A 72,089-nucleotide genomic window follows, 5' to 3' on the forward strand; every position below is an offset into this window, starting at 1 on the left:
GTGTATCTGTAAAAATGACTTTGCTGTGTTTATGAGGCATGTACAAATGAAGTCACACTGACATATCCTGACTGTTCACAAACCCTGAGAGGTGGAGTCAGGGAGCCAAGCAGGTAGGTGAGAGTCACTGGCAGGATTCTCAGAGATGGTGTTTTTTTTTGTATTTTTTGCTTTTTTTTAAGGAGGGGCAGTTCCTGGAATGGTATAGATGTTTGAAGTGTTTTTCTGATGGATTGGAGCTTAAAAGTAGCTAGGGGAGGGAAAATGCAAAGGATAGACTATGAGAGCAATGAAGATGCTTGCTAAACTTGGGATTTATAGAAGGTGACAAGAAGTCCACTTGGGGTCTGAAGATCGAGTTATTTCCTCTGCTTTCTTTTCTTCTGAGGACAGTTGCCTGGGGTTGGAGCTGGCATTTAGACACGTGAAGCAGGTGGCTGGACTGCCACTAACTGGCGGCAGGCGGGGACACAGGGAGGCAGGGTGTACGCGATGTCACAGACTAGAGAGACCTTTCACCAACCCAAAGGACAGCTGCCTCCCTTACAAACATTTCCTCTCTTCTCATTGCTTCCTCTTCTGTATTTGTCTGACGCACGGAGGGCAACTCACAGAGATTTGCAGAGCTCTGATTTTTAACTTCAGTTGCAAGCTGGACCTTAAAAGAGGTCAAGGCAAATACTTCAGCAGCTTTTGCCCTTGTGGACACTGTTTATGTCTGTTCGGGAGGAAGACCAGGGATTGCCTGCGGGGCAATCTTGGGCAGTAAGGACTCTTTTTTATAGAGGTACTTTGAGAATAAGAGCACCAAATCCATGCTGGGTCTTGACTACTCAGGCTTGGTACGTTTTTATGGCAGCAGCTGGTTCTGAGATACTCGCAGTGAAAACCATACGAACTTGTTGCCAATGTGAAATATGTAAGATAAGCAAACACACTGGCCTAAAGTGGTTCTAAAGTGGGGGTAAAGCCCAGCTTTGTCTAAGTCAAAAACCACAGTCACGGGAAGATGTCCTTCCCCCGTCATGGGGATTCGGTAGCACTCCTGATAAATGGCTATTAGCTTTCTTGAACAGTCTCTGTAATAAGAAATTCAGCTGTTCACAGTACCCCAGTGACCTGCTGTAGAAGAAATTCCTTGTTAAATTTTTTTTATTGATTGATTTTAGAGAGAAGAAAGGTGGGGAGGGGGAGAGAGAGAGAAAGGAGATTGATTTGTTGTTCTACTTGTTGACGCATTCATTGTTTGATTGCTTGTATGTGCCCTAACCAGGGACCGAACACACAGCCTTGGCGTACTGGGATGACCTACTAAGCTACACAGCAGAGCTATTCCTTTTTGTATGGAGCTGAAAACTGTCTCCCAGTAGTTTCCAACTCTGGCACTACACACACATACACAAAAATCTATTTCCTCCTTCAAATGACAGCTAATATTGTGTGACCATTTTCTGCCTGTCCCCCCTTTTTTCTCTGTTCTTTCCCGTGAAGTCTGTTTTCTAGGTCTGAATTCTCTCAGCTGTTCCTCGGTCTTCACGGACGTTGGGACCTGTCTCCTGAAGAAGCTCCAGGCCGTCAGTGTCCCGCCTGCAGAGAGCTGCCCTGCAGGAGCGAATGTTACAGATGGGCCTGCCGCCCACAGGGGCAGGGGGCCGTGATCTCCCCTGAGCTGGGTGTTAAATCGCTATTCCGGCTAGTTAATCTCAGAGAAAGGAGTTTCATGAAAGAAGCTAGACACAAAAGATTACAAACAGTGTGATTCCCTTTAGGCAAAGTGTAAGTAGCAAAACAAACCTGGGATGGACATCGGAAAGTGGGTCCACTGGGGAAAAGGAAGGGCGAAATCGCTGGGAAGGGGAGGGAGGGGACTTTCTGGGCCAGCTGGATTGTCCTTGCTTCCTTTGGGGCGGCAGCTAAGGGAGTACAAGCGTCAGAACCCACGGAATTGATCGCCGATCTGTGTATTTCACTGTGCGTAGGTTTACCTCCGTGTAAAAAACTACTCAGATATTTTTAATACAGCAAGCTAGCTTTCTTTCCCCTTCAATGTTCTTTTCACATGGTACTTATAAGACAACAGAAATACCATAAATATATATCAAGAAGAGCAGCTGCCAACTTCTCTATTGTTAGTAAATGAAGCCTTCTCCACCACGTGATCCTACTTTTGTGTATTGAGAGAAAAAAATCTCAGGCACAAGTAATATTTTAATCTCTATTATCTTCACCAAAACTAATTGTGCCTTGGCATTTTGTTAAAATACAAGGATTAAAAAGGGATTAGGAAAACATCTTCATTAAGCTGAAATAAGATTTATGCACCCTTGCAGTAATGAGAAAAGTGGTCCCACTTCGCTCTGACAAATGCTAATTAAATAGAAGCAACTGACAATAACTACCAGGTTTCTTTGTAAGTACTGCAATAGAAAGAGTGGGTCTTTTGCTCCTTTTTTTAAAAAATTGTTTTATTTGCCCTGGCTGGGTAACTCAGTTGGGATGTCATTCCAATGGGCCAAGGTTGGGGGTTTGATCCCCAGTCAGGGCACATACAAGAGTCAACCAAGGAATGCATATAAATAGGTGGGACAGCGAACCAATGTTTCTCCCTCTCAAATCAATAAGTAAAAAAAATCAACCGATGAATGCATAAGGAAGGGGAACAGCAAATCAGTGTTTCTCTCCCCCACCTTCCTTTCTTTCAAGTAAATATATAATTTATCTTTCAGCAGCTTTTCAAGCATATTGGGGCCTTTGCAGATTTTCTTCTGCAAAGCTCTTCCTTATGGGAGCCCATCCTCTCCTCCTGTCATAGTCTGAATCCTACGTGAGGTCCAGTAGCTGGGTAAGGGATCTTGGAATTTTATTGGACAACTGCCCTCGGCTTCTCGATCATCTGTGTTCGGCGCATGTGCAGGGTGCGCTGCAGGGTGCCTTTGCTGACTCCCATGTGTGTTGCTGGTAGGAGCGTCATGTCCTATTAATTCTTTTCACAACTGTCCAGGCCAGGCCCTCCGGTGGCGACTCCAACCTCCCACTCATTCTGGTAATTAGATCCATCTGATTTCTGACAGGCACCATCACCCGGCCTCAGTTTTGGGCGGAGGAGTGGGGCTCCTATCACCGGGACCACCCTCAGTTTAACTTGCTCTGCCATCGCCTTCCTCTCATCGCCAGTGGTCTGCAGAGGAGCGGAACCGCTGAACTCCACGAGGCTGGCGGGCCTCTCGCAGTGCCCTGCCGTGTGGCCCCCCTGTGGGATGCAGTCGTTTGGTGGGTGTTCCGGCCCAGCTTAGGCTGTGAGCCCCCAAACGCCCTCTCCTGTGCGTCTTTGCATCCCTCCTCCGGCGTCTGCTCTGGGAATTCTGGTATTTCACTTTCGATTACCAGGGGCCATTGCTTTTCTTCCTGTGTTTGGAAACAACTTAGTAGCAACTATGTACCATTTCCTGGAGTCCTTGCCAGGATGTTAAAGTCTGTATATGAGAAGCACACTCCCAAATCAAGAAACTTTCTCTTATTCAGTATTATGTTCTAGCCTCCTCGATCAAGTACCCTCAGAATCCAGTCCTGTGTGTGTAACCTGCCAGGTAAGGCTGGCAGTGTCTTTGGAGGAGGAGTCCCTTTTTTTCCTTATCAGGCCCAGAACGTCTGCAGCTGAGTGAGGCTGCCACTTACTCCTGGTCACCAGCCAAGTATCTAGATGGGAGGTAGAGGCCTCCACCTGGTCTTTAAGCAAAGGAGGGGGTCTCAGATCTTAGTGGGAGAGGTGGTTCGTTTCTTTAGGCTCGGGGGGTTTAGAGGAATCTGGAAATTAACTCGAGAACATTGGGGAAATCAACCTAGACATTCCATTCTCTGGTTCAGGAGTCATGTTCCCCAGTTAAATTCCTGAGTTTGGCAAACACACCTGCCCTGATTCAGAATTCTGACCTTCACTGGAATTTGGGCGGCACTTCCCAGGAAGGCCTGGATCTGGCTGGGTCCTTTCCCTGTCTGCACCCCCCCCCCCCACGGGAAGGAAGTCTCTGGCTTTGTCACTTGGCCTTCAATTGTCTGTTAAGTTGCTCTCTGCCTTTGGTGCAGCATGTGTGTTCTTTTTGTAGAATTTCAACAGAATGTGGGAAAGTTACTCTTAACCTGACTTTTCTAACGCCAAACACACAGCATCAGCTCCTGCTTTCCCTCCCCCTATGCACTAGCCTAGTTCACCGCAGGAAAGCTTTTTTTAATCCCTGGATCTGGGGCTGTCTGTGCCCCGCTCTCTCCAGGGACAGTCCTCACTGCCAGCTTGGCTGGTGAGCCCCTCCCACTCCCATCCTGGCTCCTAAATCCCTGCCTGCTGCCTGGGAGGTCAAGTTCAGAGTACAGGGTGCCTATTAGGGAGTGTCTCTGGGACCCGTATCCCAGAGGGGAAGAGGAGAAGGCAGAATTGGGTCGTGGGAGAAGTCACTCGCATTTTTTATATTACAAGAATTACATGATCATGGTGGAAACTTACAAAATAAAGAAATCAGAAGAAGCCAAAGTCCCCCCAAATCCTAATCTTTTGATTGAGGAATATGTTTTATACATCCTTATATAAATGTGCACATAATCCTTTTTATAAAAATGGCTTTGCACTGTATGGAGCGTGCCATAATCTATTTTTCTCATTCACGCGCGGGCACCTCCGGTTTCACTGCGCCCCACTCTGTCAGGCCTCATGGACGCTGTGTCTTCGCCACCTGCAGCAACGCGGCAACTCGCCGTTTTGCGGGAGTCACTTTATCGTGGTGGTCGGGAGGGAACCCACCCTCTCTCCGCGCTCTGCCTGTATTATGAACATTTCCCTATGACAGAGGATACAAATTGGTTTTGTTACTTGAATCACTGCAGGGAGGCAGGAGAGTGTGCGTCTAAGGGGCGGCCCTGGGCGACCCGTCTGGGTAACAGCGGCAGCTACACACTCCCGGGCTCGGTGACCCGGGGGGAGGCTGTGGGCCTCTCCGCACTTCGGTCTCAGTGCCTGGGGAGCAGTGGTGGCCCCTGTCTGCTGGGGCCGCGATGAGGCAGGATACGCAACATGTTACTAAGCAGGCCTAGCATTCAGTTGGTGCTGCATAGAGAGTGTTAGGGCTTTGTATGAATACCATTATCATTATTATTTTTTTTTTAGCCAAAATCCCTACTTTTTAAATATTTTCTCTGAAATAATGTTGTAATGAGTACTCTTCTTTCTCAGGGGAGGGTCAGGGACACATACTTGCCTATTTCCAGAAATAAAGTGCAAGAATTAACATTGCTGTGTTAAAAGGTAAGTGCCTTAAAAAAAACTTACCTTTTAATGGTATTTTCCCCAGATAAGCCAAGCAGAACACTGCACTCATTTCCGGGACCAGCAGTATTGTACGAATGTCCATTTCCTGTATTGTCTCCACCATCAGTGTTATTGTTCATGTAAAAAGCTTTGTCAGTCTGCTAAGTGAACATGAGATTTCACTTTAATCACCCGTGATGTCAAATTGTTTCATAGTTTCATTCGTCAGTTCTTCTTTTGCCAACTGGCTATTTATGGTCTTTGCCTATTTTCCCAAGGGGTGTTAATTTCCCCTTATGAATTTGCAATAGCTCTTTAGATATTAAGGCTGCTCTATATATTTTGCAAGTCTTAAATATAAAACTGGTTTATGAAGCTTGAACTTAATATTGAAGTCTTAGGCATCAAAGCTATTTTTGGTGTGAGAGATCAATTGGTTTTTAGAAACCTTTTTTACATGGATGAGTGGATCTGGGTGAAGGGTAAATAAATGTTCTTTCTACTACTTTTTTTTTTCTACATCAAAATAAGAAATTAAAAAAAAAAACCCTGGAAAGAAAATGGAAAAGAGAGCTGACTGGTGGGATGCCAGTGCCAGGTTAGGCCGACCACTAGTACCCGACCACCCTCTTTAGTGACAGGTTTTGTGGCTGCTACAAGAGAGACACACAGCCATGCTGTGCCAGCCCAAGACAGCAGCCTAGGAGTTAGTTACTCCTGCCGAGACCAGCTGCCTAGAGTCCTGCCCTTCCCTGGCCTGCCCCTGGCCTGGCGGGAACAGCTGCACCGTCCAGGACTGTTACCGAGTGCTCAGTAGTGGTGCGCAATGGCAACCGTGCCCAGCCTGTCCCCTTGGGGACACTCCCTGTCTGCCCTTCCCACTGGGCTCAGGAGGATTGGAGGTGGCACTGCAGCTTGCTTTTCTTGTCTCCGTCCTCACAGGTCTATGCTTCTTGTGCAAAGACACACTCAGAAATAAGACCTGACTCTTACTTCTATGTCTGTATCAAGAGTAGTGCTAGGTTAGGCTGCAGAAATGATTAACCCCCAAATAATGGCTTAATGCAGTAAAGATTTGTGCTATCTGTCCAACATAGCTGTGGAAGTTTGGGGTCAAGGAGCATGGGGACTGGTGATGCTCTGCTCCACATTGTCACTCAGGGGTTCAGGCCATCAGATGTTCTGCCCTCTGCCATGTGTCCAGTCATCACAGCAAAGGGAGAGAGAAACGTGGAGAAACTATACTCACTGCTCTCAGCTTTGCTCTAAAGTGTCGCATGTGATTTCCACTCATATCCGTAGCCCTGAAGTAGTCACAAGGCCCCACCTAGCTGCATGGTGGCTGGAGAATGGGGAGAAGCCGTGGAACATGTGGTGAACTTGGCTGCCTGTCTACTCCAAGCACTTGTCTCTGAATACTTCCTCCTAGCATTGTAACTTAACTACTTATAATATTTTTTTAATGTCTGCCTTGCTAGATTTGGAATTTAGGGTGAACTCTCCTTTTTGTTCACCACCAGTTAATTCCCAGCCAGGTATCTGGCACGAAGTACAGCAATGGAACTGTGACCTTTGTTGCCATCTGGTGGCGATATTCATCTATTACAAGTGCTATTTTTAATTACGTAACGACTAAGGACTAGAGACTTCAATCCTTTTCTGGGGATGCAAGTGCCAGTGGTGGGCAGGGGACAGTGAGCTGTTTCGAGACTTCAGTGGAAAAATTCTCTAGAGTGAGAATATCTGGCTACCATTGGGTAGTTGTTCTATGAGTTCTGACCCCACTCCAGAGGGCTTTTGATGTAAGCCTGGGTTTTCAGAGTTGTTAGGAGACAGAACGAGTTAAAATGTCATGCCAAATAAAATTTAAAAATCTACTCGTAGATGCTAAGTACGTGGCAAAATAAACTCATTTACTGAAAACAGATAAAGCTAGACTCCCCGCCCCTCCCCCACCCCAGGACGGGAGCTCTTCAGGACCCACGTTTAAGCGGCTCTTGTCAAAGCTGAAGACATGCAAGGTACAGAACCCTGCTAAGAAGGTTTCTACAGAACAACCCGGCCTTAAACTGTGCGATTTCTGAAAAGCTCCAGGGCCAGCTCTGGCTGTCACTGACGGCGCTGATGGAAGCCGATGACCCTGGGGGGCAGAGGAAGGCGTTGAAAGAGCAAAGCTTAATTGCAGGGAACCGTGGGAGATGGGAAGATTTGGAGAACGGTAATGGGAAGAGTGCATTAGTGAGGTTTCTGCGCTGCTGCCCTTTACCCAGAGACTGCGGCGGCCCGCTGCGAGTGGCCGCTTGCCCTCCAGAGCCCATTATCTCCCCAGCAGCCCCCATCATGGGCTCAGTGAGGTGGAAGCCGAGGTGCGGGCCGCCAGCTCTGGGGAGGAGGAACCTACGGTAAACAACATTTCCCAGAAAATAAGAAACGGAGCAAAACTTAGTTAAACCGGGAAGAAAGCAGAAGGAGGCGGTGCGCCCTTTTGATTATCGACTGTCTGGCAGGCTGAGTTTGCTGCGTGTGTGAGAAACTGGTGAACCGAATGCAGATAAGGTGGTAGACAGAGAGCCACAAATACACAGGATGGGCAAAAGCAGGTTTATCTTCTATCATTATGTACTAATTACTGCATTATTTTTCATATGAACAACTGGAAACCTGCTTTTGCCCCACTCTGTATATGGCTTGCAAACACCCTCTCTAGAAATAATGAAAAAACTATGAGAGAACCTTAACTGAGGAGACAGACTCTTTGGAATCGAGGACAATCTTGAATTTTTAATTAGTAATAACTCCCATTTGCTGCTATCCCTCAGTGCTCGTGGGTACTTAGTGAGACACGTTGCGCTGTTCCCCATTTTACAGAGAAGTGAGCTCAAGAAGGTTCTGTGACTTGCCCGAGTCACGCAGCCGGGAGGGGTGGGGCGGGCCTGCACTCCGGGTTTGTTGCCTGCGGACTCCTGGCTTTCACAGCAGGTCGACTCCAGGGCCACTCCGTTCATTCCCGACCCCAGTCCCAGCGCCTAGATCCCAGCATCACCAGTGTGCCTCGTGGTTCACTTTGTCTCTCAATGCCGCCTTCCTTGCTTTTCTCCTTGCCTAATTAGTGATTATAGAGCCATAACCAACACCATCAAAATATTTTTATCCTGCTGGGGGCAGGGTGGTGGGGAGGTAGCCATGTGTAAAGGAGGGGCTCACTGTCCCCAGAAATGGTATCTTTGGCTAACCAAGGTTTTGCATGGCTGGTTCTTCTGTCCCTTGGTGGCCACTCCTCCTCCCCGCCCCCCTCCGCCCAGCCACCTTTTCTTGGCCCCGCCCACGCTTCAAACTCAGAGTTTAAAGATGCCTGCGGGAACCTCCGGAGGCTCCTGAGCCCACCCTTTCCGGTGAGAGGATTCTTAGAATTCTTCAAAGGATTTCCCTGGCAGCAGAGGGGCTGGGGTGTTGCAGAGGATCTCAAACACCGAACAAAAATCTTCTTCAGTGAAATGCTTTACACTGGTTGAAACTCAGATTGCTGAAGACGAACTGATTTTTTCTCTGACCACCACAGGGAAAGTGCAGAAGGCAGTTCAGAGTTTCAGAGGCCCGCGAGGCTCTGGATTTTCTTCCTTGCCCCGTGAACCGACAGTTGTATTTACAAACCCGGCAGAGCCTTCTCTGCCCGCAGTCCAGTGTGCTGAGGGGGCGTGGCGCGAGCAGGCCGCCAGTGAGTGGGTGGGGCTCGCGGGCTTTGTGTTTGCTGCTCGGCTAAGTATAGGGTGAGTGTGCCCGGGCTGGCAGTTCTCTTGGAGTCAGACATGGGTTCTTTGTTAGGGTCAGAGTTCAGGACCAGGCGTCGGAAGATGAGGGCATAAGGTTTTGCTTTGTCACTGACAGTCTACAATCCTAAGTGTATCATTTAACTTCTTGGGCTTACTTTTCTTATCCATACGATGGGGGCGAGGATGCTCTTATCCTGTCTCGTGGGTTTTGTTAACTAAATCAATCAAAAGCGATAATTATTTTCAAAGATTCTGGTCCAGGCCTTAGCAATAAGTAGATTTGATCATATTGAAACGTGTTTGAAAGCCTTTGGCTCACAGGATAGCGCCATCCGTGTTTCAGCACGGCACGCACGTTTTTACCGGTCAACTGCAGACCCCGTGCCTTCCGCCCTCATCCGTCTGGACTGCACGAGCCAGCGGGCCTCTCCGCACTTTGTCCCGGCTGGTTCCTCGGCTGCTGTGCCCTAACCTCCCTTGTCTGCTCGGAGCTGGACGCTGCGTTTGCACCTCCCTCCCCAGACCCCTGAACTCTGGATGGACTTGCACAAATTGCTTAGCTTATTTGAGGTTCAGTGTCCTCATCAAATTGGGAGTACAGCAGCAGTCCACCCTTATTTGTGGGGGACGTGTTTCAAGACCCCAAAGGGATGCCTCGACCTGTGGCTAGTACCTAATCATATTTATTCATACACACACATATACACACATGCACAGACACATATGTGTGTTTATTCCGACACACACATATCTGTGATAAAGGCTAACTTATAACTTCAGCACTCTAAGACACGACGACCACAATAAAATAGAACAACTGCAACCACACACACACACCAGCTGTGGTCTCTCTCTGACAAGTGATCTGGTAACTGAGGCGGCTTCTCAGGGACGAGGTGGTGCAGCCTGTGCGGGGACGATTCACGTCCTGGGTGGGCTGCGGTGGGATGGTGTGAGGTTTCATCACTCTGCTCGATTATGGATAGCTTATGTCTGGAATTTCCCGCTTAATAGTTTTGGGCCACAGCTGAGCATGGGTAACTGAAATGGCGAAAAGCAAAACCATGGACAGAGGGGGATTACTGTAATAATGATCCCCAGTGACGTAGCTGGGGGGGGGGGGGAGAGGTGGAGCCTGGTTGTTCTCCCAGATGTGACCCATTATTAGGACTCTGATGGCCAGACATTAGAGGAAGCAGTGAGGAAACCAGGTCTGTTCCAACTGCATTGGAAACATTAGTGGTCAAAACAAGAGGTAAAAGAGCAGATGCCCAGAGATAGAGCCTTTCCACACTGTGGTCACACTCCTCGAAGGCTGGACCTGCCGAGCTTCTGATGTAATTTCCGGACCAGCCGATGTGAGGGTCAAAGCAGAGAAAGTTTCTGCAGCACCTGGTGCAGGGCTTGACACACAGAGCTCAGTCAGCATTAGTTACGACTGCTGTTCTTTAATGCGATTGTTCTGTCCTCCTTGTTCTCATGGCACGACATGCGTGATTGATCGCGTCACTTGTTTGGGGGAAGTCGCTTGTCTTCTTTGCACCTCAGTGTCTTCATCTGTAAGACGGGAACGATAATAGTACCAGCCTCTGGTGGTGGTGGGCAGACTACCTGGAAGTACTATGTAGAAGCACTTCAAACGCTAAGTGCCCAAAAGGTATGACTGTGACAGTCACTTTTCATCAGGGAATCAAGCAACGCAGTAAGAGTGGGTCAGCCTAGTAAATACTGGGTGAGCTCAAGCACATCTGAGAACAAGCACATTAAGACTTTCCCTGGTGAGTGTCTGGCGAACTGCTGCCGTTGATGGCCTGAGTCTGATTCCGGGGCACCCACATGGGTGCTAGTCTGGGGCACAGCTGCTGCAAGGGGCCTGTGAGTTGTGTTTGTGCCTTCTTTGTTTCCTGGGTTTGTGCAGATTTATGAAGAAGCAGGAGGATTTTAAGTGTAGAGGTAATAAAAATATTGCAGTCATATGTCCAGCACAGGTGAGACGCTAGCCTCCCCTCTTGTTGTGAATCTGCTTGTGGGTGGGAGACCTTGGCCAAGAGGCCTTTCTACGGGCACACGGAGTAAGAATGGAGATGTGGGTTACTGTATTGACGGAGCCCCTTCAATGACCTATAGCTGGTCCGGGTAACCAGTGTCAGTCAGGAAGAAGATATTTTGGGGGGAGTGTTAACATCCACCTAACTCAAAACATGCATGAGGATTGAGGAAGTGAGCTGAGGCCTGAAGAGGAACGTGCACTTCTCAACCAAAGCCTTTTGGTTTCTTGAGCCCCGTTTGTGGCTCACCACCTTTCCACAAGTCTGTCTTTTGATTTCCCTCTTTCTGAACTACTTCCCTCTGGAGGCCACCCTGGGAAGATGAACGGCCCTGGCCGAGAGAAACCCAACGGGCCGGAGGCAGAAACTCGGGCCCGGCCATCAGGCTGTGGAGGCGACAAGAAGAGAAAGGCCTTCTTCCTTCCTACAGGATGCTGTAGGCTTAGGAGACATGGGCAGTGTGAGGCCAATGCTTCCTGACAATCCGCTTTCATCAGTGTCTGTCTTGGCCACCTTTCTGCAATCGTGGCCCAGCTCAGTCAACAGTCCCTGGAGGTGTAAGGGATCAAAAAGGGCTTCTCCTCCAATCTGGGATGGGCCGCTCTAAGTGGAAATGTAAACTCTAATTCCTTTTTCAAAAGCTCTTCTCAGTAGGAAGGATTTTTAAAGGAACAAGGCACGAACCAGAGCAACCTTAGCTCGGGGTTTAGGACCTTCTAAAAGCCAGGGACACACGGTGGGAGATCCATCCAGTGCTGTCCTCGGCCCACGTGCTGGCCTGGCCCACCTGGGAGAGCACCGGCCAGGCGCACGCTGCTGAGTACGAACCCAGAGAGAAGGTCGGAGGTCTGCCACTGCCCAGGAACGGAGGAGCTTACTCTCCACCGAGGAAGGGACACACTGCTCCAGGATTTCGGAGGGAAGAACCAGAGAGGGAATACACCTGACAAGGCAGGCTTGGGAAGCAGGCAAACGCATAAAATGCAAACGTGTTGCCTGGATGAGTGCGTTTTGCACTTTGGAGCTTCACAAGCCCAGTATCAGGCAAAGCCGCTGCCAAGTGAGGACCTAAGTCTTTATTCTGTCAGTCAGGAACTTCAACACCCAGCCAAGTGTAAAAAGCATATTTTACTCATGTGAACGTACACGTGAACCCATCAGGGAGAAGTATGCATGAAAAAATAGCAAGCAGCAAGGGGATGTGTTTTAAGAGCAGCAGACTGGTAATTGCAGACCAAAAAGCTTTTTCCTCTCGGAGCCTGAGCCCGAGCACTTAACGCGGCTTTGTTCCTCCCTCAGACACCCTCGCGCCCAGCCTCAGCACCTCGGAACATTTACAGCTATTAGGGTTCCATCAGCACAGCTCTTGACAAAACCTCCAAATTACACCTTTTATAATTTTGTTATTTTTTGTATGCCACGAAGTCTCACACTGTGCCTTAACTTAAAGCAATTAAATTTAGCAGGAAGGAAAGAAAGCCTAGTCTTCCCTTGAGCTTTCTCTTTCCAGGGGCTGAAATTGCAGGAGCAGATACTCTCTCAGCATCACTCTCCAGTGCCACCTGCAGGCCACTCCTGGGCACTGCTGTGGAAATTTCTAGCCACCTCTTGCTCCGTGAGCCGAGCTATACAATACCTATCCTTCATGGACACGGTACAAGAACCTTCCCGCTTGTTTTCTGATGACTCCTTTTTACTGGAGATGTATTTTATAACCACCAAATAGTAAAGGGCCTCTTTAATGTTTAACTTGGCTCCGAGTGGAAAATTACTGGGCTGTAGACTCAATTCAGTTGAAAAACTGGTTAGACTTCTAGTCCCTGAGGAGGGACTACCTTTCTCCACACTACTGCATCTCATGGGGGGGGGGGCAGGGCATGGCTGGCTTCGTTTACGTAATACGTGTATTTATTTTTGTCATTAGCCATTTTTTAATTACACTTTTTCAATTACAGTTTACATTCAATATTATTTTGTATTAGGTATACAGCATAGCGGTTACACAATCCTATACTCCACAAAGTGTTCCCCTTGATGTTCCCAGTGCCCACCTGGCCCCGTACATAGTGATTGCAATGTTGCTATTTCCTGTGCTGTACTTTTCATCCCCATGACTGCTCTGTAACTACCAGTTTGCAGTTCTTAATCCCTTCACCTTTTTCACCCAGTCCCCAACTCCCCCCCCCCCCCCCCCCCCCCCCCCGGCAAACATCAGTTCATTCTCTATATCCCTCAGCCTGTTCCTGTTTTCTTCGTTCATCTATACTGTTATTTCAATTCCCCATAAGTGAAATCATAGGGGCAATACATACACTTTTTAACAAGACGGGGCTCGGCTCTGCTGGAAGCCCCAGGACACTCTCCCTGCAGCTGTGAGAATGGGAAGCACCGTCTGAGGTGGGGTGTCTGATTCCCATGATTCCCAGCCCTGCTGCACCGAACGCCCCTGGGAGCTTGCAACCACGAGGGCTCTGACTCACCCCGGGGAGGCCGACTCAGCCGGACTGAGATGGCTCTGAGAGCAGCCGACACTGAGGCCACGGCCTGACCCGGATTCTCTTACCTGGGCCGGAGGAGGAGCTCAGTCCCCCTGAGCTCCGCCCACCTGATACCTGAAGTGAGGGTTCTAATGCAGGGAGGAGGTCGGGTGGGGATGGCAATTTTTGGGGCGCCCAAGCATCCATTAAACTTTGAGTCTTCAACTTTTCGCCTCGAAATGAGAATTACAGTGTGGGTTCGGCTGGGCACATCTGTGGGGCTGCAGCCCAGAAAACCCTGAGATGGGGCAGAGGGGAGAATTCCATCCTGGCCTGCGTCAGCTCCCCAGACCTCACAGAAAGGCCATTCTGCTTTCCTGCCTTTCCCCAGAGCCTCCCCGACGCAGGACTAGGCCTCAGGGTTGGGTCGAGACAGGGCAGGGCTGCACCTCACTTCTCTCTGCTCTTCTGGAGCCTTTTCTGTCCTTCCTCTTTGGCGGCTTTAAGTGGGGAAGCGAAGGGAGCAGAGAACCAAACAGTTTTTCTGGCTCCCTTAAACCGCATTCCCTAGGAGTTACTTATCGAACCTGAACGCTCCCCTGAGTGTCCTGAGTTGTAGCCGGACCGAGCGTGAAGGTACAGACGTCTGGTATCCAGTGTCTTTGTTCCCGGGAGCTTCGTGGAAGCTGCGCACCCTGGTTACTGTGCACCTCTGGGCAGGGATGTGGAGGGAACTGCACAGCACAGCCTTACACTTGACCTGGGACATCCCAGCCCAGGCTCCTGGCCCCGCCCTCTCCACCAGAGTCCTCAGGGGATTCCCCCCAGGTATCTCCCTCCAGTCCAGCTCTTAGGGGGCGCCCAGCCCATCAAACATATACATCCGAATATGCCTTTCAACATTCCTTCAACAGACGTCTCCTCCTGGCTGCCGGCCACGTGCCGGGCACCTGGGGACACGGCCGTGAATGAGACGGACAAGGGCCCTGCTTCTGCGGAGTTCACACTTGCGGTGGGTGACAGTAAGCAAATCGACCTAAGAAAATGTCAGGTAGTGATAAGAGGGACACAAGGGAGGCTGGTGGGACAGTGAACACTCGGGGTGGTGGGCTGCGTCGGAGAGGGCGTCAGGAAAGGACTCTCTGAGGGGAGATGCTGACTTGAGGCCTGGACGCTAAGAGGGACCTAGCCACTCAGAGGGGAGGGGGAGGAATGTTGCAGACATGGGGAATAGCAGGAAAGGCCTCCGAGGTGGAAACAAACTTGGGGGGTTGGCTGGAGCAGAGTGGGTGGGGTCCAAGTTCATTCCACGCGCACATGTGGAACTCAGGCCAATTCCAGGACATGACTGGACACCGGTGCGAAAGGTCCCTAAAAGGTAACGGGACAGTTGAGAAGTTTCCTGATGTTCTAGGAGAGTCTCCCCCAGGGACAGGGCTGCCTGCCTCCACCCGCCCCCCTGAAGGGCCCCATCTGAAGCCCAGGGCCAGCGGGACTCCTTTCAGAGTCTCCCTGGTTCTGCTTGTCACAAACTGCTGCTTTCTGAAATGCTTTCCCCGTGAGTCTCTGTCCCAGCGACAAGGCATGGAGTGGGCAGCTGGTGCTCCCGGAGTGAGCTGCCCGACACTCAGTCGACGAGTGTGGTGGGGCGGCGGCGTGTTCTGTGGGCTCCTGCGTGGAGCTCAGCATCGCAGGCGCTCTGGGACAACGGGCTCTCCCCGAGTTCCCCAAGCTGTTTGGCCGCATGCGACTTTATTTTTGCTGTTAATTAGTGCACCCCAGACGATCAGCCTGTTCCCTGGTGAAGAGGCTGAGCCTGGGGCCTGGGCTCGCCACAGTGAGAGGGAAGAGGGGATCTGCCCCTGCTCCCCAAAACCCGGGGGCTGAGAAGATTTCGGCCGTTTCGAGGTGGGGTAAAAACTCGGGGCCCCAGGATTCTCCCGTCCGTGCTTGGCAGCCACAATCCCTCCTCTGTAACTGACTGCGTGATGGTTGAACTATTAGTTTGTGTATGAGCCTGCTGAGGCCAAAATTAAGAAGCTGGTAGGAGAATGTACAGATACCAGCGCGTCTGGATATTTTAAGGGGTTGTGAAGTTTTTACTAAAAGCAGATCAGGAACAAGACAGAAACGTTGTGAATTTACTAACAGAAGCCACGCCACCCGGTAGCCAGCACCAGAGACTGCGGGGGGTCGGATAACCTTGTGCCTTCCTGCTAATATTGGCACGTACCAGCAGCATCCTCCGTCACACCCCACTCCTAAAGCTGAAGTGTGCATGGCATCAGAGACACGTATTATTCCGGTCACTGTCCTGGTGCTCTTTGGGGGAAGATTAGAGAGGAAAGCTCTCCCGGTTCCCAGGCTTAGCTGCAGGCCAGTGTCCGTAATCAGAAACCCAGGGGCGCACCCTGTAAGGCCTGCTGGACAGAGGGATCCAGAGCTGGTGGGGGTGGGCATCTTCAGAGTTGGATGTCTTCCAAGCCAGACACTGCCGTCTGCAGTGTGTAACTACTAGCAAGTTTCCCGCTTGCTACCGCTTCCTTTTGTGCCACCCAGGGACACACTCTCTCTGTCAGAGACTTAGCCCTGAAGAGGGATACAAGCTCAAAAGGGGAACGCTAGTTTCTGAGGGCATCACCCCCCGAAGGGCCCCTCTGCCGGCAAGTTTTAAGCGGTAGGAGCAGACGTGGGTTTTGTGGTGAAGAGCAAAGAGCCATTTGAACGAGGGTGTACTGAGCACCCCCTGGGGCAGCTGTTCCTGTGACTGAAGTCTGGTCGGCCAGAATGCGGTGCTGTGAGGGGGGCTGTTCCCCGGGGGGGAGGCTGGTCTTTGGGACCTGGCTTCCACATGTGGACTCCAGAGCAGAGGGAGGCAGAACGCCCCAGCTCCTCCCTGGAGCAAAGAGCCTCGGATAATGTGCTGTGCTTGTCGGGCCAGGCTGATGAGACCTCTTCTCGGTTACCTATCACCTTCACCTTGCGTGGTTTTGGAAGCACTGCACGGAGTTGGATGAACTGCTGCTCGGGTGTGCAGCAGGGTGCTGGCCAATCGGGGAGGCTCTGGACTAGAAGGAAGACGTGGGCAGAGCCAGGGCTGGGCTGATCAAGAGGCTGCTCCACCTGGACCTCTGGAGGTGGGGGGCGGGGCATGGGGGCTGTGGCGTCCTGGCTGAGAGCTAACCACGGTGCTGACTCACCAAGACTGTGGTCGAGAAAGAAACCCAGCAAGCTGGGGGCTCTCATGAGCCTTGGATCTGCAAAATATAGGCCAGGGAGCCTCAGCCGGAAGGGGCTGCAGTTAGTGAGAAACCAACCATTTTCTGCGCTCTCCCCATCTCTCTTTGATGATCTGAAATTACAAGAGGCCCAGCAGGACCCTGGGCATTACCCTCCCCAGTCCCCTGAGAAACCATGAAACCAGGTCAGGAAACAGGGTAAAGGGCAGAGGCAGCATCTCTCTCCAGGCCTCTCTAGGATTCTGCAAGTCCTCCCGTGCTCTTGTTGGTCTTCCTGCTCTGGCTGAACCCAGGTCTAGCAGATGCCTGTCTCAGTCCCTTGGTGAGCTCAGCCCTGTTTCCCAGGGAACTGGAATGACCCTGTCCAGAGTTAAGCAGACTGCATAACTCAGGGATGAAGGTTGGGAGTCAAGGGGGATAGGACAGTGGGGGTGGGGGTCCAGTTCACATTGTATTTCGGTAGATGGCACCCCCTGGAGTACAGCAAAGAAACCCTAAGACAGGTGTCTCAGTGTGCTGCACCCTCGCTCCAGCCTCCCTCCCCTCCCTAATGCCCCTGATGTCTTAAATCAGCACCTACCCTGTGCCTGGCCCATTAAGGCACTAAATAAATACCTGTTAAGTATATAATGGGGTGGTAGACAGAATAATGGTCTGCAAAGATGTTCATACCCTAATCCCCTGTGAATGTGTTACCCTCACGCAGCAAAAGGGATTTTGCAGGCGTGATTAATGTTATGGACCTTGATATAGAGAGGTGATCTCGGATGATGTGGGTGGGCGCATTCTAATCATATGAGTCCTTACGAGTAGCCAACCTTCCCTGGTGCCGTCAGAGAGAAATGTGACCATAAGGAAAAGCCGGAGGGATGGCAGAGTGAGAAAATTTGACTCGCCGTTACTGGATCAGAGATGTCGGGGGCTGTAAGCAAGGATCAGAGGAAGCCTTTCAGGAGCTAAGGGTGACCCCAGCTGACAGCCAGCAAGGAAAAGGGACCTCAGTCCTCCGACAGCCCCATGGAACTGCCGACAACAGAGTGAACCGAGAAATGCTTTCTCTCCTGGAGCCTCCGCAAAGGGAGGGTGCCCTGGGTTGTCATCCGGTGAGACTCCTGGGACTTCTGGCCCACAAAACTAAGACATATCTGTATTTTAAATTACTAAAGTTATGGTAATGTTCATGGAAACAGTAGAAAACTGATACAAGTGGTTACAGAGTGTAATGTATTTCACAACTGGTCATAATTTTCTTGCTTCTGGCATCGCCAGTAGCTGGTGGTGGAGAAGCCCATTTCATGGTTGGTGTGCTCTCGGGATAGGACCCTTCTGGTCCTATGTGCTTCTTGGCACACCAGGTTTACTTCCGTCCTGGCACCTGCTGCTGGCACCCCCGCCTGCCGGGCCCTTGGGATAGATGTCCCTACAGGGTGGTCTTTTCAGGGAGCACACAGGGCTGGCTCCCCTCTGCTTCCTGTCATCTCCGCTGCCCCAGAGAGGCAGCCGCTGGACCCTCACTCACCTCAGGCAGGTGACCCACACCCATGCCCTGCACTGCTCTCCTCCGAGTGCCCTCCTGAGACTGGTCTCAGGCTCCAGCTAATGCCTCTGGACCAGTCTGGGTCCAAGGAATCTGGTGAACCTCCTCCATGACAACGCTTGAGTCCAAGAAGCCCAGAGGCGGCTTCTGGACCCTCCCACCGGCCTGCGCCTGGCCCCCGCCCCACTTCCTGTCTCCACGTGACACAGTGGTGACCCGTCTGTGGGGGCTGCAGCTCGGGGAGCATGTGCTCTCTCCTCTCCTCAGATCTTTGGGGGGGGTCCCGCTCATTTCCTTCCTTCTGCCACCCAACTAGAGACGAGGCCGAGGGTTGAGGTCAGTGGTGGTGATGAGGATGGCAGGGAGAAGCTACGAGCCCTTCCTATTAGCTCTCCCCCTTCCGGGTAGTTTCTTTCATATTCATACTCCAGCGGCAGGAGATAGGGAGGCAGTTCCTGTTCCCTGGGGCTGTATTTCCACGGTGTGTTAAGTCACAGAAGGTTCAGTTCCCCCTGTATCTCACACTTCGGTCTAGACTTGAGTATCTTTGTTGTTAGCGGTCTTTGTGGGATTGGTAGGGGAGAGGGAGGGAGGGGGAGAGGGGGGGAGAGAGAGAGAGAGAGAGAACAGGTCATTTGCTTCCTCAGGTTCTGTTGTGCAAAAATTGAAGCCTTACAACACAGTGGGTGCTGTGTCCCGGCAACCAGGGCCGCAGCAGGACAGCTGTGCCTGGGGCTCTGTCTCCTCAGGCCCATCTCAGTGCCCCTGTTAGTCACCCAGGTTGGGTTTGCTTCGTCCCTTGCTTTCTCTGGGCCCCAGTCTTCTTACTCTAGCCCAGAAGGAAGTTGTAGCATGAAAAGATCCAGTGCTCATAGGAGATGGTTGATGCTTTCAGCCTGCAGTCTCCTCAGGGTCCATTATTCAGTCTGTTTCCTCAGGGCCCACGGGTGGCCGGTTGGGGACGGACCCATGAAACGCCTGGGTTTGCTGTTTTAGGAGCCGCCTCAATATTCCATGGAGATGAGCCCTGGCCCTGATTTATACTTTGAGCCTGGAAAGCCCCTAATCAAACTTAAAATCAGAACTGGGTAGACTACACAGAGCCCCTCGGAGTTCCTCTTGTGGTTCCCCAGAAGAGGAGAACCGACCGGTCGGGGGGGTTACGGACCACTGAGGTCAGTTATTTCAGTTCAGTCACGGCCTCCTGGCTCAGTTCCCCTCCGCCGGGACCTCACAATCTGAGAGGTTCCTCTTTGGGTGGTGATGTCACTTTTAGGTGAGATCAACATTGGGCAAAACAGTGGAGCCCGTCCTGGGGCCATTCACTGTCCTCTGGGCCGCAGCCTTCAACGTGGGGGCCCTTGCAGGGCGAGGACCCCGCGGCTGGGAGCCTCTGCTTGCGGAGGGCTGCGTGTGCCGCGGCTGCTGTGTGGCCTGTGAGCCCCGCCCCCTTCATCCCACAGCACCCTATGTGGGGACACGCTCTCCTTGTTCTCGGGACAGGGAGGTGCGATTTCTTGGGAATCAGCCTGAGCTCATGGCAGCAGCCGGAGTGCTGGTTTCCTATCCCAGCCTCTCACTTGGTGGCTTTGGATGAGATATACACTCACTCTGAGCCTCAGGTTTCTTATCTGTAGAGTGGTTCCCTAATTTACGACGGGGTTGTGAGAATGAAATGAAATGAAACAGGTGATTCATGATGTCCTCCACCTCCGCCCCCCAAACACAGAGCGTGGCTTTGACGTGGTCCCCCAGTAACTTGTGGCTACCAGCAGTGCCAACTAAAAGTCATCGGGCAGAGTCTTTTTCAAAGCCTTTGAAGCCTCTCTGCTCCCGCCAGGAGCAGAGAATTCATCACCACCCCAGGGCGCTGTCCCACCAGAGAGACGTGCCCCCACATCCCCCCTTCAGCCCCAGGGGTGGGCTTCCACGTGGAGGGCCGGCCTTTCACTTCCAGCGCCGTCTGACCTGTCTCTAGTCTTACGCAGTGTTCTTACTGATTTTGTGGATGTGGTTAGCTTAGCTTTTTGCTAGCCTTTCAGTGAAATAATGTCTAGTAGCATTCCTTTTCATTTCCCGTGTGCCTTCATTTTTCCAACAGCCAGACTACGTAAGTTTTGCTCCACGATTGGTTTAACCTCTTGAGTGAAGGCGCCCAGTCCAGCAGGGCCTTGCTGATCCTACTATTGAGAGTAAAACTGCCACCTAGTGGCGGTAGGGGGTGTGACTGCCTTTTCAGGAGCACTGGTTGCTGGTATCTGAGACAAAATTGAGCTGCTGATTTTCTTTTACACTAACTTAGAAGATGTGATTCAGATCAGACCAAACAACATATCTGCCTCAAGAATCAGACCGACACGCACCAGTCTGCCAAACTAGAACACTACATTTTTTTTTTTGATTAAAGTTAAATTGAAATGAAGTTACACAAAAACTAAATAAGCAAACCAAGCCATAAACCACCTAAACCAAATTGCAGAACAAGGAATGGTTTTTTTCATTCACCCAGCACACACCCATCTAGTTCTGGGCTGGCTCTGCTCAGCACTCAGTCTGGTGATTTCGGTCAAGTGGGGGAGACTATGGAGCAGAAGAGCACAAGGGACACCTGCCCCCTCCACAAAGCAGTGGCATCAGAGTTCCCTGGTTAGGGAAGGTCAGATTTTTGCCAGGCTGGGGGAAGCGAGGGCTCAAGGGGCACCCCACCTGACTGAAGGAGGAGCCGTGCCATGCCAGGGTGGGGGGAGCAAAGGGGCGAGCTCAGGTGTCGGTGAGGTGTGTAGTGTGACTGAGAGTGCAATTCAGTCTGAACTTGCAGGGGTGTCCAACCGGTGACCCATGGGCCGCATGGGTCCAGGATGGTTCTGAATGTGGCCCAACGCAAAACCATGCATGTGTTTAAAACATGAGATTTTTCTGGTTTTGTTGGTGTTTGCATAGTTAATGTGTGGCCCACAACAACATTTCTCCCAGTGGGGCCCAGAGACGCCAAAAGGCTGGACAGCCCTGGAAAGCCTTGAACCAGCAATGCACTTGGTGGCCACATACACACTCTATGGGTTTATTTGCTACCTACTTCACTCAAAATAGGTGTGCAAAGGTATGAGACACTGAGAGATGTTTAAGAAGACTTGGAAGCATGTTGTTTGTAAGTCTCCCAGATCAGTCTATAGATTCAAAGCAAACCCAATAAAAATCCTATCAGGTTTTTTCCTCTGTGTGGAAAGTGACAAGCTACTTCTAAAATTCATTTAGAAATGCAAAGGGCCAAGAAGGGCCAAGACAATTAAAACCTTACAGCAACCTGTGAGCAGATGCTGTGTCCCAGTGACCAGGCATCGGCAGGACAGCTGTGCCCAGGGCTCTGTCTCCTCAGGCCCGTCTCAGTGCCCCTTTTAGTCACACAGGTTGGCTTTGCTTTGTCCCTGGCTTTCTCTGGGCCTCAGTTTCCCTGAGCTAGACCAGAAGGCACTCATGGCGCTGAAAACAAATCCAGCCCCGATATGAGGAGACGGCTGGTGCTCTCCGCCTGCAGCCTCCTCGGGGCTCATCACTCGGTCTGTTTCCTCAGGGTCCACGGGTGGCCCGTTGGGGGCATATTAAGGAGATATTAAGACTTACAATAAAGCTAAAGGAGTTAATCATTAAAAAGCTGGCAGTATCTATCAAAAAGGAATATATGCACACCCTCCAACCCAGCATTTCCACTCCTGGGAAAAGATGCACGTATATTGAACAAAACCTTACACTAGATGATCAAAGCGGCACCATTCTTGACAACGCTCAGCTGTGACTATTCGAATGCTCAGCAACTTGGCCCTCTCTTCGCACAATGGAGTTTTATTCAGCAACAGAATGAACTATTTACAACTACACACGCCACCATCGATGCGTTCTACAAACACAATGTTAAGAGAAAGAAGCCAAACTCAAAGGAATGCATAGCGTACAATTCCCATTAATGAAGCATAAAAATGGCCCAAACTAACGTGGTAATTGTGCTGTCAGCTCTGATCCTTCACCGTTCCCAGTGTCCAAGCCCTTCACCATGTGACTGCGGGTCCTCTCACTAAAGATGCGGAGGGCATTTCCCCAGCAGGGCCAGGCAAGGCGTTTACCCTGGGTACACATTTAAGGGGTTGCAAAAACCTCAGTAGTCAAGAACAACAAAATTTCAATGCAATGTTTTTTTACAAAATTTTTTTGAGTCCCCACCTTACGATATGCCCATTGATCCTATAAAGAGAGAAATAGAGAGAGAGAAAAAAGAGAGAAACGTGATAGAGAAACATTGGTTGGCCAGCTCCCACACACGCTCTGACGGGACTGAACCCACAGCATTTTGGTATATGGGATGATGCTCCAACCACCTGAGCCACCTGGCCAGGGCTTTTCTTCTTTTTTTTTAAGATTTTTTTTTTTATTTTTTAAAAATCAAAGTACGTAAAAACAGTCCACGGTGAACGAAATACCGACATTTTTAATAAAGATGGAAACTGACCCTGAGCTGCTCTGTCGGATCCTGTGCTGCACAGACGGGAGGCTTGTGTATTTCAGTTCCCTTACCCTCCCCCGCTGCCGCCACGGCCACGCCCTGCTGGCCTGCAGGAGGGGAGCTGTGCCCCACGCCTGCACATTCTGAAAGATTTAAGACAGCCGAGACAAGCAGAGGTGCCCACACAGCCACCGCAGCGAGTGACCCGTGACGTCCTGCGTGAAGTTTGGTGGCTGTTTGTGGGGCAGCAACAGCCAGCTGACACACGGAACTCTGCAGTGAAACCTCGGGGTAGAGGCTGCCCTCGGGAAGCGGGTAAGGCCCTGAAGGAGGGGGCTGCAGGGGGCTGCAGGGGGCTGCAGGGGGCTGCAGGGGGCTGGTGAGTTCTGTTTCTTGAGCTGGGGGCTAGTTAGGTTCAATTTGTAAAACTTCATTAAGCTATATATTTATGATCTGTGCATTTTCTACATTTTTATTACATTTGAGCACAAAAATTAGAAAATATAGGAGACATGGCCCCTACCAATTTTCGAGGACAGTTTAGCTGAGATAAGACACACAAAAGAAAAGTTACAAGCATCAAGGACTGATATAAAAATCCAAAATAAATTGAATTCAAACCAGTGTTTAGAAAAATCTGTGAAATTATTTATTTTGAACTCTACCCACTATTATTTATAAGAAAGCACTTAGAATTATTTGGGCCATTATTTTTTTAAGCTTCATTAGGCCCAGACAAATATCAAAACATAAAACTATTCTTGGACACAGCATTTCATTTGATGAGTTTTTGCTGAATTCATCTTTGCATTTACCTTTAAATTAACCTCATTCAATGAAAAGAATTATTACGATCGCCATTTTTTTCAACTATACACCTATTGCCAATGTGTGGAAGATCAGAAAGCATAGGTTTTCTATGCACAGGAATTAGATATAATTATCATTCAGCATCAAATGTTTGAGGAGCAATTGATGATCTATTCGTCTGTCCCTGTCTGCTGCCTACTTGTCTGTCTGTCTGTCTACCTTAGCGTCGACTCTGAGGGGGATGGGAAGATCCCCTCATCAATCTGATGCCAGAGAGCAAGCACGTCTGCTTCAAGACTTAGATAAAGGGGGGGGGGAACTCGCATCTAAATCATATACCTTGTGATTTCTTGCTACTTATTTCCCAAAAAACACATCCAACCATTTATGTCGTGATCCCTCTGGAGAAAACAAACTCGTACTTGGTACCAATCTTCTGCCAGTCCAGGTGTGTCCCACGCACCTGGCCGCGACAGTGCCCTGCCTGGACTCTCCCAGCAGAGGAGCGCCGGGCACAGTGCCAAAACTTGACCTACACGGACCCATTGAGTCTGGACACTTCCTGGCGGGATGTCCGATCGTTATCTCCTCCTTACAAATGAAGACACAACCCAGAGACGCCGCCTCACTCAACTGAAGCCCCAGAACGAGGCGCTGGCAGAGCTCACCCGAAGCCCAGCGCGCTGCCCGGCTCTGGGCCCGCGCTCTTCGCCACCAACACCGGCTTTCCAACTGCGCCTCGAGCTGACGATTGCGAAGACGCTGTGCCAACTCCTTTTCAAAGTATTTTAGAAACAGAGCTACCTCCCCCTACCTGAGAGCTGGTACAAACCCAAACTTTTATGTACATCAGCTTTGCTTGGAGTGGAAAGGGACACATCTAAGGCGTGAGTTTATAATAATAAATGAGATCAACCCGAAACTAGTGACTTAAAATAATCTTTTAAAATGTATACCTTCTTGTCTACTATTCTCTTTTGACCATGTCACGCAATAAGCCTGTGTGCTGTTTTTGACTCACCAATAGTTCCGTGAACCTGACTCGTTAGTCACAGGTGACGGCCCTTTACGACTCGGCACCCAGCACGTGCGTGGGACGGTGCGTGCTCCGGGTCCGGGCTCGCCGATGCGTCCACGGGACTGAAGTAGATGTCTGCTGGCTCGCGGTGAGTCTGCAGGGAAACGGGAAGCAAGTGAGTGGAAGTGGTGCTCCGTGACGCCACCTAGCAGTGCATCCGTAAGTTACGTGAGTCTTTGCACCGACAGGAGGAAGACAGTGGTATTTCTGGGTATAAAACCTCTCCATCTGATTTGCTCCTTCTGCGTTTCCTAGTTGCAGTCCTTTCACTCTCCCCTCCTCCTCCCCACCCAGCAGGAATAAAAAGACAAGCGGCCAGCGGAATCACCGAACAGCTCTGGCTGTCAGAACACTGCAGCTTTCAGAGGCCGTGATTCCCACTTTCCAGGTCCACGTGGATTCCTTTCCCTCCCTGGGCCTCGCAGAGCCCCAGGCTGTGCACACAGGCCTGCCTTCCTCCCTCAGAGTCGGAAAGGTGGCTCTCGGACAGAGGGTGGGAAATCTAGCACAGGTGGCAAACACAAGGCCGAATCCGGCCCTCCGCCTTGTTTTATCCCGCCCAGCACCTTGTTTCTACCCGCGGCAGCACTGAGCTCTCTCTTAACTGGTAAGAAGTAGTTACATTTACACAGTCCTAAAATTCCATTCAGCCCTTTGAAGGCAACTGCGAAACCTATGTGGCCCCCGGTGAAAATGAGTTTGACACCCCTGCCCTAGAGGTTTCCTCAAGTCCCCTAGCCCCTCCTCTACTCCCTGCCTGTTGAGAAGGCATTTCTGGGGAGACTGTCCTCAGCTCACAGTCCTCTCTCCGTCACAGCTGAAGACTCACAGCCAAAAGAATTCCTGAGTGCACCAGCGACAACCTCTGCTAAGGCCGCCTGTTACTTTTCTTGCAATTTCTATCATAAGGAATTGCAGTTCCTGCTTGTTTTAAATAAAGTGCTGGTTCTAATCACCTTCAGTAGCAACACATTCTTGCTCCTTAACCAAATCAGTCACCAATTTCTTAAAAAAAAACAAACAAAAAACTCAGCTACCATTTATGAGCTTTCCTTCTGGGCAAAGTCCTGATCTAGATGCCCCAGGGCAGGCAAGCTGAGAGTGCAGGTCTGCCCTGGACATCGGCAGCTGCTGGACAGGAAGTCGGGGTGCACACCGCCCAATCAACCCCAGCACTGCGATGGGTGGGCTCTGATGGGGGGTGACAGTGGGATACTCAGGGTGAGACGGACTCATTTGGACAAGGGGTGCAGAGAGGCCTCCCTGGTCAGGATCCATGGATTACTCTGAAGAAAGCGTGCCTCCTTTCAGTTCTCATCTTACTCCGGACATTTGTTATTTTACTCCAAATTTACCACTAGCGTCTTCAATTCAGCCTCCAGCCTCCAGCTGCGCTCCACTAGGAGCCTTCTAGTTCAGCCCACGGCTAAGGCTCCAGTCACCAGAGCACAGGGGTTCCCCCTTTGGGTGACTGTGCACCCAAATCATCCAAGACAACCTTCTCCCTGGATTCAGACTTTGGTCAACAGTGAACTGATCCTGACTTTTAGAGTTAAGCAGGAAAGATTTTTTTGGGGAGGGGGCAGGGGGAGAAAGCAGCTATATATTACATACAAACTCAATTATTTCTTCATTTGAAAAAAAAAAATCTACCCTAAAGAAGACCTGTTAACTGTCAGCGAACCTTGGCAGTAAATGCTCACCTTTGATGGTCTGGAGCAGAAGACGCGCATCTTGGAAGCAGTGCTGACCAACACCGCCAGGGTTTTGAGTCTTCCTCCCATCTCAATAAGGTGCAGCTGGGATCCGCCAGCAGGCCCACGTGGGAGCTCATGGGCTCGTGGCTGCATTTAGAATCACGTGGGTGCACGTTAAAGCTTCAGTTTCTTGGGTCCCAGCCCTAAAGAGTCCATTGCAGTAGCTCTGAAGCCAGGACCTAAAGATCTGTCTTTAAAAAGCTCTCCAAGGGAGTCAGAGCAAGTGAGATTTGGAAATGGTTGCTGCAGGCCCTGTGTGAATGGCAGATAGAACCTGGGATGAGTGATAGTGGATTAATGCTCTCAGGTGACTTCACTTCCAGGAGTGTTCTTACCCACACGGTCCACAGCTGACTGAGGGGAGAGAGAGCAGTTTGCGGGGCAGGGGTGACGGTGGTCACCATGTCTCAGCTGGGTGCCCTGGGCTGGTCTCTGTTTGGCAGGTCATTTCCTGGGAATGTGACACACCATCAGGATCACACATGCCACAGGTGATAGATATTAAGTGACTAGAAAAAGAAGTCATCCATATCGTTGCCGTCCCCGCACTCCCACTTTTCACGTGTCCTCACTTCTTTCCCTTTGTATTCTTATGACCACACCCGATGCTCCACTTTTATTCTCCTGCTAGTATTCCACTGGACATTTCCTCACAATCTTACAGAAGCTTTTCGATTTTTTTTTTTTAACAGCTGTGTGTTCTTGCCAGGGTTTAGTGTACCTGGGTCTCCACCGCATTGGTGGATTTTAATACTTGGCACCAATCAATGTCCGGGAGATTGCTGGGGCAACGCACTCACACGTCCACACGTTAGGTACAGTCCCTGACAGCGGTGCCGGCCCGTGTACTGGAAGGGCCTGGGAGTCACTGTTGGAAGCCGTTCCGCGGTTCCCTGACGGTGTCACTCTCTGAATGCAACACCCAGATCCGACCAGGAGATGGTGCTGTGGATCAACTTTTCACCCCCAATATTCTGCAATGCAGGTGGTTTTCTGAGAACCCAGGCGAAGTATCTTCAGTTAGCTTTCATTCCTTTCCTATTGGGGATAATAAACCGCTCAAATCTGTGTGTGAAAGAAAATCTTTACAATAAATAACTTTTAGCTAGGGATGATAGATGATGATGGACTGACTGAACTCTGCTCTAAAACCTAGGATCTGAACTTCACACTGAACTTAAACTTGGAAAAGGTAACGAGTATTTACTGGTATATTCCGGTTGCCAAGAATGAGGTTAGAGGACACGTGTGAAAAAGTCTGGAGACCAATCTGGGGCTTCCTGCTGCTCTAAAAGCAGCACAGGAACGTAATTTCAATATAAATGGAGTTCCAAATAATACATATGTTGTCCTCGGTTTAACCGTGAAACTGTCAGGCAAAGTTGCTATCTCCAAAGTTAGCATGAGGAAAACATCTGAGGCCAAAGGCCATGATATTTAGCCTGCTCAAGCCTTTGTAACCACTAATGTAGTTGGCTCACTTTTCTAGCACTCTTGAGAGAATGCTAACAGACTGTTTGGTGTTCTTATTGTGTATTTATAACTTCTTCTGGTATTTGTAGTTAGAATGTGGTCTGCTGGAATGGAATTTCATTTTGGATATGCATGCAAATAACATGACCGTGACACTGTAAATTTCCCACAGATCCTTTTAGCAATAGGGTGTTTTTATCCCAGAGGTGGGGTCCCTGCATCATGTCTGAGACTGTCTCAGCCAATCAGCTCAGTTGGTTTGAGTATGGCTGTAAGACGTCCAAGGTCACAGTAACCGTCCATGGCAAGATCGGTCGAGTTGGAGACAAGAGAGCCAGGCTCCAAGAGGAATGTGCTCTAACCCAGGCGATGTGTGAGTTATTGGTAACACGGAAAAATGTTATAATGAGCATGGCTCCGTGTTCCTTGATGCTTAACAGAACAGCGTGCAGTGAGGTCATCCTTGCTGCCGGAGCCGTGTCTGTCTGTGTAGGGCAGCGCCTTCCTAGGAAGGAAGTCAATTCCGAGTTTGATCTACGTGCCTCTTCATGGGACTGACTACCTGTGTCTCCTAAGACTTTTACTACCACACATGGCAATTAGGAAGACATGGAGAGATAATGATGCTTGTTCACAGAATCAAGAAATGGCTTAATAGTGCATGGTGGTTCTTCCACTGGGGGGCCCCCATCAGCTACCCAAGTTTAGGAAAACTGCAAAACAGGTTTCTCGTTTTTGTGTGCTGCCTCTGGGGTCTCTCTATGAGCCACTGTGATCCAGGTATATACTTGAGATTTATAGTTGTTTACGTGGGAAGCCAAATCTCACATGAATCAGGAAAGGGACTTTTCATATGAAGAATAAATATTTGCGCTCTATGTAGATGGAGAAGAAAGTGCCTTCCTTGAGGTGAATTTCTGCTGCTGGCTGGTTGGACGTCTGGTACATATATCATAACACTGGCTAAGGGGCTGGTTCTGCGCTGAGCACAGGACGAGCATCCCTTCTGTTGGTCCTCACAATACCTTGTGAGGTAGGTGCGGCTATTATCTGCACTTTGAAGGATGAAGAAATAGGCTCACGATGGTGAAGTAATTCCTCTGGCTACTCAAGGGCACAGTCATAATTGAGTGCAGGCTAAATAAACCCAAGGCCATGTTCTTAAACCCAATCCTATCCTATTCAGCCTATAACTTATCAGAAACAACCTAATTTCAATCTGATACCTTTTTGTCCCCCAAACAGGGTTACACACTTGTCATCCTGCAAGTGGGGAGTAGGCTCCCGTTGCTGCACTCAGACAGGCCTTTTTAGTTCTCGCCAACAGGCCGCAGGTACGTGGGGAGGGTGAGAATCACAGGGTTGGTGTTCCTGTTTTTTACTAAGTCTTGCCTGTGTGTTTAACATCTCTCCTTGGAATGTGAGGCTACATTTCCTCTATTGTTCTCTGCTTGGGTCTCTGTCAAAAATTGTAGCCAACAGGAAAAGACCCATTCAATATTGTTACACTGAAACACTCTGCTCATCTCAGAGCTCAGCAAGGCCCTGCACTCAGTAGGAAAGGCCCGCCTGAGAGGGCATCTAAGGTTCCATCCGTTGTTGCTTGAGCATGTGCACTGGGGTCTTGTCCTTTCAGATTATCTTCCTTATTTCTTGCAACACAAACACTATTCTTACAAAGGAAATTTCTTCCACAGTTAGTCACCAAGAGGATACATTTTTCTCTGTATCACTGACACATGTAGCTTTAAAGCAAACATAAATAAAGAATTGGTTTTAAGTCTTTAACTTGGGCACATGGTTTCAGAAGTGTAGAACCTACTGCTTCTCCCTTCACTTGGGGGTTTGTTGTCATTTCCATGGGCAGACCTCTAGCAGTGAGTGCCTGCCTGGGGGTGACAGTGTGGCCCTTTGCTACAGGGGCTTGGATCAAGGGAATGTCATTGTAGGCAGGTAGGGAAGGCTTCACGGACGTTGGACATGAGATGGCCCGTGAAGGAGGTGCAGAATTTGAACTGATAAGGAGTGGGGCGGGGCGTTTCAAATGGAGAAAATGGTCAGAGGAGCCCAGATTTAAATGCTGGGACCGAGCCTGTTGGTGTCGGCTGGGGACCCTGAGAGGGATGGAAGGTGACTGGCGTGTGTGGACTGGAGGCAGGGATGTGGCCTAGATGGATGAGGAAGGGGGAATTAACAGAGAGAGTTGTGGTGTTGGCAGGGTACCAAAGGTAATGGTGTATTTTAGCGTGGACTTACCTCTGGAAACCATCTATGCCAAACCTCACGTCTTACAGCCACCGCGATGAAGGTTCAGGGTGGTGAGGCAGCTTTCCCAGGGCCTTGCAGGGTATAGTGGCAGAAGGTCATTCATCGCTTGCTTCTTTGCACATTCCTGCCTCTGTGCTTGGTCTGAGATTAAACAGCAAGCTGCTGTAGGCCAGGGAGCTAGGAAGCTCTGTTAAGGCCCAGTCTGTGTGCTAGGTGTACGGAACAGAGAGAAGACGGAAAGTCAGAAGGAGGGCTATTATTACTATATGCCTTGGCTGTTGGCAAGGGGACCAGGGAGATAATCAAATATACTAAAGAAGCTGGTAAGACCCAATACAGGGACTAGAGAAGAGGAATATAAACTGATTGCAAGTTTCTGATTGGTTTCCAAGTTTTGGTAGAATAGTGTCAAGGAAGCAAGGAGGGTGGATTTTGAGTTGGAGTTTGGAAATGTTTGGTGAACTGACTGTGAGATGGACAACTGGAAATAGTGTTCATGCGTTTCACCTAAAGGATACTTACTGAACACCAACTATGAGCTGCTGTGCTAGGCGCTGAATAAACAAGCACTATGCTCTTGGTCTGGGACCTCCCAGAGCTTTCATTCCGGGGTTTCCTTAGCTGACAGACCCCCTGGAGTGATGACGCTGGAGCCCCGGGGCGCTGTGGTGCTTGGCAGGTGACCTCTCTCGGGCAGTGAGGACAGAGTGAACGGCAGAGGGCTGCAGACAGAATTGCAGGAAAGATGCCACCATCCTCAACAGGTTGTGAGCTTTAAATACAGTGTCCTGAGGGTTTTAAAACCACCTTTTTCTCATTTCTTTTTATTTAAATCCATTATTTGAACTTATCCCCACCAGAGAGTTTTCTAAGATTCAAGAGAAGAGTGAATGAGTAAACAGGCTGTCAGGGGGGCGAATTCCAGTGAACAGAGTGAGTGATTAAACAGGCTGACCCAAGAAAAGAGGTGACAGATTCTAACTATATTTAAAAAATTCCCCTGGCCCACTGAACTAGCACCGGCACCATTTTGGGGGGGGTTCATTTCTCAGGATTCTTCAAGCTTGGCCTCCCTCCACCAGTGTTAAGTGCTAAGCCCTCTCTCTCTTTTTTCTTTCTCTAGTTTTAACCCAAGCTTGGACTAGCCTTAGGTAGATTAGGAAATTGTGACCAATGGGACCCTAGATGATGTAGGAGGTCAAGGCCAGGCCTGGGAGCACCCCACAATCTCCCGATTAATATGCAAAGGTAGTTATCTGAGAAAATCCTTTTGCATATCAATACTAAAATTAGTATTGACTTACATTTAATTTTATTAGGTTTAAAACGTCTACAGACCTCACAGAAGCCATCACAGTGTAAATCCTACAGGTAAAAGATCAACTGTTAAAAGGGAATCTGCAATGAAAAAAATGGAGACATCATCTTAGTGATGATGTTCTTAATAGTCTTTTGCAGACACGTCTTCTTTGGGTGGGATGTGTATTGAGAATGACCATAGACTTCACCTTTTGAAAGACTAAAATTGTAAATTCCTCAAGGGCAGGATGGCGCCGTTCTCCAGATGCGCATCTGTCCTGCCCACCTTCCATTCTGCGTCAGTGTCTGGGTGTGCCCTCTTTCCCCTGCTCCTGGAAACGCTGTTGGTCCACTTCTCCTTTTCCCTCTCTCTAAGTGTAGATTTCTCTATCCTGCCTCTCACTTTTTCCCCTCTGGACACAGAGTGACCCAGAATTTTGCTTCTGTCTGCTCTGATCCACCAAGTTTTTACTTTAAAGTTCAATTCTCTGGATGGCATTACTTCCTCTCTGTTACTGTTCCTGGTGGGGACTGGGGAAGGTCTGTCCAGGGCTAGATTACAATCACCTCCGTTACTGGAATGTCTGGGAAGGCCGGCGTGGGAGCCGTGGATCTGAAGTCACCGCTCCAGATTTGAAATCACAACCTGAGACCTGACTGTCTCAGTCTTTTCTGAGGTGCAATGCAGGCAACTTGCAACCGTTAATAGTCTTAGCACCAGAGCGCGTGAATGGTGATTCTCGAAAAACAGAAGCAGAGAGGACTGCCGATTCTTCCTGTAATCTGCCGTGGTCACTCTTTGCACTCCCATGTTCTCTGGAATAGAAGTGAATCCCATGTGTGTTTATTATTTTTAGGAGTGGGTGTTAGAAACTGTTATCTTAGAGCTATTTGAAAAAAATTATCCGGATTTTATTGAGATCCATAGCCCCTTATCCTCGTGAATACTGAAGTTCCTTTGAATGATATAAAAGTAAAAGGACTTTCTACCATAGAGAAGTGAAGTCAAAATGTTGAGTGTGAACACCATTCATGACTCAGTAGACGAATCCAGCTTCGTTCCGCACACTCTCCCGCTCGGGGACCTGCCCACAGACCGCGCGGCCTGTACCGCTTCCCTCTCTGCCTGCCTCGGTTTCTCTCTTCTTGCTCTCCTGCTCTGCTGTCCCCATTGGCTGCCTCACTGGCTCCCTCGCCAGGCCCCATCTTCCCTCTGCTCTGAACAGAAAGTCTGTCTACCTGCAGTGTGGCCCCGTGCCAGAAATAACGGAAACGGTGGGAAATTTTCCCGTGGTTGTCCCTCGCTCTCCGCCCCCCAGGTATGCATTCAGCTCGGGGGCAGGGGACACCGCAGAGCCAGACCAGGAGAGCCTTGATTCTTGTTGGCTCAGAAACAGCCACGGAAGACACTTTCTAGAGATTCTGGAAGGGCGGGGGAGCACCGAGCAAACGCAGTGCTTCCTCAGAAACTGCTGCTGGCACCCGAGAAAGGCCCCGGTACTGCACAGGTTTCCCCAGCTGGACCCCCAGCACACACAGGGGCCCAGCGGCGGAAATACCTGCCTGCCCCCTGGGCCACCTGGGCCCATGAAAACCCTGCCCCTGTGTGTTTGGGTTAGTCCACTGGAGGGTTTCCAAGACTCTTGAAATGCTTGTGGGTAACCTGGAATTTCCTGAGAGCCCCGGCTGCTGCTGAGGTCGCTGCTGGCCGGCTTCGGGATTCATGCCTTCTGTGAGGGACAAAGACATTTGTGTAAAAGTGGGTCCCAGGAAATCCTGGGAAATTCTTGAGCCTTCAAGTCCCCATAAGGTATGCATCTACCAACTATAAAAGTTCTAGGCTATGTCAGAGAAGGTCTAAATCGCAATCAAGCAGAGATACGTAGGCAGGTATCTTGTGTCTTTGGCTTATTCTACAAGGCAGCTTTTTAGTATTTATTGGTAAGGCCGCTGACTTAAAAGATCAACCACCATTTGTTTACTGCTGTTTGAAATGGAAAGCTGAAGGCTTTATGGGGCTCATTGGAATTCACAAGTTCTCCTGGGCTGAGACACAAAACAGTGGTTAAACTGTTGATGTTCCGAACAGAGACTTCATTGATCTTTCCAAGTGGCTGTGATACCTACATTCCCTCAGGTGAAAGCTCAGAAACCTTCCCTCGTATTTGAGCCACGATTCAAGCACAGTTGGAAACATTTCTGGGGTGCCTACCTTTCCTTTACTTTCAGTAGGATTAGCATATTCCTTTCTTATAAATTACCTCATTCTGCTATTGATTTACTTTTTAAAAGTTATTTGGGTTTTTAAAAAAAATATATCATTTATTTATTTATTTTTAGAGAGAGGGAAGGGAGGGTGAAAGAGAGGGAGAGAAACATCAGTGTGTGGTTGCCTCTCATGTGGCCGCCACTGGGGACCTGGCCTACAACCCAGGCATGTGCCCTGACTGGGAATTGAACCGGCAACCCTTTAGTTCACAGCCCGTGCTCTGTCTACTGAGCCACACCAGCCAGGGCATTATTCTGTTATTTTGGATTCACTTAAATATTTACTAAACATGTGCCAAATCTTTTACTTGATAGTGAGAAAATAATGACAAGCAAGAGAGCCCCAGATCCATGCCTCTTAAAAGTATCAAACCACCATGAAGGAGGACGGAGAGTGGCTCCCACGGCACACCTGCAGGCGCAGACTTGGGGGCCGGCAGACGCTGCTGTTCTGTCCGTCTCTCCCTGCAGACCTGCCACTTCAGAAGGCGCTGCATCGGCCCCAGCCTTGGCCCTCGCCCCTGCCCCTGGGCTTCTCTAAGAGAGACAGATGTTTGGGAAGGACAATGAACCCACTTCTAAACCGGAACGCAGTGCTGCCGGCCACTCTTTTTGGGTGATATTCTTCTCCTGACGGCAACAGTTTCTGCAGAGTTTGAATGACTTACATTCCCTTTTTTCAGAAGCAAAATATGTGTAGACGCTATCACTGTGTTCTTACAAAGTCACAGGTTTTCACTTTCCCCCCATTCATAGTAATTTGCTCCATCAAGGATCCTGTGCCCAAGGAGCATACTATCTGGTCAAGAAAGCAACAAATACAGACACGAGGGCCTCCGGGGGCCGGGCCAGCAGAGGCGGACAGGAGCTCATCTCTGTGGGCTGCAACGCCGTCCCCGAGTCAGGAAGAGGATGACACCCGCTGTGGAGAGCTGCGATGTGCCCGAGGGAGAACGTTTGCACTAGAGGAAAAGCGCACGTGCAGGGGGCGTTCATTGCGTGACATGGCAAGGAGAAGAGGGGCCCACCTGGAGCTCTGAGCTTAGTTTGGGTGGAAATCCAGATACTTTGCCTAGAGATACCCCCCAGGGACCCCCGTGGCTCTGTGGCTCACAGAGAACTTTGCTTGTGGAGAAAGTAACTCACGTGGCCCTCTGCCCATCACTCCCACCATCGTAAAGCAATCAAAGATAGAAATTAGGAGAAAACAGCTCATTTCCTCATCCTTTGCTTAAAGCATCAGTTTTCCATGGGCAACTTTGTAAATTAAATATTTTCCTGTGCTAAGGGATAGGCAAGTTTCTTTAATAAACAACAGGTCTCTAACTCAAAGGACATACTCACATGCTCATGAGCTTGAGGAGGTCACACTCAGCAGCCTCAGTGTCCCACAGCACCCTCCATGGATCAGGGTGGAAAAGCAGAGTTCCCCAAACGGCCACAGCCACGCATTACATGTCTCTGCAGAAAAAGGCCCTCAAGTGCCAAGAACTTGAGCCAAGAAAGAGACCATAAAAGGTGCATTTCTCATTCAAGGTGAAGCAGTCGGTACAAAGCCGTTCTGTCTGAGATCTGTGAAGCTGCCTGTGCACGAGTTGGACTGCGAACTTGACTGGCAGCCAGTTGTAAGCCAGCAGTGCTGAAACCCTGTTCTATATGTCCACACCAACGGGTATGCATGGCGTCATTGTGGACCAGGCTGGTGATCAAGAGCATCCTGTGTGAGGACAGCTGCATCACCGAATAAATACTGGGCTCATATACCACCACGGCCCAAGACTTTTCCAAAGAAAGCTTTCAACATACATCATCGTGAGCATTAGACAGTGTTCTGTTGTGCTGCCCGAGGTTTTCTCAGGGATGCAGGGAAGTCTTCTCTGGGGAAATGTAGCAAATCCAAAGGTTCGGGAAGCTTTAGATTCATTTTTCCTCTAAATGGTGAGAAAGAAGAGCAAACTAAAGGGGCGAACCTCATAGGCCATTTCCAAACCTGTAAGAGAAGTGACAGAACATACCTCTCACTGTGCCTCCCTTTCAAAAATAACGGTTCCCTTCCCTTTCCCTTTTCAAACTTGCGTCTCATTAGTGCCCAAAGCAAATCTTCCTTGGAAAGTGGCTCAGATCATGCTTCCCAGGACATGCTGGGAGCACTCTGGCCTCTATAACTTTATGCCTGCCCGCCATTCCCTCTGGCATGGGGTTCCCTTTCCATTCTCTCTGGTTATCTAAATCAAATCTGGATGGCAAGATTCATCTCAAATATCTCCAGAGGAACGTCCCTGACCACCACTGTCCATTTCAAAGGTTCCTGCCCTTTAGCCATCATAGCTTCATCAAGTGGCACTAAGTATTCCCTTTTAGCACTGTGTGTGGCGTGATGCCTTGTATACTTATTATCTCCCTAACTAACCCAAATGCTTCTGCGGAGGATGGCCTATGTATGATTTAGGTTTTGGTAAATATCCAAATTTCTTGTGTTGAATTTTAAGGTATCTATTGGTTCTCCAGATCAATGAAGGCACATTTAAGAGTAAAGTTATTTAGAATTGGGAAGATTCATTGATGAAATCATCTACAACCAAAGCAATGCCACCTCAGACAACAGCAGACACGACTGGCCTTTGTGCATGCAGTGCTCTTTTGATTTCTTACTGAACCCACGACATCCCTTACTTTGTGATTCAGAGCTGGTACACTGAACATCTGAAGCCCAAACAGATCCTGCCACTGACTGGTATGGTGATGGATGCAAAGTGGGAGAGAGAAAAGGAAACATATTTCCAGATTATGGGGAGTGGGGAGGCTAGCACAGGTTACTATGGTAATGGCCAGCCAGGGCACTGATCTGGGGTCTGTCTAGTTCTAGCTCTTGGAGGTTTGGGTTTTCCCCTGGGTCGGGATGTGGAATAGAGGAACTACCAATCTGTTTCCATCTAAACTTCTTGCAGCCTCTGTTAAACCTCCTCTCATCGACTCTGGCTGTCCATAGTTCATGCCGTCTGCTTTGGACTTGATCACTTCCATGTTTGAAAGCCCTTAAACAGCTGTAACTCAAAATCTGCTTTTTGTGTTGAGATATAATTCAGATGCTGTCAAATTCATCCTTTTCAAATGTACAATTCAGTGGTTTTTAGGGCATTCACAAAGTTACACAGCTATGACCACGGATTGCAGAATGATTTTCATCACCCTAAAAAGAAACTCCAGGCCCATTCACAATTATGTCCTCTCCTCTGCTTCCCTCAACTCCTGGGACCCACTAATCTACCTTCTGTCTCTATGGATTTGCTTATTCTGGAAAGTTTATTGAAACAGAATCATGCAGTCTGTAGCCTTATACATCTGGTTTCTTCCACTTAGGATATTTTCAAGGTTTGTCCATATTGTAAAATAAACCAGTACTTTAGTCCTTTTTATGGGTGCATCATACTTCATTGTGTGCTTATATAACATTTCCATCCATTTACCAATGGTTGGACACTTGGATTGTTTCCACTTTTGGCTGCTGTGTGAATAGTGCTGCTATAAAAACTACTGGAACAACAATTTTTTGGTGGACATATGTTTTATGTTCTTTTGAGCATGTACCTGGGAGTGGAATTGCTGGGTCATATGATCGTTCTGTGTCGCCCTTCTGTCTCCCAAAGTGATCATGCCACTTTACATTTACACCATCAGTATACACAGGTCCCTGTTTCTCTGTACACTCTCCCCAACATTTCTGATTATCTGTCTTGTTTATTATAGTCCTTCCAGTGTGTGCACGAAGTGGTGTTTCACTATGGTTTTGACTTGCGTTTCTCTAATCATAGACTGTCTTTTTCGTATATTTATTGATCATTTGTATTTCTTTGGAAAAATGTCAGTTCAAATTGTTTGCCCATTTTCAAGTTGGGTTGTTTCTTCTTTTTATTATTGAGTTGCAAGAGTTCTGTATATATTCTTAAAATTCACTTCTAATGTCATATATATCAACCGATGACCACAACAGTTCCACAATACAATCCCAAGCATGCTTGCCTTCTACACTTGCTTGGCAATGCAGTTTTCTCTCTAAGTGTTTCCTCCTGTGTTCATGCTCTCACCTGGCTGTGCTCTTTGTATCTGTGAGGAAAAGGATTGCAGACCACCCTGGGCAACGGGCGGAGGGTGGGGGAATATCCATTTCCTGATTGTATCTGTACGAAGTTTTTAAAAATCATTACTCTTATATGTTTATTATTTTGTCTCTCTGCATACAGTGTTATACTCAATACAATTAAGTATAGACTTTACTGTGTACTTCTATTCTTACTTCAGGGTTAACTTACTACTAATGAGGTAGTCAGAGATGAAGCTTCAAGAAAAATATATAATCTTCATCTCTATTTCTACATTTTCCTGAAATTTTAATAACTATTAGGAAAAGATAAATGCATGTATCATGATTTTCTTTTCTCACAGAATATTATTTGATATAACAAATAATAAGCATTTTTATATTAGTTTTTATTCATATTTTATAAATTATCACAAATGTAGAGGCTTTAAAACAATACTCTTCTGCCCTGGCTGCTGTGTCTCATTTGACTGGAGCATCATCCCATGGACCAAAATGTTGTGGGTTGGATTCCTGGTCAGGGCACATACCCAGGTTGTGGATTTGAGCCCTGGTTGGGGTATGCATTGGAGGCAACCAGTCAATGTTTCTCTCTCTCTCTCCCCTTCCTCTCTCTCTAAAATCAATAAACATACTTAAAAAAAGCACATTTATAGTCTCAGTTCCATGGATCAGGAGTCCAGGCACCAGGGACACAGAAGAGGAAAGTGTCACCGTTCCTCTGCCACGGAGATAACATTTCAGTGTAGGGGGAGACCCAGTAAGGAAGCAAATGCAGGTGGAATATCAGCATGATATTTTGAGAGTAAGACAAGATGATGTTTGAAACTGGCACCCAGGGTTACCTCCTCTCTGGAGAAAAACACTAAAAGCATGTAAATCTGTCAAAAGCCATAATGAGTGCTTTTAACCTTGAGAGAAAAAAACACAAGTAAACTGACGGAGGAAAACATGGGCAGATGGAGCAGCTTCCAGCTGGAGGCTGCATTCAAACTCTTACACCTCTCACGCCTCTCAGAGCCCCAGCTTCCCCTCTTCTCCGGCTACTCCTGCCCACTATCATCTTGCTCCTGACCACTCCCCAGTCCAAACAACCATCAACTCCCAGGGGCTTTTAAACGTTCTTGGCTCCTACATGCTTCCCAGATGGTCACCCATTTCAGAAGCCCAGGTGGCTCAGGTTTCCTCAGTGCCGCTTGGACTGTGAACTGTAACCCCACAGGTGTCACCTTATGGATACAGGGCCACCTGGGACTGACCCTGCTGGACATCTCATTCTTTCCCCATTGGGGCCCAAAGCTTTCTATCAGGCAGGCCATATGTAGTGGGACCTATAGAAGCAGAACTGGGCTTTCAGCCTAGAGAAGCAGTCGGCTGCTCTTGTCTTAACCCTGAACTTCTAAATTAGACGTGCCCACCCAAGCACTCCAGGGCCAATAGCTGGAAAACACAAGAGAAACACACTGGCTACAAAACACCAAGCTGAGCTTCCAGCTTTCCTTCACCATTCAGAGCGATTTTCTCTTCCTATATTTTTTAAAACAAAAATTTTATTGTTGTTCAAGTACAGTTGTCTGCATTCACCCCTCCACTGCCTCCCACCCTAGCCACCCCCACCTCCTTCCCCTCATCCCACCCCTCCTCGGTCTTGTCCATGGGTCCTTTGTAGTTGTTCTTTAAAAGCCTTCCCCACTCCTCCCCCCCCCATTATACCCATCTTTTCCCCCTCTGGTTACTGTCAGATTGTTCTTAATTTCAGTGTCTCTGGTTATATTTTGCTTGCTTGCTTGTTTGTTTTCTTGATTAGGTTCCACTTAAAGGTGAGATCATATGGTATTTGTCTTTTACCACCTTGCTTATTTCACTTAGCATAATGCTCTGTAGCTCCATCCATGCTGCCACAAAGGGTAGGAGCTCCTTCTTTCTCTCTGCTGCATAGAATTCCATCATGTAAATGTACCATAGTTTTTTTTATCCACTCATTTACTGATGGGCACTTAGGTTGCTTCCAGCATTTGGCTATTGTAAGTTGTGCTGCTATGAACATTGGGGTGCATAGGTTCCTTTGAATTGGTGTTTCAGGATTCTTAGGATATAATCCTAGCAGTGGAATTGCTGAGCCAAAAGCCAGTTCCATTTTTAGTTTTCTGAGGAAATTCCCTACTGTTTTCTACAGTGGCTGTACCAGTCTGCATTCTCACCAAAAATGCACTAGGGTTCCCTTTTCTCCACATCCTCTACAACACCTGTTGTTTGTTGCTTTGTTTATGATGGCCCTTCTCACTGGTGTGAAGTGGTATCTCACTGTGGTTTTAATTTGCATCTGTCTGATGGCTAGTGAGGTTGAGCATGTTTCATATGTCTCTATCTCTTCATTCCTGCATTAACTGCAGTTCTGTCTCTACTTTTATTCAAATCTTCTTAGTTTTGCCCCTTTTTCTGGTCTCTTGGAATTGGCGACAGATTTTGGCTTCCTAGAGGTAAACCCTGACCTTCTCTTACTCCTCCATACTCAACCCGGTTCCAGCCTGCAAGGCTACCCTAGCTTGGGCCAGCCCAGGCACTGATGAGCAGTGGGCTTACAGGGTTATCACAGAGGGAAGGGATGAGAGGCAAGAGACTGAGTCAGGTGCCAACTGAGTCAGGTATCAGGTTTCTTCCTCTGATACCTGAATAAAGGGTCACCTATAAGGCCATGACTTAGAAGTGAGCCTTAAAGATAGGCTCCCAGAAACAGTGTCTCCAGCTACACCCTGAAGCTTCTCAACAGCAGCTAATTGGTCCACTGGCCAAGATCAGGTCATCAGGGACCTGACCTCCCGGTCAAATAGGTTTTGAAGTTGCAGCTACACACGATGACTTTGCCTCCCTCTCTCCTGTCCACCGCCACATCTGACCACCAGAATCCACCCTGCTCCCCTCACCTTGACCCAAATGCAGTCAGATCCCGAGTTGTTGGCAAGCTCCTCAGGGGATTCTGATCTGCTGCCCTGTTGCGAATTACTGTTATTAAAAGAAAATGAAAAGAGATCTGAAAACCAAAACCAAGAAATCATATTAAAAGGTTTCCTATTATAGTGAGAAGCACATTCTCCAATTACACAGGCTTAAAAATGCCCTTTCAGCTTATATATTTGGAATAATTCCTCTGGATAATCCACTCAGAGGATAACAAGTATTCCCCCAAATCCACACTGCTAATCTGGTAGTTTAATGGTTCCAGTCAACAGTCTGGCTTTTCAAATTGAAGAACTGCTCAAAACAAGATGATGAACTTTCAGTGACAGTGGGCCTGTCCCAGAGGCCTCCGACTCCACTATAATAGGAAGAGAGTGGAGGGCTCTGGCTTTCTTCAGAATTCCTGCAGCTGAAGGCCTGCATCCGTACAGGGCACTTCAGCAGGGTCTCGGGCGGGACTTTCCAAAGCAGAGCAATTCCAAAGTCATAAACATGCTGGCTGTTTTGGAAAATGTGAGAATCTCTGTTCATCATCAATTTGTAATTGTTAAAGTTTTACAAATGAGGTTAAAAGGAAGGAGTTGGGTAACAAATTTCTCAAATCAAAATAACAAAGACAAAATTATCCCAAATACATTACTCTGGATGACATAAATAGGTCATGTTTGTTCTTTAGTAGAAATTCTTTTGCACTCTCTCATTTTTCCCTCAAAAATAGTCTAGATAGTCTTTGATAGGTACGATCTATTTTGTAAAAAAAAAAAAAACTCGTGAAAAAAGGAGAAAAAGAAGACAGTCTGAAAAGTTCACTCCAAGGCAGATGCCCAGTGGTTGGAGTTTGCCTGCTTGCTCTACAGACATACATGTCGAAGCACCAGCGAGAGAGGCGCTTCCCCGCACCAGCCCCAGGGACATCAGAATGGGCCAGGAACACGTTAAGTGGGGAGAAGGATGGAGCAGGACCTGTAATGAGGTCTCTTCGACCTATAAGTAGGCCTCCTGTGAGGACCACCCATCTTCTAAGCCTGCTCCCTCCCTGCCTGCCACTCCACTTTGGTCTCTGCAGCTGTCAGAATCAACCCTTTGACAGGAGACTTTCATTCTTAATGTGCTTTTACATTTCCCTGCCCAGTGAATATCTGGTTTGTGGATTATTGTGCCCCAGACATATCCATTTGCATTTTTCCATGATGATTCGCATTTTGTCCCTGCCGTTCCCATTTTCCTAATTCCTTTAGGTTATATTCCTTTGCTTATGCTGGTGTTTGTCAGATTTCTCCCTTCAGTATCATCTGTGAATTTCATTTTCAAGTTCCTTCTTATTCCCTAAGGTCGTTAATAAAGACAAGTCTGAGTGAAATGGGGGAAAGGTCAGCTTTCCAACCCACCCTGGAGACCACCCTCCCCAGCCAGCACAGCGTCCTGAAGGCTGTTGACTTCTACCCAGCACATTTTTCCATCCACATGACAGGATGGGCAGCCAAAATGATCTGCCTTCATTTATGCCACGTCCCAGGACCCTTTATTAACTGCCAAACGTCAGAATTCAGGGATGGAACATCTGTTCCTGTCAGTTTGTATGCTGGGGTTACACACAAAGGAAAAGGGTTTGCTTTCCCCTCAAGAACCACATGGGGGATTGTTGTCAATTCAATATGTACAATATGGAAACATGATCCTCTCTCTCCCCATGGTGTGGGAAATTACATTTCCTCCATGCTTTCAGATTGTTCGGAGGACTCCCCTTGCTCTTCTTTATCTTGGTGTACTGGACAGGCCATCTCCCCTTAAGAGAGTCAGCAGGCAACCAAAAACATTCAGTCCTTCCAAAATTATTTAGAAATTGGTCTGCAATGATTCTCTGCCACTGAACCCCTGAGTTTGCTTTGTGTAAAGTGAATTCTGATCAAGGCATGACTTTTCCAACTGGCAAAGCATCGTTCCATTAAGTCTTGGAAAGCAAGAAAGGGGTTGAAATTGGGTTGCTCAAGGGAGAGATTTAAGAGCAATATTTAAGGACAGAAGGAACCCTAGAGAGAGTTTCTCTTTACCTGAACTGGGTTCTGACACTAACTGGCTCTGTGGGCTTGGCCAGTTGCTCAACCTGCCTGATCCCATTTTGTGTCCTAGGATGAGGTTGGAACTAGACAGTCCAAGGCCACTTCCAGCAATACAGCGATGAGTATATCTGAAGAAGTGCACAGGGTACAGAAAAGAGTGCTTCCTTCCCAACAGATGTTCTCACTGCAGAGGGAATGACGGGAGGCCTGATACCTGGGGCCCCTTAAGAATTGTAGAGCTCTCTTTAAGATTTCAGAGGGCTGAATGAATCATTTTGACTATTGCACTTTTTAAAAATGGCATCAAGGAAAAGAAGCTAAAAGCTCTGGTCCAAAACTGTGAAGCATCTAGAGATTGTCTCTCTGTTCTTTACATATCAGCTATTTAAAATACTTTCTCATGTAGCTCCCACCCTCATCCTCCTTGGTTGGGGGAGGTGGTCTAACCTATGATCCAGTCCTAAGCACTTCATTCAGGTGCTCTTAGGTGACACAAAATGTCATTCCCAGAGGTACTTTCAAAATAGGACTCCTTAAGGCAGCATTTAATTAATTTATTCTTGAAATACTGAGTACCTATTATGTGCCAGGCACTGGAATAAAAATTGGGTACACAAAAATGAATAACATATAGCTCCTACCATTGGAGTTCACTCTTTGACAATGAAGTCAAGTAGGTGAATAGACAATTGTAACATGTTGGTAAGAATGGCTCTTAAGAATTCTCACACAGCTTGTAGTACAAATCAGAACATTTAAAAAAATAAAGGGTTGCAATATTAACTAATATGCCACAAAAATGCAAAAGCCAGGTCCATCATAGGCAAACCAGAATAGATGGTCATCCTAGCTAAGTAGAAAAGCATGGCTATTAAGCCCCCTTATGTCACCAGCAAGACTGGGCCACACATTATGCATGTAAGACCCTACCTCAGAGAGACAGGCGATGACTGAAACAAAATCAGCAACAGTTTCCATTCCTATTTCAGATGACTGTTGGTGACTGTTTTTGTAAACTATGCTATTCATCACTGTTCTCCTCTCTCTCTCTCCCTCCCTCCCTCCCTCTCTACCTCCCTTCCTCCTTCACTTCCACCCTTCTCCCTTCCCTTTTTCCTTTCTTTCTAGTAGCTCCCTAGCTAAAGTGGTTATTAGGAGAACTTAACATAAAAAGCTTGTATGCTAGGTGTCTATTCTATGAGGGAATAACTTTCCAATTCCTCACAAGACAGCTCCTGGAAACCTGTTGACCTGACCCCTCTTCTAACAACTTCAGTTTGCTTCACTATAAAGCCCCTAAAACACAATCAGTGGGGCCAATCTCAGAAGACTGGACTACAGGTCAAATTGTTTGATAATAAACTTCTTCTTCCCTCCAGGTCTTCCATATTGGCTCCACATCATACTGACTTTAGTGCAATATCCTTTTAAGGTTTTATGAGTTTCTATGGCAGGAAATTACTTTTCTGCACCATTAGCCACAGTCTAAGGTTGTGGGTTTTCTTTCTTCCTTTTTTTGCTAAGAAATTATGTTCATTTATATTTATTTTATAATAAAAATAATGTCTTTTTCACACCTCATTGCTAATGCTGCTGGATCTCATAAGATTACTCCTTAGCCCTGTCACTCAACATATATTATAAAAATAATCATACTCTAGCACTCCCTGAAATTTTCTCTCCAAAACAACTGGTGACTTGGGTGAGCCCAAGGAGGCCAGTTGTCTACCAGGCTAAGCTGTCTACATGAGTCACCTCCATCTTCCATCTGGAGGTCTAGTCAGACCCTGGGGACAAATAGAGCACTGTCGCTCATGACCTCCACTCCTCCACAGCTACATCATCTGGAAAAATGTCTTCTCTCTCACAAGGAAATTGACAGTGTGGGTCTCATCTGGCCTCATATTTATCATTCCAAGTCACAAATATGATAAGGTCTGTCCGGAAAAAGTCCAGCCATTGTTACTATAATGAGAATGGTTTATGAAACGTGATGTAACTTGGCAGCCAAAGAGAGTGGACTGGAATGCACATGTGTGAACAATGATGACTTCACTGTACTAGTCAGTGGGGGCAGTAGATGCCATTGAGTGAGCATGTGTACTGGGTGGCTGTTGCATTAAAAATGACTGAGTGAGTAGAGTAATGAATCTGTATCAAATTTTGTGTTAAGCTTGAACATTCCTCCACAGAAACTATTGGGATGATTCAGGAGGCCACAGCTTTGGGCAACTGGTGACTGGCAGCTTCATCACGACAACATGCCTGCTCATGCATCACATCTTGTGCAGAAGTTTTTGATAAAACATCAAATCGCCTGGTGACTCAGCCCCACTACAGCCCATATCTGGTGCCCTGAGACTTCTGGCTTTTCCTAAAACTAAAATCACCTTTAAAAGGGAAGAGATTTCAGACCATAAGGAGATTTGGGAAAATATAATGGGGCAGTTGATGGTGACTGGGGGAACTGTGTGAGGTACCAAGGTACCTACTTTGAAGGGGACTGAGGCATCATTGTCCTATGTACAGTGTCTCTTGTATCTTCCTCAGTTAATGTCTTTTTGTCATATTACATGGCTGGATACCTTCTGGACAGACCTCATATAAGTGCCAAATAAGCATATTGCTTAGCTGGTAAATAGCTTCACAACTTGAATTAAATGGATGCTCAATCAGAATTTATTCTCTGCCTTGAATAACAAGAAAGAAGGGCAGAAGGGACAATCATAGGCTTAGAATGTTTTAAAGGGACTCCAACTCAAGAGCCTTTAGAAATTGCATACCTGAAAGTGGAACAATAGAAGTGGGCCTTCTGGAACAAGGAGAATGATAAGTATCCACCATCAATCTCTCTACTCAGTGTTATAGTAGAGATCCCAGCAGCATAATAAGACAAGGAGAAGTAATATGATGGGCAAGATAAAAAAGGAAAAAACCACAATTTATCATTATGGATAAATGATAATATTTCCTAAATAGACAGGCCAAGAGATTCTAAAAAAGACAAAAATATTAGCATAAATAGAGAACAAGAAAATTGGAAGCTAAGAATCAATACACAAATAAATCAGTGACCTTCCTTCTCTGTTTCCAGCAGCAGCAAAATGGGCATTTTAATTTTAGAAAGAAATTTGAAAAAGACTCTAGCCACAACAGAAACAAAAATTATAGGGTGAACAGGGATATATTAACAAAAGATGGACAAAACTTTATGGAAAGTATTATCAACTATATTAAAAACACACAAAAACACTTAAATAAAAAGATATGTTGGACACATAGTTGGGAAGTTTCAGTATCATTATGATAATAATTTGCTCATTCAATGTCATTCACAGCACTGCCTTGATACTTTTGTGTGTGTGGAAATTGACAAGCTAATGATAAAACCCATACGAATGAATGAAGTATCAAGAATAGTTAAGTCAATTTTGAAGAAAAAGAATAAAAACAATTCTTACCATGCTAGCTGCTTAGGGTTGCTCTAAAGCTGTAGTAATTAAAACAGGGTTCACCCAGCAAGTAAATGGAATAGACTCACATCTACATGAAAACTTTGTGAATGAGAAGTGGTGGCAACGAGTCAGCAGAGAAAGGATAAACTATTCAACAAGCAATGACAGGACAACTAGCTATTCATGTAAGATAAATAAAATTAGTTTCCTATGAAAAATTAAGTCTCATGTGGATTAAAAACTTAGATGTTGAAACAAAGCAATGCTCTAAAACTTTTCAAGAATATATAGAAATATATCTTTACAACATTGGAGTAAGGACCTGGTATAAGGCTCAAAAGGTACAAACCACAAAGGTAATGATCAGTAAATTTAATTTTAATAAAGTTAATAACTTTTGGGTGAAAATATAAACAACACAAAGAAAAGATACCCCACAAGTTAGAAGATATTTCTAATTCTTATCATAAAAAATAATTACCAGGGCGGATGACCCAGTAACTGGTGAACACCTAAGGCTCTGCCCCTCATATGTAACATGTGCAAACAGACCAAAACATTATTCAAGAAGAACCGCTCAAAGCCCCAGAGCCAATACTTCTAAGCGACCAAGAGATAGCCAACTTATCAGATGTACAGTTCAAAACACTGGTGATCAGGATGCTCACAGAATTGGTTGATTTTAGTCACAAATTAGAGAAACAAATGAAGGCTAAACTAAGTGAAATGAAGGGAAATGCACAGGGAAACAATAGTGATGGAAAGAAAACTGGGACTCAAATCAAGGTAATGGACCAGAAGGAAGAAAAAAATGATCAAACAGAAAAGGATGAAGAAACAAGAATTCAAAAAAAAATGACGAGAGGTTTAGAAACCTCCAGGACATCTTTAAATGTTCCAACATCCAAATTATAGGGGTACCAGAAGGGGAAGAGGAACAGCCACGAGTGGAAAACTTATTTGAACAAATCATAAAGGAGAACTTCCCCAATCTTGCAAAGGCAATAGACTTCCAGGAAATCCAGGAAGCTCAGAGAGTCCCAAAGAAGTTGAACCTAAGAAGGAACACACCAAGGCACATCGTAATTACATTAGCCAAGATTAAAATGAAGGAGAGAATTCTAGAAACAGCAAAAGATAAGGGGACAGTTACCTACAAAGGAGTCCCCATCAGACTGTCAGCTGATTTCTCAAAAGAGACTTTATAGACAAGAAGGGACTGGAAAGAAGTATTTCAAGTCATGAAATCCAAAGACCTACATCCAAGACTGCTCTATCCAGCAAAGCTTTCATTTAGAATGGAAGGGCAAGCTTTGCACAGTGGCAGTATCGTAGCCAATGAGGTTTCTCCAAGGCACAATTATTACTAACAGAATGGAAGGGCAGATAAAGTGCTTCTCAGATAAGGTCAAGTTCAAGGAGTTCATCATCACCAAGCCCTTATTATATGAAATGTTAAAGGGATTTATCTAAGAAAAAGAAGATAAAAATATGAACAGTGAAAGGACAGCAAACTCACAGTTATTAACAACCACACCTAAAACAAAAGCAAACTAAGCAAACAACTAGAACAGGAACAGAATCACAGAAATAGAGATCACCTGGAGGGTTAGCAACAGGGGAGTGGGAGGAGGAGAAAGGGGGAGAAGGTATGGAGAATAAGTAGCATAGACAGTAGGTAGAAAATAGACAGGGGGAGGGCAAGAATAGTATTGGAAATATAGAATCTAAAGAACTTGTGACACATGGACATAAACTAAAGGGGTGGGGAATGGTGAGGGAGAGGGTGTGCAGGGTGGAGGGGAATGAAGGGGGGAATGAGATAACTGTAATGGCATAATCAATAAAATATATTAAAAGAAAAAAATCTTTTGCATCTAAAAGAAAAAGAATTAGTATCCAGAATATATAGAGATTCTTTAAATCAATAATAAGAATAAAAAACCAAAAAAAATGCACAAAGGCTATGAATATATAAATAGGATATATACAAAGAAGAAAACTAAATAGCCAAAAATGCATGAAGACATTAAGAAAATATTACTTCATACCAATAGGATTAAAACATTTAAAAGTCTCACAACACACGTGTTAGCAAGGATGTGGGAAACGAGTCATACGGTGCTGGGGAGAGAGTAAATGCCCACTAACATTTTGGAACCAAGTTCATATTATCTAGAAAAAATGAATATAAACATGCCACCAAGTACTTTTGCTTCTGGGTAATTACTCCAGGAAAACTCTCAGACACATGCTCAAGAAGACTTCTTTCTACACAGTTGGCTGTTCCAATGTTATTTTTAATAGTATTATGCTTGAAACCATGTAAAAGACCATCAATGGGGAATGGATAATCTGTGGTATAGTCATATAATGGAATATTAAGCCACTGTTAAGGTGCATAAATGTATAATTCCATAGCAGGCAATGTGGCTAAACCTGGAAGATACCAAGTTCAGCAAGAATAAGGAAATTTATAAAGTATTATTTCTGTATATTTTAAAAATTCAAAATAATACTATATCTTGAGAACATAGACTAACTGAAAGATAGTGGCTATTTCCTGGGGAAGGAAGAACTAGAGTTTATTATCTGAAATGTTTTGTTTGTTTTTAAAGAAACAAATCTGGATTAAATATAGCAAAATATTAACATCTGTTAAATCTGCATAGTGAATGCATAAATATTTGTAACTATCTTGCTTTTTTTGTTTGTAATAAACATTTTTATAACAAACAAAATAATAATATCAAATATTAAATAAAGAACTAAATCAATAGATGAATAAATTAATGATGAATGGACACCCCGGATAGGGCTTATTATAACAGAGTAGTAGAATGTGACAGCTACAAGTATTGTTAGCAAAATCTAGTTTTACATCATATTAGACACATTTGCAAGTTGAAACCTAGAGAAATTCAGTGACTTCAAAGCCTCATGAGCAGTCAGAAATGGAATCCAGGCTTTCTAACTTGCAGTCCAGGACTCCCACCAGGCCTAAGGTGTTGGATACATATCATTGCCATCTTCAGTAGATGATACGCAAAATTACAGGCCTAAGGCATGGTATGGAGAACCCATAGTGGGATTTTCCTCAATAACCCAAGTCATTCCCTAAAGGCCTATAAAAAGGAACATTTATATTTTAAGAAAACTACATAGCTTGTTTATGTAATGGTTTCACTTTAAACATTATAACTTCTGCCAGCCGTCAGTTATGGGAAAACACCATGAAAGAAAAAGAGCTATCTCAAGGAAAAGCTCACTGGGGCTATAGGAACCCACCCTTCAACCCCACCCCAGCTTATTATGTGGTTGGTGGAAGATGGCACCATTCAACTCTTTCATCTTTCTGAACTTGAGTTCTCAAAATCCCGGCAGGTCAATAACACCAAATATTCTCTCTCCAACTATGTCCATTCTGGTCTCTTAAGTAACCTCCAGATGCCCTGATACAGATTAATTCACTGGCAGAGTCTGAAGAGAGTGAGCCTCCCTGTTTATTCTTGGTGTCTTCTCTCCATTTACCTTATCCATGGTCACCCAAGGCTTCATTCACAGAGTACACATTTGAACTGAAGATTGTTTTCAAAGTTCTTTCCAGTGCCTAGTACTTTATCATAATTAACAACAAAAGCTAGTTTTATTAAATGCTCACTAAGGGCTAGACATTATTCTATGTACTTTTTGATTATTAACTCATTTAATCCTCATAAAAACCCTGTGAAGTGATTACAATAACTCATCACTTCAAAGACAAGGAATCCCAATCATAAGACTTAAGAACATGTTCCAAGACCACACTAATAAAGATGTGGAAGAGGATTCAAAGCTAGGTGATTAGGTTCCTGAGCCTAAGCCATCTCATACTGCAACATATTCACTTTATTCTTTGAATGGCTCCTTGTTATTAGAAAAGAACTAAAAAGAAAGAGAGACACTGAGACATTACTCCAGTTAGAAGTGAAGGAGTGTGATGCTTTGTTCTTTTTGCACAAGGTTTCTGAGTGATTTGTTGATGTGATAATAGAGCAAAGCTTTGCCCACAGTGGGCTTTGGGACTGGACTGGAACTGGGGCTGGGCTAGGGTAGGTTGCTTTTGTGTAATTTTCTTTGTCTATAAGTCTATAATTCTCCAATTTTCATAGCCAGTTTTGAGAATTCTTTTTACTTCAAGTTGGGCCAATATCAAAATAAGAAGAATCGACTTACAATAATGGAAGTTAGGTCACAGTCAACTCACAGATGAACAATGTGAGTTGTGGGAACACAAGCACTATATTTCTCTTTTTCTTCTTCCCATCATTCCTGTAATGTATACACCACATGTTCTCTATTCATTTATCTGTGGATGAACATTGATGGTGTTTCTATGCCTTGACTATTATAAATAATGCTGCAATGAACATGGAGGTGCAGATATCTCTTTGAGATGGTGATTTCATTTTTTTGGATAAATACCAAGAAATGGTTCATAGAGTAGTTCTATCTTTTTTTTAAGATTTTATTTATATATCTTTAGAGGGGAAGGGAAGGACAGGAGAGAAATATCAATGCATGGTTGCCTCTTGTGCGTCCACTGCTGGGAACTGGCCTGCAACCCAGGCATGTGCCCTGGCTGGGAACTGAACCATGATCATCTGGTTCACAGGCCCGTGCTCAGTCCACTGAGCCACACCAGCCAGGGCAGAGTAGTTCTATCTTTAATTTTTGAGGAACCCAGATAGTGTTTTCCACAGTGGCTACACCAATCTGCATTCCCACCAACAGTGCACAAGGGTCCCCTTTCCTTCACGTTCTTTCCAGTGCTTGTAATTTTTTGACTTTTTGGAAATAGCCATCCTAACAAGTGTGAGGTTATATCTCATTTGGTTTTAATTTGCATTTTCCTGATGTGTGATGTAGAGCATCTTTCATACACTTATTAGCCAATTATATGTCTTTTTTGGAAAATTGTCTCTTCAGATCCTTGACCCACTTTTTAATCAAGCTTTTTTAAAGCTATTGTATTGTTTTTATTAGTTCTCCAAATCACTTAATATCTTTTGGGTATTAACCCGTATGAAATTGATGATTTGCAAATATTTCCTCCCATTCTGTAGGTTGCATTTTCATCTTGTCAATTGTTTCCTTTGCTGTGCAGCAACTTTTTAGTTTGATGTAGTCTCACTTATTTTTGCCTTTGTTGCTTGTACTTTTGGTGTCATATCCAAAAAATTGTTGCCAAGACCAATGTCAAAGAGTTTTTTTTCCTTTTCTTCTAGCATTTTTATGGTTTCAGATCTTAGTGTAAGTATTTAATCCAGTTTGAGTTGATTTTTTGTGCATGGTGTGCCACAGCATGCAGTTACATTCTTTTGCATGTGGATATCCAGTTTGTTAGTTGCATATTTATGGGTTTATTTTTGGGCTCTCTATTCTGTTCCTAAGTATCTTATTTGATGTATCTGTTTTTATGCCTGTATCATACCATTTTGATTATAATTGTATGGTACAATTATACAGTTTTGTAATAGTTTCAAGGCAAGAAGTGTGATGCCTCCATCTTTGTCCTTCTTGCTCAAGATCACTTTAACTATTCAGGGTCTTTTGTTATTTCATATGAATTTTAGGATAGTTTTTTTCTATTTCTGTGAGGTATGCCATTGGGATTTTTATAGGGATTTAATAAACCTGTGGATTGCTTTGTGTGGAATGCATATTTTAACAATATTAAGTCTTCCAATGCACAAACATGGGTGTCTTTTCATTTTTGTGCCTTCTTCAATTTCTTTCATTAGTGTTTTGTATTTTTCAATGCAGATTTTTGTACCTCATTAGTTAAATTTACTCCTAAGTGTTTTATTCTTTTTCTTGCTATTGTAAAGGGGGTTGTTTTCTTGATGTCTTCTTTCAATAGTTTGTTGTTAATAGATAGAAATGCAACTGATTTTTATATGTTGACTTTGTACCCTGAAACTCTACTCAATTCATTTATTAGTTTTAACATTTTTTTGGTAGAATATTAGAATTTTCTGTATATAAGTTCATGCCATCTGCAAACAAACACAATTTTACTGTTTTCTTTCTAATTTGGATGTCTTTCATTTCTTTTTCTTGCCTAATTGCTCTGGCCAGAACTTCTAATATTTTTTCAATAGAAGTGGTGAGAGTGGGCACCCTTATCTTGTTCTGGATATTAGAGGAAAAGTTTTTAGCCATTGAGTATGATGGTAGGGGATGTTTGAGTAGGGGGTGCATGAGAGGCAACCACACATTGGTGTTTCTCTCTCCCTCTTTCTCCTTTCCTTCACCTCCCTCTAAAAATAAATACATAAAATATTTTTTAAAAGAATACTGTAACAAAACAGAAGATTATAGGAGATGAGTACTAGGGTTGCTTCAACTTGGAGTTGCTCAGCTGCGCAGTGGTTTTGTACCTCCACTTCCATTCTGTGAGTGGCAGTGAAATAGAGAAAAAAAAAGAATTGTGAAATTGTCTTTAGCCTCAGGAACCTACAAATCCCAAGGAGACTAAGTGAATCAAAGAAAAGAGAGGGGAACAGTGGTTCTGATTTCTTTACACTTGTTTTCTTTTTTGAGTGGCAGAGTCCTCCCTCCTGCCTTCAAAATATTAAGTGTTATATAGGACCTAATTCGGAAAATAAAGAACAATTTGAGTGGACAGGACTGGGGGCTGCTGCTGACGTGGAGCCCCACCTACTTTGGAGCTCCCGCAACTCCAAAGAAGCCCCTGTGGTATCTCTATGGGACCTAGCATTCCCTAGAAATCAGTGGGAAACCAATAAGGGGAAGCCTGAGAGAAATATCTTGGATTTGTAAGAAGAAGTAAATTGGAAAATTCTGGGAGAACACTGTCCAGTTTCTTTAGCCCATTATATGTACTCTCTATATAGCCCATTATATCCACATAAGTAAATCCAAGAATGATAGAAAAAAATGCTGAGGAACTTTTCTAGCTTAGTTCCCTTCTACCTATTCCGAGTACCTGATTTACTGAGTCCCCTTATTTCTCGGTTTTGGCCCTAGGTCTTATGTCCCGCATTCTCCCCTGCCTCTTCAGATTTAGTGGCCTAGTTTATGATTTGCTTGCTGTATACAATTGGGTCTACTTATTACCTAGTCACCACTTGTCATGGAGAGAAATGATGGCAAACTAGTTGAGTCCACATCGGCAGAAGACCTAAGTGTTGGGGTCTATTACCTAAAATGTGAGGTCCTGCTGCCCCAGAGTAATCTACCTATGTAATCCCCAAGTAGGGGCTCTTAAAGATTTATGCTGGAAGCTGTGGCAGGAATCTGCAATGTCTCCTCCTTCCTGTCCATTTTACCACACATGTAGGATATATCTTTGGTCATGGGAAGTGGGAAAATAGGAACGGAATGTCATGGCAACATACAGCATCTGTAGCAATCAAAGTCCAACACAGTACATTTGGGCTACTGGGAGAATGTAATAAAGGTTAGGGCAGGATTTGAGGAAATCAACAAAAGATAAAAGAAGTGCTACCCTGAGGCCTGAAGGGGCAAGGGGCTGAATTCAGACAGAAAAAAGTATAGATTAGGCTTCCCAACAGGAAGTGTTGCCTTCACTGGAGTGAGAAGCTCATGACAGTGGAACTAGAGGAGCAATACTCTGATTTTACTCTTCTCCTGCCATCTGCCACCTGCCCTCTTGCTAGAGCCTTCTATGGTCTCAACCTAATGAGAAGTCAGGTATCAGTGGAACCCCTTGATGGAATCTGCACATGCCAGCCTCCTGGGTTTATAGAAAAGCAGAAAATGAATCTGAAAGGACAAATAAAAGATATTTATCACCAATCCTCAAAACTCAGGCCAAGCTTTATTTCAGCTATGTGGAGACTATCATATTCAGCCCACCTCTCTTTTTTATTCAAAGCCCAATTGTAATCCTGTATTTTATTAATGGTTATGCAGTGCAGGCGGATAAAAGATAATCTGCTTTTTTTTTTTTTGGTGGGCAAGCTCATTCTTACTGAAGTTAATACTGAATATTTTTTCCAATCATTTCTCTGGAAAGTGAAGCTGAAAAGACCATTTAAGGTCACCTGTTTCTATCTTCAGTTTGACATTTGCCTTCTCTGTTCTTCTAAGCAGGCACTTCAGGATCTGAGATATATGGCTGACCACAACCCTGACATTGGAGAGTATTTTTTCTGCTTTAGAATTAATCCCTGAACATGATGAGTAAATAACAATTGCCCTGGAATATATAACTTTATTCTGTTCAATTGTTCAAAGACACATATTATATAATGATGACGGGGGCAATCATTAAGAAAACATAACATTTATTAATATATTAGCACCCAACTTAAGAGCATCAAAACATATAAAACCATTATTAACAGATTTAAAGAGAGGAATAAGTACATAACTATAGAAGGAGACTTTAACACCCCACAGCAACAGTGGATAAATCCTCCAAACAGAGAGACAAACAACAAACATTGGCCTTATATGACTTATTACACCAGATTTAATAGATTATACCAAACATTCCATCCAAAAGCAGTGGAATATACATTATTATCAAGTGCACATGGAACATTCTCAAGGATAGACCATATGCTGGGACATAAAAACAAGTCTCAGTAAATTTAAGAAGACTGAAATCATACCAAGAATTTTTTCTGACCACAACTGTATAAAACTAGAAATCAACCACAAGAAAAAAGCTTGAAACATCACAAATAAGGGGAAATTAAACGACATGTTACTGAGCAACTATTTGGTCAATGAAGAAATAAAAAATACATGGAGACAAATAAAAATATAACATATGAAAAATCTTTGGAATGCAGCAAAAACAATACTAAGAGGAAAGTTTATAGCAATATGAGCCTTCCTCAAGAAACAAGACAAATCTCAAATAAACAGTCTAATCTTACATCTGAAGGAACTAGAAAAAGAAGAACAAATAAAGCCCAAAGTCAGGGCCCTAGCCAGATAGCTCAGTTGGTTAGAGTGTCATTCCAATGTGCCAGGGTTGTGGGTTCTATCCCCAGGCAGGGCACTTGCAGAAATCAATCAATAAATTAATAAATAACCAGAATGACAAATTGATGTCTCTCTCTCTATATAAATATCAATAAGTAATTTTTTAAAACCCTAAAGCCAGTAGAAAGAGGAAATAATAAAACTCAGAGTGGAAATAAATAACAAAGAAAAAAGACAACAGAAAAGATTAATGAAACTATAAAATCTGGTTCTTTGAAAAGATAAACAAAATTGATAAATCTTAAAGTAGAATCACTAAGAAGAAAAGAGAGAAGACTCAAATAAGTAAAATCAGAAATGAAAGAGAAGTTTCAATGGATACCATGGTAATACAAAGAATCATTAAAGAATAATATGAAAGGCTATAATCCACCAAATTGGAAACCTGGAAAAAAAATTGATAAATTCTAGAATCATACAACCTCCCTAGACTGAATCATGAAGAAATAGAAAATCTAACTAGACCAATCACTACTAAGGAAATGGAATAAAAAACCTCCCCCCAAAAGAAAAGTCCAGGAACAGATGACTTCACTGATGAATTCTACCAAACATTCAAAGAATATTTAGTACGTATCTTTCTCATATTCTTCCAGTGGCATTTTTAAGAATGAATGCTTTCTAACTCATTTTATGAAGCAAACATTATCCTGACACCAAACCAGACAAGAACACAGAAAACAAAATTACAGGCCAATATCTCTGAAGGACATAGATACAAAAATCCTCGACAAAATATGAGCAAACCTGAGATAACAACATTAGAAGGATTATATACCAGAATCAAGTGAGACTTATTCCAGGGATGCCAGTATTGTTAAACACATACAAGTTAATTAATGTAATACACCACATCAACAAAATGAAGGATAAAAACTTTATGATCACCTCAATAGATGCAGAAAAAGCATTATAAGACACAACATTCATTCATGATAAGAAAACACTCAAAATAAAATGGGTATAGGCATAAAGTACCTCAACATAATAAAAGCCATATATGACAAACCATAGCTAACATTATACTTACTCAACAGTGAGAAGTGGAAAGTTTTTTCTCTAAGATTAGGAACAAGATAACACTTGCTCTTACCATTTTTATTCAATGTAGTATTAGAAGTCCTAGCCAGAGCCATTAGACAAGAAAAAAATTTAAAATATAAGCATTCAAATTTGAAAGAAAGAAATAAAACTGTCATCATTTATTTTTTTAAACATTTTATTTATTTATTTTTAGATGGAGGGGAAGGGAAGGAGAAACAGTGGGAGAGAAGCATCAGTGTGTGGTTGCCTCTCATGTGTCCCCTACTGGGGACCTGGCCTACAACCCAGGCATGTGCCCTGAGTGGGAATCGAACCAGCAACCCTTTGCTTCACAGGCCTGTGCTCAAATCGCTGAGTTATACCAGCCAGGGCTACCATTTGTTAATGACATAATTTTATGTATTAAAAAAATCTTAAAGACTTCACCAAGAAAAACTATCAGAAATAATAAATGACTACAGTAATGTTTCAGGGTACAGAATCAAAATATAAAAATTGATTGCATTTCTACACACTATCAGAAAAATAAAAATCATATTTATGGTTGCATCAAAAACAATGATATACTTAGGAATAAACTTAACAAAGAAGGTAAAAGACCTATATACTGAAAACTATAAGACATTGTTGAAAGAAATTGAAGAAGACACACAAAATGGAAAGATATTCTGTGCTTATGAAATGGAAGAAATAATACTATTATATCTAAAGCAATCAATATTGTCAATTTACCCATATTATCTAAAGCAATCTATGGATTCAATGTAATTCATATCTAAATCCTAATAGTATTTTTTTACAGAAATAGAATAAAAAATCCTAAAATTTGTATAGAATCAAAAGAGCTAAAGCAATCCTGAGAATAAAGGACAGAGACAGAGGTATCACAGTCCCCAATTTCAAGCTACACCTCAAAACTATAGTAATTAAGACAGCATGTTAACAGCAGAAAAGAGATACACAGACCAGAAATAAACCCACTCATATATGGACAACTAACTTACAACAAAGGATCAAAGAACATATAGGAGAGAAAGAAAATTCTCTTCAATAAATGGTGGTGGGACCCCTGAACCACCATATGCTAAATAAAGGTAGACCATGATCTTACACAACACACAAAGATGAACTCAAAACAGATTAAAGACTTGAATGTAAGACCTGAAACTATAGGCTACATTGAAAAAACATAAAGGCCAAGTTTCTGGACATCATTTTAGTGATGTTTTTGTGAATCTGACTACAATGGCAAGGAAAACAAGCAAAAATAAACAAGTAGAACTGCATCAAACTAAAAAGCTTTTACACAGCAAAGAAAACCATCAACAAAATAAAAAAAGCAAACAACAAAAGGGGAGAAGATGTCTGAAAATGATATTTCTGATAGGAATTAGTATCCAAAATATATAAAGAACTCATATTACTAAAAAACAGATATACAAAAAGATCCAAACAACCTGATGAAATAAATGGGCAGAGCATCCGAATAAACATTTTTCTGAGGAAGATATATAGATGGCCAACAGGTACATAAAAAGGTGTTCAGCATCACTCATTAGGGAACTACAAATCAAAATCACAGTGGGATACCAGGTCACACATGTTAGAATGTGAATGTCTGTTATTACCAAAAAGACCAGAAATAACAAGTGTTGAACAGGATGTAGACAAAGAGGAACCCTTGTACACTGTTGATGGGATTGTAAAGTGGTCCAACCAATATGGAAAACAGTGTGGAGGTTCCTCAAAAAACTGAGAATCGAAAGGCTGCAGGATCCAGCAATTCCTCTTCTTGGTGTTTATTCAAATAATATGAAAATACTATTAAAAAAGATGTATGTACCTCCTATGTTCATTGTGGCATTATTTATAATAGCCAAGATAAACAGCCTGAGTATCCATCGATGGATGAATGGATAAAGAAGATGTGGTATTTATACACAATAGAATATTATCCAGCAATAAAAAAGATGAAATACTGTCATTTGTGAGAACATACATAGATCTTGTGGGTATTATGCTAAGTGAAGTAAATGAGACAGCAAAGGACACAAACACTATAATTTCATTCAAACGTAAAATATAAAGGAAAAATGAAACGAATGAACAAAAAAAAACAAACAAATTCACAGATACAGACAACTGATTGGTGTTTACCCTAGAGGGAAGGGGGTGGAGGAAGGGTGAAATGGGTAATGGGAGTCAGTTATAAGGTGACAGAGGGAAAGTGGACTTTTTGGTGGTTAGCAAGCTGTAATGCAGGGATGTCAATCTCATTTTCACTGGGGGCCACATCAGCCTCGCGGTTGCCTTCAAAGGGCCACATGGAATTTTAGGACTGTGTAAAGGTAACTACTCCTTAATAGTTAAGTGAGAGCTCAGCACTGCTATCCAGTAGAAACAAGGTGCCAGGCAGGATAAAACAAGGTGGAGGGCTGGATTCAGCCTGCGGGCCTGTGTTTGCCACCTGTGCTGTACTGTATACAGATATTGAATTATAATGCTGTACAACTGAAACTTACATAATTTCATTAAGTAATGTTAATTTTAAAAAGATTGGTATGGAAGAACATATATTGTTATTTGAAGACATTATAATAGTTGACACAGAAAATCCAAGGGAACCTATAAACTGTTAGTACTGAGAAGTTACTGTCATTTCTACAAATTAATGGATGTCAATTAAAAAACTGTAATTATACACACACACACACACATATATATATATGACTCCATGCAAAAACAGCCCTAAAGCCACAAAGCTTATAGTAAGAAAAATTTGGGAGCCAATTAAATGTAAATCAATACACAATAATTATATATTTGTATAATCATACACTTGAATAGAATTCAACAATTAATGTGAACAAATTGATTCTACCTCTATCCACATCGGATAAATAATTATCTGGAAAATAATTTTGAGTAAAACTTCTGAGATTATAGAATATCTATACTGTGATCTTATTCCTGTAAATTAAAAATGCAAAATTAATGCTGCATATTACAAGTGGACTCATACATATGTTGTAAAAGTATAAATCATGAATGGACAAGATACTACACCACCTTCAGGATGCAGGTTACCTCTCGGTGGGGGAGCATGAGAGAAGAATAGACTGGGAATTGAAGCATTCAACAGTAACATCTTATTTCTTTAAAGAAATGTTTGAAGCAAATTATACAAAGTAATAATATTTTCCAAATCTCGGTAGTAGGTATCTGGATGTCTGTTAATTTATTACATGAGTAAATAATTTTTTTTTTAATCTAAAGAGTGAACAGGAAGTGAAGAAATGTGCAGAAAGTGCATGGCCAGAACTTTGAGGAAATCCAACCGTGCAGAAGAGCAGAGAAGTGCTGTCCTTTCTAAATGGAGACCGGCTGGGCGACAAAGCCAATGCGTGGATTTCTTCCTGACCAGGGCTTTTTCACACTCTTGTGACTGCTTTATCTCAGGTGCAGAGACAGCCTGCCTGCAGCATCTCTCAGCTGCTTTTAATCATCAGGATGATGGGTTCTGCCCATTTATCCAAAGCACACATATTGACGAAAAGTTTATAGCTCAAATTATTAAGTGATTGTTTTTGAGGAGTTTTAATTTGTGAGATAATGTATTTAAAATATATTGATATACACTTAATATAAAAATATTTAATGTGCATAATATAAATATATATTAAATATAGTTATTTAGGTATTACATTTATATACTTTAAAGTAGTTAACATACTAATGCCTATATTTCCGAATGTATTATATGTCTATTCACATTTTTGTATTTTTAAAAAGTCTCAAATTCTCAAAGTATGTTGAATGGAAATTCTACTACCTTTGAGACTCACTTTTCATGTGCATTAGGAGATAAATGAGGAAAATATTTTAAAATAAAGTTATACATGTTTACTGTGGCAAATTAAAAAATACACAAAAAACTTGCAGTGAAAAGAATAAATATTAATAATAATCTCATTATTATGTGTCGATGCTTCCCTTCTTTTATTAATATGTTTGAGATCATACCATATATACAACTTTTGTCCTGATTTCTTTTTACCTAACATATATGTATTTACTATGTCGTTAAAAACTCTTCAAAAATGGAATCACATAGATTCCCATCATTTACTTAACCATTTCTCATTAGTCTTGGATTTGGTCAACAACCATGAAATCTGGTTCTGAATGAGACTCCAGAACACAGTCGTGCAAGCCAAGCCCTTCGGTGACTGGCCAGCAAGTGTCTGACACGGTGGAAGGGAAGGAAAGGAATCTGAGAGACACATCAGCAGGGCCCAAAACACTTGCTGGGAAACAACAGACAGAAGCACAAACTAAATGCTTTCTCGTCCATCTCTTATATGATGCTGTTGGCGTTGGCAGAAGTTATCCATACTTGACATACATTGAGACGAAGTTTGAAGAAACCTTCTATTTTCACATCCTGGGAATACTAACAGTTCAGCAAGCAGGGAGGCCTCATCCTCATTCCTATCAGATACGCAGGATAGAATGGAAATTTCAAGGAAATTGAGAAATAGGATAGAAATGCAAGGAAAACGGATCCCATTGGAAAAGATTCTCAGACCTTAAGATTCATGGGATGGAGGCTCTAATCTATTTGGTACCAGAAGAAATGTGCAGAGTCCTGAGGCACGTGACAAATACTGAAGGATCCTTTGCAGGTATGAACATAAAACCGCTTCCAAAGGTTCATTTAATCACACAGTTTCCCGTGGAGACAGTCTCCATGCTAAACCTCATGTCCCTCTTTCCAGGCCGATAAGCAGGGGAAGGAGCTGCAGAGGCCCAGGCCCAGGCCACCCAGGCAGCTGCGGGAGCAGGGCTTGTGCAGCGGAGGCCTGCGTGTCCCGCCCCCACCGCGCCCCCCCCCCACCGCCCCGTGCGCATCGGCCCAGGCACAGGCATTCCTTCCCCGCTTCAGATGGCGAGGGCTTGAGGTTTCTCTTTTTGTTGGAATCCCAGCAGATAGAAACCACAAAGGTAATGGAAGCCTGTAATCCTTTACGAACGGTTTGAATAGAAACCACAAGGCCTGGAAATTCAAGGACTTTGGCAAAGATGCTGTTTTGTTTTTCGTGTCCCTGAATCAATCTGGCCAGTGCCTCTGGTGACAAACAGAATAGCGCTGGGGCTGCATGTGCTGTAATTAGGCTGGTGGGTTGGACTGGGGCTTCTGTGGGACTGGACCTATCCACTCTGCCATTCTTGCAGTTATTTTGTGGCTGCATCACACCAGCTGGCGGCTTCCCCGGATCCACGGGTAGGCTGATTTTTATTAAAAGAAAAATAAGCTCATTGCTACTTCTCACTAACACATGTTTGGATTTTTTTTCCCTGATGAACTACTTTTGCCAAACCACACATTCTGTGATAAATAGAGCCTATCTAATTCTCTACTGGCCAGAGAATGTCCTGGATCACTCCCATGTCTCTCACTGAAATGCCTCCAGGGAGGAGCATTTACTCAATCATTCGTTCTTTTGTTTGTTCACTTATTCACTCCATACACGTTTATTAGGCGTCTGTGACGAGTTTACTCTTCCTGAAGCACCGAGCTGGGGAATAAAGGAGGATAAGAATAGATTTAGCCCCGTCCGGATCAAGCTGCATTAAAAACTAGGATAACTGCTCTGACGGAAAAAAGGTGTCACATGAGAACGTATGATGTGACGGCTTGGAGTCCCAACAGTTCCGTGGCAGACCGTAGGCAAGCGGCCCTCACAGAGCTCATCGGCAGCTTGAACAAAGGAGGCTTGGAGAATGCGGTGTATGGCAGGAATTCCTTTTCTTGCGGTCTTCAGGGGTGGGTGGTGATGATTTTGTCACAGTGTAGAGTTCTGGTTGATCAGGTCAGATATATTTGGTACACAAGTATTGCCTTTAGTTGTGTTATGAAGGTGGCGACTGTTATTGATATGGTAGGCAGTTACCCAGACGGGGAAAGAGTAGGAACAATAGGCCAGGTACAGAGGGGCACCAGGGTGCAAAGCTCCGGGTGCCTAGCAATGGGAAAAACTGGGAAACCAAGTGTTATAGGGTGGGACCTTGCCCCTAGCATATCCCTGGTCAAGAGGTTGGGACTGTCCCCTGATCTTTCCTCCCCTGGAACATTGCTAGTCATATGGCAGACCCCCCTGGAGGAGAAACAAGGGGGCCAGAGAAGAGCCTCTTAATACTCCCAGAAAGCACTTGCACAACCACTCCCTTAAGTGCGAGGTTCTGGCCTGCATCAGATGGTCTTAGGAACAAAGCCTCGGGTGCGTTGACCACAAAGACAGAGTTTTGGTCAAATGAGAGGTAGCATCTAGGCCTCAGTGTATTTCAGCTCCAGGCCCAGAAAACAACACCAGATGAAAAGACACCACGGCTGACATCAGGACCACCTGCACTGAATAACAAGCCCTTACCTAGCACAGAGCAATCAGTAGAGACCATGACCCCGAAAGGACACATCTGGAAAACTGATGAATAGTCTGTTGAGATCCTCCAAGTAAAAATCCTCCAGATGAAGGACCCGGTAAGTTCTCTGTCTCTCACCCCATCCCCCATATTTTTCTTCCCCTCTTCTTCCCTCAAGGTGCATACCTTTGCTTTCTTCTTCCTAAGCAACAAGAGCCACTTTTTTTGTTGTTTTTTTGTCTCTGTAACTTGTTTCCTGAGACCACAGAGCCCAGATGTCCCCCTTCTTCTACCTCTGTGACCTTCTAAATGGACTTTGGCTAGTATCTGAGTTTTCGGTTTTGAATTCTTCCTTAAACCTCAGGTCTAACTTTGCCGGCAGCATCTGGTGCTGTACACCATTAACATTATCACTATTATTATTTTAAATATTACCAAATGTCTACCCTGTATGGGAAGGTGGTATCAGAACTCAAGTTTTATTTATTAAACTGAGTTGCAACGTCTACTGAAAAAATCTTTTCTGGAGAAGCAATTCATGGAAGAAATCCTGGCTATAGTCATAACACTTCTGACACCAAATGTGTGTCAGAAGCAATCCTTCAATTCTCTTTGGACACCATCGGGTTCCCGACAGTTTAATGCAATTCTGACACTACCTGTAGTGCAGACACCACAGGTTCACGGCTCAGTCCCCCAAGACTGCCTCCCACGTTAGATGCCAATCTCAAGTAATGGGTCTCCAGGGTACCCACACTGCTGTCTGACTTGATTACAAATTGGTGGCTCCCACGACTCCCTCCTTCTCGTGTTCAGTATTTGCTATTACAACTCACAGAACCCAGGGAAACATTTGGTTTACTATTATTTGTTACAGGGGATATTATGAAGGATACAAATGCACAGCCAGATGAAGAGGTACACAGGGAAGGGTCTGGAAGTGTCCTGGGCACGGGAACTTCTGTCCCTGTGAAGTGGGGGTCTGCCACCCTCCTGGCTTGTGGTTGCATTCACCAACATGGAAGTTCTTTAAATCTTTTTATTTGGGGTTTTTATGGAGGTCCCATGATGCAGGCATGATTGATTAGATCATCAGCCATTGGTGATTAACTCAAATCCCATTCCCTCTTCCCTCCCTGTAGGTGGGGGTGGTGGGTGGGTAGGAGTGAGGGCTGAAAGTTCCGACCCTCTAATCACATGGTCATTTCCTCTGGCCAGCAGCCAGCATTCAGGAGCTAACTAAGGGCTCATCAAAAGTCACCTCATTAGCATACATTCTAGTACATTGGAAAGGAGCTTACTAGGAATAACAAAAGATGCTCCTCTTACCCTTAGGACTTAGTAAATTACAAGCATTTTAGAAGTTCTGTGCCCGGACCTAGGGGTGAAGGCCACATGAGTATTTTGTATATCACATCACAGGCCTCTTATTTTATGTTCAACTGAGCATTTGTCTGTGAGAGATGTCCTCACACTCAGTAAGAAGCAGAACTTTGCAGTAGCTCGGAGAGTCGTGGTGGGATGGACAGCAAAAAGAGAAGGACTATAGTTGGCAGTAGTCTGTCCTCCTCACCTTCCCCTCTAGCTTCCTAAGTTTTAAGGTGTTATGCTCTCAGACCAGGGAATTCCTGAAAGCAAAGGATTTGATGGTGAATTCCACGAAAGCAGGAGTTCAGTCTTTTATCCCTATGTTCCTTGCCCAGCAGGGAACCTGGCCCAGGGTGTGCACACATAGTCACATGCACACACACCGAGGGACAGGTTCTCTCGAAAAAGTTCCCTTTTGTGTCAAGGACAGGATAACAGGGAATCCTGGCCTCTCCTTAGTTTCAAAGGTCCCTTGGGAAAAGCCACTTGAAACCTGAAGGATCTGGCAGAGCCATGGATATTCAGAGGACCCAGAGCACTTCCCAGTTTGGACCGAGTTCTGGGAGCCCAAGGAACCGGGCAGCCTACAATTTAGGTAAGCTCAGTTTGTCATTTTGGTCGTACGCCGTTTGATGTTGCCACCCTTGAAGTCAACCTACCTGACTTCTATTACTCTCAAATCCTTTCTTTGCTTACTCCTTGATTTTCTCAATGGTCACTTTTAAACTCCTAGAGGGAATACATTGTCTAGTTCTTTCAGTTCTAATTTCTAATTCTTTTAGTTCGGCTCATAGTACAAGGTTTTGTGGTTCTATACACACTAAGCTCTAAAGAAAAGTTTATTTCACTCATCGAGCACAGCCCACTTTCACAGGGAAGCCTCTCTCCCACCCTGAGGAGCCACGTACACTGCCCCCCGCCCCCGCCACCGTCCATGCCGCTCAAGGATGCCAGGACTGCCTCCTGAGACTTGGCATGCAGATGTCCTTGGGGGCTCTCAGTGTGGGAAGCCACCACATTCTTGTGGAAATGAACGCCAGCGGTGGAAAACCCCTGCTTAACCTCTGTGGAAATACACGGTGCCCCCCTCAGCATGTTTTCTTGAAAATATGAAGGGGAGATAAAGTGCCAGTGGAAAATTGAAGCAAACCAGTCTGTGGGCCTGCTGGGTGCTTCTGAGGAAACCATTGGAGTGCATTAAACAGCTTGACTGGCTGGATGCCAGTGCGGTGCCCAGTGGGGAAGCCATCTCAGGCTTGGAGGGATGAAGGGCGCGGACCCACTGCACTGCGGTTCTGGCACCAGGGGGGTAGACTCGGGTGGTGCAGAACAGGGTGGGCTTGCACATGGCACTGAGGGGGGCACTGCCCAGGTTGTAAATTTCCAGAGGCCTCTGTTCCTGTAGCACCACCCACAGCCTTCAGGCCCCAAGCTGCGTGTAGCTTGGGGACCACCAGCTCACATGGTGCGTCATTGTATGACCCGAAACTTGAGTCAGAGCCTGTTTTAGGCGTGCTGGGTGGGGGCTGCCTCTGCTGCCACTGTAGGCAAATGCTCCTTCTGGGGAGGAGGAGATGGAAGTTGGCCATTCAGCCTCGCTTTATTCCTAAATCAGGCCAGGCAGGATTCTGTAAGGCGTTAATAGTCCCTGTCACATCACAGTGCTCATTAGGAGACACCCTGATTCATATGGGCTCTGCTATTACCTGTAGAATCTCAAGCAAGCACAGTCTCCGGGTGCTGTTTCTGCATCTACAAAACAGAGGGGAAGGGAAGGGAGGCCCCTCCAACCCTCGTGAGAATGAGTCTAAATGACAGAATGTGCCAGATACTGGGAGCTCCTGAAAAGACAGGTGCTGTGGGCTCCCTCACCTCCCCACACATGGATCCCTGAGCTCCATCCTTCTGCATGATGTGATCCTCAACTGCCTAGAAACACTAAGGGTGGGCTGAATCCAGCTGCAAAGCTGCTGTATTTTCTTGCTAGTGAGGATCATGTTGCCAAAAGGTATGCACATTCTCTTTTTCTCTTAGTGTGGCCAGTCTTTCAAGTCTGCATGGGGCTACAGGGTTTCTGGGAAGCAGGAGTTTTAACACCAAACCAAGATAGTCGGGGGCCAGAGAGGAAGGTTGGTTACCCGACTGGGAGAAATTAGAGAGCAGAGCTCTCTTGCTTCTGTCACCAAACCTCAATTTACTTGAGGGCTGTGTTTTGGGGGATAAAGAGAGGAAGATTAGGGTTATAAACTATATTTTGATTTCCTACTTCCCAAGCTCCAATTTGGGTAGGAATCTCACTGCCCAGTTTACTTTGCAGTAAATTAGCACCTTCAAGGGGGTGTGGTTAGGATTCTTTATCAAAGACCCTCATCACTCACTAGGGGTTTTGCTACCCTGAACAGGGCAATCTCTTTAATTCTATAATTCTCATAATAAGGATTTGTTCCCCTTTCTAGCATCTTGCCCTCTCACTACACTATTATTTTTGCTATCACTTTAATGGCCTGAGAGCTCAACACACAGATCAGCGCATTCAACGTTCTGTGTACCCTTGGCTACCAAACATAAGGATGTAAATAAACCAGGGTGCCATCTGTCAGCCCTAGTGCTGCAGCCAAAACTGGCGAAAGCTACAGCTTCTATCAATCGTTGATCAAAGATATGAATAAACAGAGACTCAGGAGGCTTAGACTTGATAAAAATGGATTTCCTCTATCTCCTAGTCATTGACCAGCTTTTAGAAAAGCATCAGGACCTGCCAATGCCCAGCAGAAGCAGAAATGAAAGAATGAGATTGGAAGAACTTGAGTTGGTCTGGTGATAAACATTCAATAATTCATTATTTCATCAAATGCTGCTCCACCTCCATTTTTGCATGTTTACTTTCTGGGGAGCTGGGCAAAGCCTAGAAAAGGTTAGTGAGCATACTTTTTCTCTGTTGCCATGGTCTTAGAGTTTAGCAAGTCCAAGTTGATAATCTTTATGTGAAGACTAAGTAAAATAAATTGACACCTAGAAGCTTTAAAAAGCTACCCTGAAGCCTTGGTCAGTCTTGAGACTGCATAGCTTGTGGTTGAAAGCTGGGCTATTTATGTTTTCTGGTGAGACAGTTCATTGTGCCCCAGCATCAGTGACAATCAGTCCATAGGAAATGTTGGTGTTGTCTCTTTAATAACCATTTCTGCAGTGGGCAGATGCCTCCCTGCTTCATATCTCACAACCGGATAGTCAACTCATCCTCCTCCATCAGGAGGAAAAATGAGCAAAAGCAGTGGGCAACAAAATGAGCTTCCTGCATGTAGGAACACAAACCACAGAGAGCGTGACTTGGAGAAATATTTTTTGAAATAAAAGGGCAAAACCACAGAGCACTTCATCAGTCACCCAAACTCACAGACTTAACACACACCACATAAGACCTTAATTAGGACACATGCTTGTGTGTTTATATTTAGAAACAGAAAGTATGACAGAAAAACAAAGTTGGGAAGATTATTAATGCTTTAGAAAGCATTTCAAAGGGGAACTAGAAAGGCATGCCTGCTGCCCGAGATTTTAATATTGGAAGAATTCTTGGTAAATAAATACTTATTTAATTAGTCTCCTGGTGTTGATAGCAACTGATGGATCAACAAGGCTGAATTGGGCTGGATAGGAGGATATACTTATATCGAGAGAAAAAAATCATCCTCAGGGCTGTTCATTCTGTACCCACTGGTAACACACTGCAACACCAGACTTGACCTTGGCTATTTATCAAATGGCTTTGTTGGTTGTTAAGAACATGAGTGAATATGAGCCATTCGATTTTGTTGGTTCCTTTCCCCCACTCCCCTAACGAATATTCTCCTGGCCAGTTTTGGTTTCTTGAAAAGTTGTGATGTAGGCAAAGGCTAACGTGACTGGCTTTCTCTCATGGTTCCTCAGCTCTCTTGATACGATTACATCCTCACGTTGCTATTTATTTATAATTTTTTTTACTTTAGTTTTATAGACAAGTTGTAAAGATAGTACAGAGAATTTTCACACGCCCCAGACCCAGCCTCCCCTACTGTTAAGGGTCTACATGAGTGTGGTATCATTGTCATGCATTTAATGTTGTCATTGACTATGGCTCCTACTACATTCGACGATCCTTGGCTTTCACCTAAATCCCCTTATCTGTCTCAGGATCCTACCCAGGACACCAGCTACATTCACCAGTCCTGTTGCTTGGCTGTGACAGTTTCTCAGGCTTTCTCTATTTTGGATAACCTTGACAGTTTTAACAAGTGCTAGTGAACATGGATTAATAATGTTAACACTCATAACATTTCTGTGGTCTTGAATCGTGCTGAGCAATGTGCCGGCCCTTTACATATACTGAGCCAGGCTCAGAGGGGTGAGCCACTGACCTACAGTGACATGGTGCAGAGCACAGACACCAGCCCAGGCAGGTTGATTACAGAGGCTACCTTCTTAACTACTGTGCTTGGTTTTAAGAATAATGAAAACCCTTAGTTCTGTGTGTTCTTCACAGGGCACTTTCACACACAGTGCATCATAACCACATCCTGATGACCCAGGTGGTCAGGGTGGTCAGGGCAGGTGCATCGAGCCTGGAAGGCCGGCACCTGGGTGTGGACATACAGCCTGACACGGCCAGGCCAGTGCTCCAGTTACTCACGTAGGCACTGGCTCTGCCTGTGGGCCTGTCAGATGGGGAAGGCCAGAGGCCGTATCTGCTTTACTGTTCACTTCCCTATGATATCGAGTATCATGCTTTCACATGGTAGCCTGTTAATGAGTACTTGTAATTAGATTCCCTTTTTAAAGATAAAGAAACCAAACACCAGAGCTAACAAAAGCCAATGAAATTTTCATTTTCCAGGTAAATTGTGGGGTTTAAATATTTTTTAAAGTTCTTTCTTCTATAGGGATCTACTTTATTGACTACTCTTGTGCTTACCAAAAGCCTCTTCATTGTCTAAGCTGATAAGGTAAGAAAGCACAGGAGTTAATAAAATTAAGATAATTTTAAAATAAAATTAGTTTCAGCAGACACAAATCCCTTTACAGTGGTAGTGGTGGTGGGACCTTAATTTTCACTCCCCATTGGCCAAGACCTACTAGACATGGTTACAAAATCACATCATTTTAATTTATCTCTTTACCCCTAATTGCATATCACTGGAAGAGATGTTACTATAAGTAGGGGAAATGGTTAGAAGTGCAGAGAAGAAGAAAGAAGAACAGAACAAACTGGTGAAGGGAAAACTGGCTACATCTGCATCCACTCTCTTCTAATAACAGATAGGCTCACCCTGTACTTCCTTCATCCAGAGACAGGCACAGAACCTTCAACCATGTTAGAGGCTGGCCGTCGCCCATCCTCCTGGGCAAATCCTCATGATGTCAGGGGTGGAGACCATTGCCGCTCTTCCCAGAGGGGACAGCAGTGAGAGGTTTGGTGGACACAGCATGCACTGAACTTGCCTTGTATAGAAATATTGTACCTGGGTTCACACTGACTCTGTGAACTTGTCAAGTTCTGTTACCTCTCAAACCTCAGTTTCCTCATCTCTAAAATAAGCTTAATAAATCTGGTCCCAGAGCTGTTGTGAAGATCAGAAATAATACATTTCAATAATACATGCAAAGTCTAATAGATGGTAAATGGCTTATATTCAATAGATGCCATTGTTACTAAACTGTATGTTTCCCAGCTTAAGGACTGATGTATACAGCCACTTCAATCACTTTCTAGCTGCAGATTTCATGCTCCTTTCATTTAATATTCTCCCAGTGGAAGTTGAAGTCATTAAAAAAATTCTCCTGGGATCCAGAGAAGCTGGTTTCTGGATTTAGTCCAATCCCAAGAGCACCTCTGCACTCAGCATGGGCCCTGGAATGTGACTCCATCCACTCCCCGCATCTCCAAGGCCAGGGCGCATCAGGGCAAAGCTGGGAGCATGGTAGCTGCCAAACCTCTTCTGTCCCCTAATTCCAGTCTATGACTCCTGTCCCACCCAGCCCTCTGGCCTTGTCTGACCTCTGTTTTTCACTCTACATTATATTTGGCATTTTTATCACCAAGGATTGGGCAACAGGGAAAAGCTTTGGGCCAGAACTGGGCACTATTTCCAATGAGTTTCCTTTGGTGAACTGCTCGACACTGCACTGGGTACGAGTGGGTGGTTTTGACAGCTGCAGGGAGAGGTGCGGTGTCCTGCGGTAGGGTGGGTGATGAACATGCCATAAATCCCATCTGCCGAGAGCATAAATCTGAGGGCTGCACAAGTTCCGAGGCACGGAAATGGGAACTATGGAGCCAGGTAAACAGACCTAAGTCAACAGGAGCAAAGAAACAGCTCTTATGGTCCTACCACCTACAGCCTTGGGCTGGGTTGTCAGAGACTCAGATGGCTGGCTTCTTAGGAGTCGTCTTGGACTTTTATGGTTTTGTGCAGTTTGAGAAAGAAAATAAATGCAGGGCAAGGGCGGGACCCCTTCTTGCAGTGGCTGGGGCAAAGGCTCACAGTGCCATGGCTCCCGGCAGAGTTTCCAGGGTGGCTGGACACTGTTGCCTCCTTCTCACTCCAGAGAAGTGAGGAAAAGACTACTTAGCTGCCCCTTCGCTAGTCCATGGGTCACTGATGGGTGGGTCTTCTGGTGAAAACACAGGCTGCAAGTCAGAGCACCTGGGTTGCAGGGGCTGCTTCACCACAAGTGTGTGATGCGATCTGAGGCCTCGTGACTTCTCTGAATGTCCATCTCCTCACCCATAGGCAGAATGGACACGGCATCCATAATCTACCTGACTCGGGATCAAATGAGAATAGAGGTCCTGTATTTGGAAACCTGTTACCTTGTGAAGCTGTTGAACTTTTGTGAATATTTTTTAAAAGTAAAAAAAAAGTAATAGCTATCGATTGCTGAACAGTTTTTAGTACTTGTCACAGTCCTAGGTATGACTCAGCACAAAATAAAAATGTGAGCCTCCTTGTTCAAAAAGGAGGAAACTTGCCATTAAAGTTCTTGAAATAGCAAACTATAGTTAACAACACAGTACTGTATATTTGAAAGTTGCTAAGGTAGATCTTAGAAGTTCTCATCACAAGCAAGAATTGTTGTAACTACGTGAGGGGGTGGATGTGACCTAACTTCTGTGCTGGCCATTTTGCACTGTATGCAGACTTTGCATCTTTATGCTGTTCACCTAAAACTAATCCAATGTCGTATGTCAGTTATATCTCAATTAGAAAACTAATTAAAAATAACAAAACTTTTTCCTTGAGTTCTTTCTCTACATGTGCATGTGGTTTTATTTGCTATGTAATGTTGAACTACTTTAGGCATGGGGATCCTTGCAGAGTGAGTACAAACCTTCATGAGCTCCTGAGAACTCTGTTCCACAACTCTGTGTGTGTGTGGGGGGGGGGAGGGAGAGAGGGAGAGAAGGAGAGAGGGAGAGAGGGAGAGAGAGACAGAGAGAAAGAGAGAGTCCCACTGACTACTGGGTCAATGCGCCTGTCCTGGAGGAGGTGGGTAAGTCGAGTTGGGTTTCTTCCTTTCCCAACCCATGGGGGAAATCTAGGTGGGTGGGTGAGAGGATGGCCCCTGCTGGATTGCCCTATAAATGCACTCTGATTTCTGCTAGCCTGGGGCCAACATGGTGTCATCAGGAGCTAGTCTTGAATGTGCACCCTGGTCTTGACTGTGACCCACCCTTTGCCAGTGTGCAGGACCTTGCTGGGGGTGAGGATAGAGGGAGATCAGATGAGGTTCAAGGTACCAGAGAGTGGGGAAGCTGGCATTCAAGAACCCCTCCCTGGGAGGCAGCTATGAGGCAGAAACACATCTA

General features: G+C 45.2%; 1 long non-coding RNA gene across 1 annotated transcript; it reads right to left on the bottom strand.

The window, feature by feature from the left end:
- Positions 1 to 13,602: 13,602 nt before the first annotated feature.
- Positions 13,603 to 26,679, bottom strand: LOC128627449 (uncharacterized). The gene is made up of 3 exons (XR_008391624.1): positions 26,454 to 26,679; positions 24,694 to 24,844; positions 13,603 to 14,962 (listed from the first exon to the last, which is right to left on the bottom strand). It is a non-coding gene; the product is annotated as an uncharacterized LOC128627449 (long non-coding RNA).
- Positions 26,680 to 72,089: the final 45,410 nt, after the last annotated feature.

Source organism: Artibeus jamaicensis, unplaced genomic scaffold (genome assembly GCF_021234435.1).
Source record: "Artibeus jamaicensis isolate MK-2021 breed Jamaican fruit bat unplaced genomic scaffold, CSHL_Jam_final contig_1132, whole genome shotgun sequence".
Lineage (NCBI taxonomy): Eukaryota > Metazoa > Chordata > Mammalia > Chiroptera > Phyllostomidae > Artibeus > Artibeus jamaicensis.